A 69,731-nucleotide genomic window follows, 5' to 3' on the forward strand; every position below is an offset into this window, starting at 1 on the left:
TGGCCCTGAGGTCCCCGCGGCTTCGGATCAAATACTGTCCTCCTCACCTTCTCACAGGAGAGCCGCGGGGCTCCCGGGCTGGGTACCTGGAGCTGCGGACCTCGGTCCCGGAGCGCCGAGGGCGAGGCAGCTGTGGTCTCCGCCCATCTGCGCGCTCCCCGGCTTCCCCATCATACCTGCCTAACAAAGGCTGAGCCCAGGATCCAGATTTAGATGTACAACCGTGGTCATGACTGTTAAGTTAAGGTGTGTTCAGGAGAGCACGAGGTGATGGTGAGTCAAGTCTACACCAGAGCACAAGAGAAATCCTAGTGGAGAAGTTCATCACGCAGATCTTGGAGAAGGTGCACAGTACTCTTCAAAGTGCCGCCTGGGGAGGTCAAGACAGAGAGCAGAGCAATGCGACCTGGGGAACCTGCCTTGATGAGGGTCCATGTGTGGAGTGCTTGGGGTTCCAGGGCTAAGGCTGGAACGGAAAGAGGGGTTCAGGTGAGCTCCACAGGGGTCTAATCTAAGGATAGCTCAAGGTCAAGGTCCTGGGAGGCAGGGGAGACCTCTGATCACAAGGGCTGTTGGGGAAGTCATTACAGGAACTGACATTTGCTTGTGACACTGTGGGCTTCCATGTAGGGCATGCCCTTCCCTTGTACCGGGCCCTGGTGTCAGTGTCCCTGCAGGCCTTGGCCAAGGTAAATGGATGCCAAGGCAGCCACACCTGGAGTAGCAGAGCCAGGCTCTCATCATGTATAGGTACCCATGGGTGTGAGTAAGAAAAATGAATATGAAATAGGCAGACAATCCAATAGAAAAATGGGCTAAGGTAGTCCAAGTTGGAAACAATCCAAATGCCTTTGTAGATGGGGTGGAGTTTAAGAAATACCTTGACATATGTCGCTGATTTTGAAGAGTGGGGATCATGGAAAAATGCCTGTCAGAACAAGAGTGAAAGCACTGGGGTCTTCTATGACCAAGGAAGCTCAGAATAAGAGTGGCCCAGAGGGGTGACACTCTGGTGACACTCCAGGTGGCACCGTGGTGGCTGCTTTTCTGTTCCAGTCCTTCCAACTCTCATTCTTCTCCTCTTGTGTGTGTGTGTGTGGGGGGGGGGTTGTTTTGTTTGTTTTTCTATAAACAAAAGCTCTGGACCTTTTCTTTCCATTTACCACTGCATGCAAACCAGAGTACTAAGTCTCTGAATTTATACTCTGTTTCCCAAATCAACCAAAAAACACAGGTAAATGTTCTCAGTCCCTGAGTATGCAGAGTAAGGTATGAAGAGAGAGGGCAGGAACCAGAGAACTTTCTGCTGGAGTCTTTATGTCAGAAGAGACCGAGACATTGAGCACAGCAAGTCCTGGCAGCCAACTGTGCTGTTAGATTTGGAATTTTTTCTCTAACTGATCAGATTTTCATTTTTTCTGATCCCACTTCTTCACATTCTGGTTGTTTGACTCTTATTGCTAGCCATCTTTGGACCAAAACAGACGAGTAACTGAAACGAAACCAAAACTTGCAAATGTGACACTGTGACACACACGACATGTAAAGCGTACAAGACCATGACGTGCAAGACAAACTGCCTAAGCCCGACTTGTTTGTAGTCCACTTTCTTTACATATTTTATGGCAATATCATAGAATAATGCCGCATGGACTCATGTTCCAAAGATAAGACCGCTGACTGTCCCCATCATTTACTTAGTTTACATATTCTGATCATCGTTGCCACAGATCTCTTTCAGTAATTTCTGCTCTAAAATCATCCTATGACTAATTCTGGTCCTGAGAGTCCCCTCCCTGAGACACTGAGGCTCTTTTAGACTAAGATTCTCCCCTCTGAGTAACTTCAATACACCCTGTTTACCAGAATCAACAGGCTTTTCTGATGGTTTCTGTATGGGGCTCCACATGGATTTTGTTTTTAGTTTCAAACCAGAAATATTCCTGGGCTTGGCAACCAAAGCCTTACATCCACTTGCTTTGGTTTAACAAACCTTTCCCACTCGGGCTCTGGAGTTTTCAGGCTGAGAAGATAAGAATGAGTGTAGTGCTCTTCTTTATAAATTAATCATTCATATGAAGTTACAATAGCGACTTATTATCACTCAGGTAAAATCACATTGCTGCCAAATGATATTCCCCGAACTTGTGCTAGAGAAACACTTAATACACAATGGGTAACAATCTACTCCAGACCAACCACTTAGACTTATCTAGGGAGGCAAAAATCTGAATAGGAGAGTCAGGCAATAACCTTAATTTCCAGCTGTAGACAATAGCAACGAAAGCACCCCTGACCTGCCCCCACACCCACCCCAACTTTTGGTTCCCTGGGTATAGACACAAACTCAGAGTTCAAGCTCAGTGCCACTTACAAGCTAGGTGATCGTGGCCATATTATCTTACTCTTATGGATGTCAATTTCCAGATTTATAAACCAAGGGTAATAATAGTATTCACTTCATATGAACAGTTGTAATGGATCACACAAGCTAACACACATAAAGCACTTGGAAATATGTATATAATAAATGTTTGATAGGTAGGTACTGATATGAAAGTCATTTCTGTGTTTACACCAGGATTGAGTTGCTAATCACTGGTTTTTAAAAAGAGTGTTCCCTGTAGTATTTATGAAAAGTGACCTCACACACATAAGAAAGTCCTTGGTGTACATACCATTTTACTGTGCAGTGTTGGGCAAGTCAATCTTTGTTTTCTTATTCTGTAAAATGGGACTAATATCACCTATGTCATAGGGTTATATTGGTGACTAAATGAAGTAACACATGTAATGCCAATTCAGTGCTTGGGACATAGTAAGGATTCAAAAAATGATAGCTGTTAGAGTATAGACTGCTTTATAAATCTTGAGCTGTAGATGGTAGCAACGAAAATACCACCAACTCCAGGAGATTCAGGGGGTCTGACTTTGATGCTGAGAATCCAAGTTGGCTATGACCCGTAATTGAGAAAAACCAATAGCCTTTCTCAAATCAGGTATAATATTAAGTGAGGCTCACACCCAAAGAGATGCACTCATCCCTTTGAGAATTGATGGTCAAGGTTTCAGACACAGTGGTATTTGGAATTGGAGAAAGAAATTGTCTGACCCAGAGACATAGGTAACTGGCAAGGCAGGGTGAGCTGAACAGAAGTTCTTCTTTCCTTTGGCGTGCAAACGGACAGAAGTGATGGGAGGAAGATTTTGGCAAAATCGTAGCCGGCAGGATTCGAACCTGCGCGGGGAGACCCCAATGGATTTCAAGTCCATCGCCTTAACCACTCGGCCACGACTACCTGCTGGTTGTCGCTTCTCGTTAGTGACTTTGAAGGTGTGCCGCTTAATAGGCACCAAACCATCTTCCACCATAATGTGACATTACACTGTACTGCGATACAGGGAAAGATGGTTTGGTGCGTAATTACTAAGGCTGGTAAGGAGAAATAGGATTCCTACGTCCATTCAGGTCTTCTCAGCCTTGGATGAAATGCATCGCCCAACAGCAAATCCCAATTCAGCGGGGCAGGTGGAATGCAGAGAAGCCTGGTGAGCCAAGAGGGGACTGTCTGCACCCAGAACTCCACTCCCTGGTCTGAGTGACCTCAGACCTGCAGGTGCCAACGGTGATTGGAAGCGGGCTGGAAGGAATTGGAGTTTTCGCGTTTGCTTTCAGCGTTAAACACTAAAACCTAAATATCTTCAATGGCCTTCAACTGCTTTGCCCTTTCCCTGCTTCAAAAGAACATGGGCGGTGGGCGGGGGGGGGGGGGTGCGGGCTGGGAGGGGGCAGGTAGGGTCCCCGGGCAGGAAGCGGGAGGCCGGCAGCCCCAGGAGCCCGGCCAACAGGGAGAAACCGTGCAGGGTAACAGATTCTCCAGCCTCCGGACATTCTCTCCTGCTCCTAACACACAGGAGGGTGTGAACACTGGCTAAACCTAGCTGTATTAATAGGACTGCTCCTGCCAGTAGAAAATGGATTCATTGACACACTATAGAACCGGGTTCTTCTTTTAATGGAAAATTTAGGGACCCTGAGATTGAGTGCTGGGAATTGAAGCACTTGCTCAAAGCACCCTCACGGTAGATGGTAGATTCAGACAGACTTCCAGATACAATCAGGAGAAATCCTTTCAGGCCTGAGGCCCTGGCAGTGTCTTGTAGTTAGTTCACTCTCCCATATCTGTCTTCATTTAGGGCAGGCAAAGAGACCATTGCTCGCATGGATGGGGTCAAGTGTGTCGCCAAAGAAGATAGACTGCAACAGGATCCCCTCCCATCTGTGAATGTGATTTTATTCGAATATAGTCTTTGCTAATGCAATCAAGTGAAAATGAGGTCATTCTGGATTAGGATGGGCCCTAAATCCAATGATAGTATCCTTATAAGGAGAAGGGGATTTGGAGACACACAGAAACAGACACACAAGGATAAAGGCTGGGTCAGAAGGAGACAGAGATTGGAGAAGTGAACTTGCAAACCTAGGAAGGTCAGCGGGGGAGCCAGGAAACAGATTCTCCCTTGGGCCTCTAGAGACAACCAAACTTGCAGACACCTTGGATTGGGGTTTCCAATCTCTGGAGCTGTGAGAAGATAAACATCTGTTGTTGTAGGCCACTCACTTTATGGTAATTTGTTAGGGCAGCCCTAGGACTGCTAATGCAGCTCCCTTCCCCACAAGTTTGGAATAATATCCTTGCTGGTGGTGGCGCTTCTAAATTCCACCAAGGAAGCTCACCCAAATGGCATGGCATTTCCACATGGCATGCTTATTTTTGAGAAAATTCTCCTAGGGAAATAATCCAAACTAAAGGAAACTATTTATGTGCAAAGACCTATATGATACAATTAGTTATCATAATAATGTTACTAAAACATTTCCAACAATGGGAGGGGATGATTACATAAGTTATATATAGCTGGAAGAATGTTGCAAAGCTATAGAAAACAACATTTTGGAAGAGGTTGTGATTGCTCAGGTGAGAAGTACATGATAAAATGTTAAATGAAAAGAGCCAGATAAAAATATATGAAATACATGACCATGATTCTGTAAAATTTTATTTATAGATATTTGGAAGTTGGGGGGGGGTGTGGAATATACCAAAGTATTGCTAATGTGGTCTTTGGGTTTGAGGGTTGTGTTATTGTTTTTCTTTGTTTTTCTATGATTTGAAGCATACATCATTACTGAAATTTTTAAAATGAAGAAGCAGAGATACTGATTTTATTGCTGGAACAAGAAAGATGAATTCTCTAGATACAAGACTTCAGTATTCCTCAGTAGCCAGCCAAACATTGGCTCAAGTGGTCATTATCCAAAGGAACTATTTGTTCGGATGCCTGGGTGGCTCAGTGGTTGAGCATCTGCCTTCTGCTCAGGTCACGATCCTGGGGTCCTGGGAGTGAGTCCCACATTGGGGCTCCCTGTGGGGAACCTGCTTCTCCCTCTGCCTATGTATCTACCTCTCTCATAAATAAATAAATCTTTTAAAAAGGGGGGGGCACTATTTGTTAAATATGTTGGTGAAGCCGAATTTTACAGAGGAGGAAACAGACACAGAGAAATTAAGTGCCTGACCCAAGGTCACAGAGCTAGCAGCTAGAAGCAACTGAAGAGTTGCAGCTAGGAAATCCGAATTCAGTTTAGGGAGGTTTTAGGGCAGAAAAATGCTGCATTCATTTTGGGTTTTGTTGGTTTGTTTTTAAAAAAATAGGTTTTGCCAATCCATTTCACTTTTAAAACTAAGTATCATGTAATTTATGATGTTTAATAATACTGATAATTTGAGAAATAATTTAGGAGGTTGAAGTCCACAGCCAGCTACAACAGTGAGGCTGGTGGTTGGAAAAGACTGCCTTTCTGATGTTCAGATTTTGAGAAATAGTCCTCAATGAATGAATGTACAGATTGCATTTTTTGAGGGGTATACTTTTCTTAGATGCACAAGACAATCAGCACCAAACAAAAACCATTAAACTTCTCAGGAACAGATTATCCCAGTTAGTGTTTTCAGAGCAAGGTCTTCTGCTCTTTGCCTTGTTTATTTAGGGTGAGATTTTTCTTATAAATGAAAATAGACCAGTTTTTCAAAAATGCAGCTAGAGAGTGGCACCAATCCAGAAGGGCTGTAATCTGGAGAAGACAGCAGATTTGTCAGATGCTTTGCTCCTGGGCTCTCTGCCTCATCACCCCAGGACATCACTCAGTCTAGAAAGTGATCTTGGGAGGCCTGAAGAGAGAATCACCCAAACTGTGGCGATGAGAATGAAACCTGAGCATGGAGTGGTAGAAAGGACTAGAGAAACCTACCTCCTGCCTGAGGGTGCTGGAAGATACCAGAGACCCCTTGGACACCACAGATACCACAATTTTCACTCATCGACACATATTCTCACAATGAAACAACTTGGAAAACACTGCCAATTGGGAACTAGATGGGCTTTTGTGGTCTTTTTTTAACCTTCTCTTTCTGTGTCTTTTTTTGTGAACGTGCATGTAAAGAGGTGAACGAAAGTTAGGTGCACACTGCAGTGATGCATCACAGGGCTGGAGTGGGGGGCATCCATGTGATCCCACACGGGCCAGGACACAGAGCTGTGACACCGCCCCAGAAGCTCCCTCCTGCTCCACCCCAAGCAACTGATCACTGAATAGATTTGGGGTTACGGTGATCATCCTATCATGTGTAGTTGTCTGTCCCTTCTGATATATCCCACTCTATCATCCTGTCCTTTTATGTCCCCCTTTTACATCTTGTCTGATTTTGTATTGAGTAAATAGTTGTACATTATTCCATTATTTCCTCTCTATTCACAGGAAAGGCACAAATTCCTTTGATCTTGTTTGGATGGTGAGGCTGGAGATCACCACATAGAGTCCTGACCACACAATTCTTTTTTTTTTTTTTTTTTAAGATTTTATTTATTTATCCATGAGAGTCACAGAGACAGAGGTGGAGACATAGGCAGAGGGAGAAGCAAGCTCCCTGTGGGGAGCGCGATGCAGGACTCAATCCCAGGATCCCGGGATCACGCCCTGAGCCAAAGGCAGATAATCAATCACTGATCCAACCAGGCGCCTCCCAAACAATTCTTATATTGATATTTTACCATTTTCCCAGATGATGCAAAGGCCTTAACATTAGGAAAATTAAATTTTATTCATCTCTCTCTTGAGAGATGTCTAAATTCGTTGTTTATATGCTTTTAAATTCTACCTTCCCTTTCTCCCCTGGCAGGCATTCTTAGTGTTTTATTGAGTCAGTATTCACTTCCATTTGACTGTAACGTACCATTGTTACTCGTATTTTCTGCATTTTCTTCTGGGATCATTTCTGCTTTATCTTTTGATTTTCAGGAGCAGCAATGCCTTCTGGCTGGAATGCAGTTTATGAGATAGTTGTGACTTGGGAGTAACAGTGCCTCTGTGAGTGGACAGGAAAAAGCCCAAGGAAACTAGGTTTCAATGACACAGGACCTAGAAGACTCACTGAGCATCATTAAAGGCTTGATCATCATCAAAGACTGTCTGGCATCTGCCTTCCAGTCACATGCCTACTTCTTCAATGGTAGGAGGAGAAGATGAGAATTTAAGGGGCTCCCCTCGGTGGTGCCAAGGCAAGGCTGAAGTAAGGCCATTACCTTGTCATAGAAAGGAGCCCAGTCCTCCCCGCTTCATCTGACCTATTTACATCTGAGTCAAGACTCCCTAGATGGCATTCTCAGGAATCTGCACCCCAACAGCCCTCTGAGAACCAGTCCAACCAGTGTTTTGCATGCAGTCATGGGTGCAACTTTGACTTACTTTACAAGATAAATATTAAGGAAAAATACAGTCACTATTTAAAGGTGATTTGACTGGGCAACCCTGGTGGCCCAGTGGTTTAGCACTGCCTTCAGCCCAGGGTGTGATCCTGGAGACCGGGGATTGAGTCCCATGTTGGGCTCCCTACATGGAGCCTGCTTATCCCTTGCCTGTGTCTCTGCCTCTCTCTCTGTGTTTTTCATGAATAAATAAAGAAAATCTTAAAAAAAAAAATAAAAGGTGATTTGACTTTAGCAGTACGATGCTTAAGTTCTACTTAGAGAATTTCTTTTTAGTTAGTTAAAAATTAGGTTAGGTGACATAGGAGAATCTCCAAATGTAGACTATTCATAGCCTGTAGTCTATGGACTTGAAGTGTTCCACAAACACTCTGAAGTAGTTTGCAGACTACTTCATACATATATATATATATAATATATATATATAATACATATAATACATACATATATATAATATAGATCATATCGAATAAAATATGGATACATATAATTATATATAAATATATATAATTTAATAATATATAATAATAATAATATCGAATAAAATATGGATACATATAATTATATATATGATTGATAAGTCTAGGGGCACCTTTGTGGGAAATGGGTTTCACAGATTTTATTCAATATGATCTGGAATCCAGAGCCAAAAAAATGTACTATGAATCTTTGCTTTAATGACTTGTTTATCTTGGGAAAGAGGAGAATTTTTCAGCAATATTTTGTTTAGGGGGAAATAAATAATACGCCTATGAGTGAGCATGCACTCTTCAAACCAATCCCCACAGACTAGTACTGGCAACATGTGGAAATGACCTCAGTTTTGCAGAAAACTTCCCATTATGCTGAGGCGGAAAGCCCAGTTGGAGTCTCCAGTGCTTGTTCAAAGTAGGCCCTTGAGGCTAAAAGCAACCTTACAGCTCTGGCCTGAGACAAGAGTTTGGTCCACCATCAAACCATCAAAAAGCTCCTCTTCTGCTTTCACTATAGATGGCTGTCCAGACAACCAGTCCATAGACTGTGTCCCTATCTTGCATCTTCCATATGAAAAAGTGTGAACCCAAGACACCCTTTGAAACAGTATCTGCAATCTCTGCTCAAATGTAAACATCCAGTTTTTATTCTTCTTTGAAGAATATGTGATTGGCCTCTAGCCATCTACAGGCTCCCTTAACTAATTTATTCATAATTGTAGTTTATCCTATCACTATTAGCCCCAAATCTCCAAGGGCAGAGCCAACACTTAGTATCCTCCTTAATGCTATGCCCACAATGCTGAGCACGGCAGTTGGCAGGGCATGAGAATTCCTCCTTCTAAATTCCTATGAGTCTATATGCTCTGAGGAAGGTGGTTGGCTCTTTGGGCAGTATCACTGCATCTGACAATGTGGCTCATTAGTTAAAAGGGGAGAGAATTGTGCTGGTGCACATTGCAAATCCCACACTCACTTTCCCCTATGATTAAAATCTTACATGAGTGTGGCACATTTATTACAATTAATGAACAAATATTTATACATTATCATTAACTAAAGTCCAAAAGTCATTCAGATTTCCTTAGTTTTTACCTAGTGTCCATTTTTGTTCCAGGATCCTATTCAGAATTCCACATTATAGTTTGTCATTGCATTTCCTTAGGCTCCACTTGGTTGTGGCAGTTTCTCAGGCTTTGCTTGTTCTTGTCTTTGCACAGTTTGGAGTACTGCTCAGGTGTTTTGTAGAATGGCCTTCATTTGTCTGATGTTTTTCTCATAATTAAACAAAGTTATAGGTTTGGGGGAGGAAGATCACAGAAGTGTCATTGTCATGTTCACCATTTATACCATTTCGAGGTTATATACTATCAAAAATGGCTTACTCCTGCTGATGTTGACTTTGGTCACCGGCTGAAGTTGTGTTTGTCAGGTTCCTTCGATCACTTACCCTATTTCTCTCCCTTTCCTTAATGTACTCTTTGGAAAGCAACCACTATGCAGAGCCCACAATGAAAGAGTGGGGAATTAGATTATTTGGAACTCTTCTGCATGGGCGATTCCCTGAGACTGAGGTTGGTTCTACATCAGGAAAGCTACTGGAGCCAGGCTGTTGGAACTGCAATGTAGTCTTCATGTTCACTGGTAAGGCATTTCATTTACTTCCCAAACGTCTCTCCACAGCCCCCATTTATTTATTCAATATTTATAGCTTTATTTACTTATAGATTGATTGTCAGAGAGCCTAGAACTTGGTACAAGCCCTAGCCCCTGCAAATACTCTCTGTGAATTTGTTGCCAAGATCTGAAGTTCAGTTGCGTTGAAAATGCAGACAAGTCTGGTGTCTCCTTCCTAAGGCTTCTGGGAATCACTTTATTTACCCCACTTGGCAGGAGAGTTTCATTTTGTCTTTCTGCTAGTGAGGGCGAGGGCCAGGGGCCTCAGGGGACGAGGAGGAGGACTGAGCCCTGCTACTCCCAGGTCACCATCTCTGGGTCAGTTTTCACCTAACTGTTGCGCCTCTTTGGGAGCATCTCCTTGCAAACCAGATAGAGGTCTTTCTGCAACAGAAATGGTCTCCGCTGAATGCCGACACCTCTCCTAGGCTCTTGTTGGGAAGGTTCAAACCCTGACACCTGCGAGTATTATTTACTCTCAGTAAGGATGCTTTGCTTCTGTCCCCAGTCCTCCGGTTTGACGGCCGGGGATCGCTTCTGGCCCCTCCGCCCGTGGGGACCGGTCCGGACGCGTCCAGCCTCGCGACCGCAGGAGGTCTTTCCTGCCGAGGAGTTCGCGCCAGGCGCACAGCCGCTCCCGGAAGAGCCGAGTCAAAACTTCCAGAGACAAAACCCTGCGTGGAAGGCACTCGAGGTTTCTATCCTGCTCTTACGCTTCAGTCTCCGCAGGGCGGAGCGCTTCCCCGGAGGAAAACGCGCCTCTTTCTCCCCGGGGTCCGGCCCCAGGCCCGTGTCGTGACGTCATCCACACTTTACAGGTCATGAGATTAACCCGCGAGGGCAGGAGGGAACGCAAGACCCGCACACGCGAGGCGGCGCCACCTGGGCAGCCGCACGGGGCAGGCGGAGCCCGGCCGCCGGCAGGTGGAGCCGCCCTACCTGCGTCTGGACCGCGGGGCTGCAGGAAGGGCAGGGGGCGCCACCAGGGCTGAACCCGTCTCGTCTGTCCCCAGAAACCGATTTGCTTTGGGATTTTGCACTAAGAGCCCTGTGCACGCCAAGGCCCCTGTGTCACGGGGCCAGATGTCAAAAACTAAGACGCGAATTTCAGCTTTCTTGGGACTCCCTGAGCTCAGAGGTGGAGATCCATCCTGTCAGGGAGGAGCGCTGTCGGGGCCAGCGAGTGTGGGGTTCCATGGTGTAATGGTTAGCACTCTGGACTCTGAATCCAGCGATCCGAGTTCAAATCTCGGTGGAACCTGACTGTTCTCCTTTTCAAGTTTCCTTTTTTACGGGGAGTTGGCAGTGGACCTCCAGTTCACGTGAACCCAGAGTGTGATCTTGAAGGGGAAGATGACACCGTGTGGACCTGGACACTGACTCGCTGCCCTATTGTTCAGACAGAGTAGAGGACCATCCTCCCTCCTTCTCCCTGTTTTCCTCTCCCACCTAACAGATATTCTGTGACACACAATTTTGAGTTGAGTTGAACGTTTTCTGAGTTATTGCTTTATAAAATGTAATGAGCTCACTTGGTGCAAAAGGATGCAACAGAGTTGAAGGAGAAGAAAGATTCTTATGAATACAATATTTGCCCAGAGAAAATCTGACTTCATAATGTCTATTAGGTACAATGACCTGAATTTACACATCTTTCACTTTCCACTGAGAAACACAGATTTGGGAAAAATCTATTCATCTATTAAATAAAAAATTTCTTGGACTGTCTCAGATATTTGAACACTGAACACTGCTGGATGCCCACAGATGTAAATTTGAAGTACTTATGGACAGAGCAAATAAAGATCCAGATACATTTTCTAAGTGTTTCCACAGTGTTCCTTTGGTTATTTTTATGACATTGATCCACCACACAGAATTGCTATGATGAGTATGTTCCACAGATATCAGAGCTTTTGAATTGTATCTGACAACATTTCTGTGATCATTTTATTGTCATAAAACTGTTCCAACAGCAAGTTAGCTCATTTTCTGGTAGATGTTAGTATGTGTCAGAACTTAAGGAAAGACAGTTCCTGAGATCCTCAAAAAATAATTCCAAAGTGTCTTCCTTAGTTTTATCTATTGCATTTCTAAAAATTGTATATTTTTATTTCAAGATACACAGTATCAGGCTATACATTATCTTATGGGTCTTTTTCACTTAAAACCATATTGCTGAAATTGTTACTTTCACAACAAGTAGCTGCCATTCATTCACTCCTTCATTCATAAATAATTCTCTACTGTGTCAATAAATTGCAGTTCATTCATCCACCTTTTGTCAATGGGAAATTGATGAATTTGGTTTTGGATTATGTCAGCTCTGGGGTCATGGGATATTGAAATTGTTTTAGGGCAGAGGAAATCTGGGATTCAGTAATGACACACTTAGCTGAGAATTTATAACTTTGATCTGTCATTTTTGCCCTCCAAATGCTTGGACACAGTAATATCACTCACCCTTTTATATTATACTATCCAATTCTCCAAATTATTCATAATCCTGTAATTCCTAGAGTTAACTACCAGTTCTCTCTAGTTCTCTATGTCCTCCAACATATATGTCATTGCAAGGCCCTATGCCACCACTATCTCTAAAGCTTACATAGCCACTTGAACTTACCTGACCAGGAAGCAATTCTGTGTGGGACCTGTGCCACCTGTTTCTTCTGAAAGAAGGAATTTTGCTTTCACACATTTGATTGGCAAAGCTTAGGGCACAGGCCTGAATTCTAGCTGTGCAGAAGGCTAGGAAATTGAGTTATGCCCTGAGCATGCACAATTCATAGCTAGCAACTTCTTCCTAATATATGAAGTCTTAGCCATATTAATCCACTATGTTCATCAATGTGATAATCATCTACAATTCTTTTTTCACATCTTCCCAAACTTTTGTTTCCACTGTTTTTCTCTCGCATTATGATTCACCTACAGAATATATTCTAATGGAAGATAATAAATTATACATATTAAATAGTAAATTAATACTAAAAAACACAGTAAACAAAAGAATTCTATCATTAAGGAGTAAAATATGAAAAAGATCACTTTTAATAAATAATAACCATAAAAAGAAATAAAATCATAAAGGGGAAATTTGTTCATTGACATTAAAAGCTCAAATATATAGTTTGAATAGTAGATACAATAGAAATGATGAATAGATTAATGAACAAGAAATTGGAACTAATGACCGAATGGTATACAAAATTATAAACAACAGGAACATTCAGAAACACACAGGAACATCTAAATAAACAGTGAATGCATAAAATAATGTCATTAGTAATTACTAACTTTTGAGATGTAGAAACAAGATGGAACAAAAATAATAGACAAGAGTAATATAAGAAATGGGATATTGTGATCAGGGTCAAATTATCCTAGAGTTATTTATTGTGAGAAAAGATTAAAAACAAAGTTCAATGGAGTCATAATTCATGCAAATGATGAATGACTATAAAATCAGTGCTTGTCTGAGTTCATGGCCAAAGCCACATGATAACCATTGGCAAAGAGGAATATATAAATTCCAGGATATAAAAATAACCAAGAAATATTATTGAAAAATCAATTATTATTAGCAGTATATTTTAATGTATTCTATAACATATGAATATATTAGCATATTATAATTATACTGTAAATTAAAATTTTAGTAGTCAGAAGTTAAAATAAGTATATTATTGTGCTTCATTATCATTTGCTAAATTTTTCTTCAGTCACTATACTGCATAGTTGGGCCCCCAAAATGCCCTCTGTCCTCTCTTAACTTAGATGGACCCATTTGTTTCTCACCATTTCTCCTTTTATTCATAGACTTTATTATATTTGAAAAAGTGAAGATTTATCATGATATAACACATAATTTTAAAGTCTTTCTTCCTTGTGAAGTTTAATACAGCAAAGTAAACATTTTACTTTTAAATTGTCTTGACCACATGGGCAGAATTCTCAAACAGAACTTTTTCTTTAAAGGCTTAAAACTAGGGGTGTCCAGGGTGGCTCAGTTGGTTAAACCCCTGACTCTTGGTCTTACTGATGCCTTGATCTCAGAGTCTAGAGTTTAAGCCCTGCATTGGGCTCCACGCTGGACAGATATTTATAAATATCTATTGGGAGTAAAAGTGTGAGATATTCTTACTGCTAACTATCTAGCTAAAGAATTCTCAATATTTAAATTATCCTTTTAGGAGTACCTGGGTGGCTCAGTAGTTGAGCATCTTCTTTGGCTCAGGTTGTGATCCTGAGGTCCTGGGATGGAGTCCCACATCAGGCTCCTCACAGGGAGCCTGATTCTCCCACTGCCTATGTCTCTGCCTCTCTCTGTGTTTCTCATGAATAAATAAATAAAATCTTAACAATAAAATAAATTATCTTTATACTTAATTTGTAAATAATTCTTAATATTACATAAAATAAACAAAATTAGCCACTTTCACATTTATTAGTTATTGAAGCATTTTACCCCAGATAGTGAAAAATCCATTCACATTTCAACAAATTGGTAGTATTTTAATATACAAAGCATATAAGAGATTTTCATTCTGTTCTTAATAGCTAGAATTATTATTCTTGTTTTAAAATAACTTTTCAGGCAGCCACAGTAAACCTGGATGATATGCCTTGTTCATATCACTCGTAATCTCACACTGATTAGATATGACAGCAAATAATACAATCTCATGATTATTCATCAAGCTTAAATTTAAGGGTGCCAAAAATGATGTGGAAATAGGCACCTGGCTATTTGGCTTAATAAAGGCAAAGGATGAAGCAAAACCAATCAACAAAGTGTTGACTTCAAGGCTGAAATCAAGTTTTGTTACATCTGATATTGATTACATTTAGATTTGTTAAGTATGCATGTTAAATCTTTAAGGGAAACTACAATAATAATAGAAGTGGCATATTTAAGTTAATTTTTAATGCATTTTAATTCAAATGCACTTCTTAAGAAATAATACAGAGAGATCTCCTGTACCTTTTATCCAGTTCCCCACTTCCCCCAGGTGGTGACAACTTGCAAGTTATCCTACAATGTAACAGTAAGTATGTTGACACAAATACAGTGAAGAGAAAACATTTCCTTCAACACAGGATCCCTGATCTCCTTTCAGGCAGCCACACCTGTTCTCCTCCCATCCTCCACTCCTTCCTCCATCTCTGGCACTGATTGGTTCTCATCCCTCTGTGTTCTTATTCCCACCTGATAGTAACCAGGAGGTTTCCCCTTCCCCTGTCCAAAGCAGTGTTAGATGTTCGAGGGAACCATCTGAAACAAGGCAATATATTGGCAAGTGCTAGGGATTAGATAGAACATGGACATTTGAGGATTCCATTATTCTGCCTATCACAACAGCTACTGAGTATCTTTCATTCAGTTTAAGATCATCCTGGTTCTTGGCATGACAAGGGATTTTCAATGGATTCCCGGACATTCTGGGTATTATGCTATGGGACTTTGGATGTTATTTAAACCTTCTGTTTCAGGTGGTTCCCTCGAACATCTAACACTGCTTTGGACAGGAGAAGGGGAAACCTCCTGGTTATTATCAGGTGGAAATGGAATTCCAGGTTTCTCATTCAGCATCTCTCCATATCTAGGTGTAGGTTTCTTATTATTGTGCAAGAGAAGGAGTCCTAGCTCCCCACTAGACTTCCACTGGTACTTCCCTGGATTGGAAGACTAGGAGAGCCTCGTTATTGCTTCACATGTGATCTCTACTGACAGGGAGTGTGTGGCCTCCTTACAGCTAAGCAATGATGAGAGTCTTGTGTCACCACTAGGCCTCTTCTGATGCCACCCTGGTGGGGAGGTAACAGACCCTCCATTCCTGCCAAGTAGGGGGTGGTTATACAAGATCCCCTATAGGGTCTCTGCCAATAGGGTATGGGAAAAGCCTCTTTAAAGTCTGAGCAATGAAAGTCTCAGCCTCTTGTTCTGCCTTCTCAGAGATACCTTGTGTTGGGGGGCAGTGAACAGGGGTAGAGGGAGCACCTTGCTACAGCTTGGTGAGGATGGGGCTCTGGGCTCCCCACTAGGACTTGGAAGCTTGTGGGTGGGGGTGGGACTACAGTTGGTGTTTATGCCCATCTTCCTGCAAGTGAACAATCTCTAAAATAGAATGTTTAGCCTCACTGAATACACAAAGTTGACTAAAAAATCATGGCATGACATATGATTAGGCTAACCATATGATTTTTAGAATATACAACTTTTTATTTTTAAAAAGATTTTATTTGACACAGAGAAAGAATCAGAGAACACAAGTGAGGGGAACAGCAGAGGCAGAGGGAGAAGCAGACTCCCTGCTGAGCAGGGAGCCCCATGTGGGGCTCGATCCAAGGTGGGGCTCCATCCCCGGACCCTGGAATCATGACCTGAGCTGAAGGCAGACACTTTAATGACTGAGCCACCCAGGTGCCCCTAAAATATACAGCTTTTAGAAAAAGAGGCAAGCTTAGGTCCAGGAACTTGTCAGATTATCATGATCTCCTACAGGGGAAGTGCTCTCTGTCTCCCATTCATCCTTGCCTATTTTGGTTATTTAAATTATGCAGCACATGTACCAACCATCTGTTTTATCCTTAGGGACACTCTGTTCACAGCTCTGGGTGTGAAGCCTCCTCAACTGAACCTCCGACCCAGTTGGTCATTGTGATAATTGCAAACCTCTGGCTTCTTGACCTTCACTACTTCCACCAGCGGTGTAGTGCTTTGGCATCCTCTCTTTCCCACTGCCATTAACAAGCCAAACTCTGTGACCACGTCCCCTTCAGTGAGCCCCAGCTTACACATAGAGCAACCGTGAACTTCTCAGTAATCCTAGTGACCTTCTCACCAGCACACTTTGATGGCCTTGGTCATGGTGAGAAATGCCTGGGGTTGGGTGGGAGCTTCTGGGCTGTTGGCTGAGACCTATTTCCATCTGGATCACACGGGTATGTGGATTGTGAAAATCATAAATCCTGATGTTTAAGAGTTGTGCATTATTTCTGTGTCCATTTGACTTCAGTGAAAACAAAAAAAAAATCAGCTTCCTTTGATGAGATATTTGTTTAGCAAAAGAAATAAAAGCCTAATTTGGCAACAGAGGTTGCCAAAAATCTATGGATTTTTCTAAGCATATTGCAGCATATTAAACTATGACATCCTCACTTCAAATCATGAGAAACTGATATAAAGATCTTAAGATCCCTCAAAATGACACAGGTAGTAAGTGACAGAATTGATGTCTGACCCTGCCAGGGTCTGGCAGCAGAGTCTGGGTTTAAAGATTTCGATCTCTACAAAAGAAAACAGGAGCTTTGGATAGGATTCTTTCATAAAATAAATCCAAGGCTGACGATAACAAACTTGGGAAAGAAGTCCTGCCTATCTCTGGAAGAGGCTGCTGTAGCTGACTTATTTTCCTTCAAGTCAAAATTCCAAAAAGTGAGGGTTGTTTTTTTTTTTTATTTGTTTGTTTGGTTTTAAAGTAAGTTTGACTCTGTACTAATGATGCTTATGAATGCATTATTTGTCTTTCAAGACTAGGCCACAACAGACACACCAGCGAACGACTTGTTGATAACTAGAAGGGCGCCTTCCTCCTTTTATCAGCTACAGGATCTTCCATATGTGGATGTTCCAAAAGTTACTTTGAAAATCGATGGTCATTTCGAGGTTTTCAAATCATCGCTAGCCTCTCGATTCTGCAGCGAATGCTCGAGCCCGGGCCGGAGTGTCGGGTGTCACACGGGTCCCCAGCAGAAGCTGCCCCAGCAGGAAGCTGGGCTCCCCCAGGTCTGCTGCGTCTCCCTCTATCCGGCCCTCGGAGTGAGGGGTCCTTCACGGGCCACGGAGGAAGTGTGACTTTGCCAACTCGCCATCACAGCTGCTCTCGGTCTGAACGATGTCAAACAGGAAGAAACATGAAGGGCGAGGACACTTACCTTGTGGTGGGAAACGTGGCCCTTGAGGAGACCGGCAGCGCGGCGGCTATTTATGCTAATGAGGCCCCGGGCTCCCGCGTAGTCGTGGCCGAGTGGTTAAGGCGATGGACTAGAAATCCATTGGGGTCTCCCCGCGCAGGTTCGAATCCTGCCGACTACGGCTCTCCCCACTTCGGGGAGGCAGCCTCTTGTCTCCCCGCCGGTGCCAGGCGCCAGGCGCTGCTCTGGCCTCTCGGGAAGGACCCTACCCTGGCCCTTTCTTTATAGGGCCAATGAAAGACTCGGCCTGCTGCCCCCAGACAGCCAGACACCAACGTTGTTTCTCTACTAACTTTTTTCACGAGTAACTCGACCGCACTCCTCCAAGTGTTTTCTTTTCCGCGAAGAAGAGCCCAGGCTTTGTGATGCTTTCGTGTTTGCTGCAACCAGAGCACCCTTTCCCGAAGGAAATGTTGGCAGCAGTGTTTGCCTCTCCAAGGAATTCCATCCACCTTTACCTGGGCTCTTCTCCAGCTCTGCCCGCCCTTGCCACACAGAAAAGGAAATTCCAGGACCTTTTGGATCAAATGCAGGTGAAAGCCCTGACTCAGAGCGATGGTCCCCAAACCCAAATCCACATGTGTATTGATAGGAAACCACTACACAGCTAAAGAAATTAGATAAAGCCAATTTTGTCGTGGAACAGGATGGACAACGGATCTCTGGGCTGGTTTGTCCCACGGTCCAGGACAGCAGTGATGAATTGAGGCTTTGACTCCATCTAGGCGCAAGCCAGGCCCCGTTCAGGTGCAGAATTGCACTGCATGCATAACAAGCAGGCGTTGGTGTCTTAAATCAATGCCTGAAAGGGACGCTAGGCTCACTACCTCCCTAGACATTCTTCGAAAAATATAGCCCATCACTGCCCTGGCAGCTTAGTGGGGCAGCAGAGATCTGGGCATGGTTGTCAGACCTGTGTGCACCTCTTCCAAGAATGTCTCTAATAATTTTTCGTTAACACGGTGCTCACTGTATTGGTGAAATATCAGATCCCTTCCTCTTTCATGTGGGCCTTTGAGGCAGGAAGTATAATTAAAAGCTTTGAGTTTCAAAGTCAAGTGGGGCATTGATACTAAGCTGTAACAAGTCCTCTTTGGTGAGCAGTGCTAGCAAAATAAACGGAACTTGGCTTTATCTACAAAGGCAGGTTTCTGGAGGATGAATTTGATCATTTTCCACAAAAACTCTTCATCTTTCTCCTTTCCTGCTCTCATATCCAGCATACTGGTTGCTGAGACTCAGAAATTAACAGAATTCTAGAAGGTCAAAGCTAATGGAAGGTTAACGTCCTCCTGTGCAAATAATTCTTAATTCTATCATCAAGGGAATAGAGGGAAGAAAACCACATGAACTGTTTACAGAATTTTAAAATAAAAATGTGCTAAAAAAGGATTGCCTTTGTTTCATCTGTGGGACAGTTTCTGATTGGCTGAGTAGCTGCCCTAGAGCCAAGGTAGGGCTCCTCTGCTCTCAAAGTTGATAATTAGCTTCCTCCTGTGGGCACTTCTCACCTCCAGCTTTTTCATTTCTTAAATCCTGACCCATGTCTCCTACTTGAAGAAGCCTTCAACTTCACCCCTCATTCACCTGCTTCTATGCCTCTTATGGTGTCTTTGCCAAAATATCCTGTAAGAAAACACAATACTATTAGTGCCCCCATATTTCTTTATACCTATATCTCATATCAAACTGGTTTTATATTTGTCATTTGTGATGCCTGCAGAATGTGTGTGTGTGAGTGAGAGTGTGTTTGAGGAAATGGATGATCATATTTTAATCCTCAAAGCCCAGGTGATTAATTATTCAATCACCTCAAATGATTTAGCCTAATGTAGTAGAAACTAACCCCATCTATGAATCTAACTGGTGCTGTGTCCTTTCTCAGTAAGTTCCTTTAGAGTGTTCTTTCATCTCTTTTGTTTATCTGGCACCATCTAAAAGTCTGCATGGAGTAGATCAATTAACCCATCCTTTCTCCTTATATACTTTAGGAAATGTTTATGTTTCCTTGGCTACATTATCTGGTAGTCCTTCGGAAGCAACAGAGCATCCTAAATAAAATGCTGTTTATGAGGTTTCTAAGACTCCCAAGTGCAAAGTGCCACTTCTGAGTGGCAATTGCAATAAACACTCTGAAAACACAGAATTCAGAAAATTCATTAAGTTTTAAGAGAATTAATGTTGCCTAGCATCTATTTCCCTTTCTGTGCTTCCTTCTCCAATAAAAAATGGAGAATATTACAAAATTTTTAAAAAGATTTTATTTATTTACTTATGAGAGACATAGAGAGAGAGGTGGAGACATAGGCAGAGGGAGAAGCAGGCTCGCTCCCTGTGGGGAGCCCAATGTGGAACTTGATTCCAGGACCCCAGGATCACGACCTGAGCCAAAGGCAGATGTTCAGCCACTGAGCCACCCAGACATCCCAGAATATTACAAATTAAGGGCTTCTTCTCAGTGGAGACTTAGGGTTGTGAAGGAGATGAAATAGAGGTTCCAATAATCTCTGGTTAAAAGAGGACAGGAAAAAAAAAAAAAGAGGACAGGGTTCCATTTCACTCTGCTGTACCTACCTGTCCTTATTTTAGTGTCCCAGGCGTGTGCTCTGAGGAACCCACACCCATGAGCCCTCTGAAAAAGATGAGAGAATTCCAAGAACTGGTTTGACTAGAATCTTAGCTTCAGGCATGGGTGCACTTTGGCCTCCTTAATAAAATTGATGTAATGACTCACATAGACATATTTGAAAGATGATATTTCTTTAGCAACTTTGTATTTAATTCCAGTTTAGTAGGGTGAAGCCCATTCGTTACAATGAGGTTATGTGACATACAAGAGTTTCTAAAGTGCAGACAGTTCTCAGCCTTCCATCTATGTCTCCAACAGTGTGAATTCCCTGACAGGGTTTCTACAGTCGTTGGTTTTGTCAGGGGCACCTCTTTGTGAGAGGATGAGTGTTATTTTACACTCCATGAGATTTTGAACCAAAAATTAGTTAATAATTTCTTTCTTAATAACTTCACGACCACTAAATGAGAAGAAGAGTTTGTTCACTCTAGTTTGTTATTTTGGAAAATACATAAAATGACTATGAGGAGATATGTGGGCTCCAAACAAATTCTAACTTATAATAGGTATGTCTGACCTGAGTCCAACATCTGTCCTCCCAATGCTCCCAATGACAAACTCACACTTGCCCCCACACCAAGGAAGAAAGCTTTACTGGAATTCAAGACACCCACTGCCATGCCCATGTATATTTATGATGCTTACAGACCAAAACAGGCACCTGTTTGCCTAAGGCAAATGACTTTTGAGGACTTGCCTGATCTATGTTGCTAGGGGCATTGACAAATTGATTCTCTTTTTTTCACTCTTATATTACGTTATCACATTGAGGACAAACAGGCTCTACTTTGAGGATCTAGTTCCACAAGCTGTCTCTTGTATATATGTATATAAAACCATGGACCAGCAATTTCTTCCAACCAGCATCTTCAAGTCCCATTCATCTAAAAATGACAGGTTTACATTTTTATTTATGCCTCCCAATTCATCTCTGCCAATATACTTTCAGTTTAAAAATTTTTTTTTCTAGTTTTTATTTTTAAGTAATCTCTACAAACAATGTGGGACTCAAACTCACAACCCTAAGGTAAAGATTCACCTGTTCTACTGGCTGAGCCAGCCAGGAGGCACCCCTGTACTTTCAATCTTAAGCAGTTTATTCATGATCTTCCTATGTGGGGTATATTAATTGTATGTGTATAGAGTATCCCTCCTAGTGGACTCAACTCGCAAGAGCAGGGGCATGTTCTTTGTCTTAACTGTGTTGCTATACCCCAGTCAATAAGATTAAATTCATTCGGAAATGGAATTTTATGACAGCATGAATCATATAAAAGGGACCTTTTAACCAAAATTGTTCTATGGTATAATGGTTAGCACTCTGGCCTCTGAAGCCAGCCTTTTGAATTCAAAGGCAGTTTATTTCAGTTTGTTTTTCTGTTGTTGGATTTTTAAAATTTTTTGTTTTTGTCTACATAAGCTATACTACGCAATTTTATCCCTGACACCTCCCAGCACTTAATATATATATATATATGAGAGGCTTCAGACAACTCATCATGTTTCATAGGAGTGGAAAAAAGGGCCAAAAGTAAATTTTTCCATTTAAAACATCATCAAAAAGAACAAAATACTTGGGAATAAATTTAATAAAAGAAGTGCAAAACTTATACTCTGAAAACTACAAAAGACTGTTGAAATAAATGAAAATAGATAAAGAAATCTCATGTTTATGCATTGCATCTTAACATTGTTATGAAGGCTATTCTCACTCAAATTGATCTTCCCTTTCATGATGCTAGCTGATTTCTTCGTAGAAACTGATGAGTTGATTCAGATTCACATGGAATTTCAAGAATTCCTAGAATATCCAGAACAATCTTGAAAAAGAAGAAAAAGTAGGAGGCCTCACTTGTCAAGTTTTAAAAGTAACTACAAGGCAGTGATAATCAAGCCAGTGAGATCAATGGATAGAATTGAGAGTCCAGAAATAAAGCCATATGTCTATGGTCAGCTGGTTTTTTATTAGAAGTGCCAAGACTATTCAGTGGGGGAAAGAATCGTCTTTTCAACAAATGGTGTCAGGAAAACGAGATAACCACCTACAAAAGAATGAAATTGGACCCTTACCTCACACAATTTACACAAATTAACTCAAAGTGAGTCAAAGACATAATATAAGGTCTAATATTATAAAACTTTTAGAAGGAAATACTGGGGAAATCATGACCTCAGATTTGACAGTGGATTCTTAGATATGACAAAATAGGCACAAGCAACAAAAAAGAGTAGATAAATTACACTTCATCAAGATCTTCTTTTTTTTTTTTTTTAGCTTTTGTGCCTCAAAAGACACTATCAAGAAAATAAAAAATGACCAAAAGAATAGGAGAAAATATTTTCAAATCACATATCTGATAAGGGGCTTGCATCTAGAGTTTATAAAGAACTTTTACAACTCAAGGGAGAGACGACCATTGGAAATGAGCAAAGGACACAAATAGACTGTTCTCTAAGAAAGATATACAAATTGCCACTAAGCACAGGAGAAAATGCTTGCTATCCTCGATCATTTGGGAAATGCAAATCAAAACCTCAGTAAGATACCACTTTACGCCCATTAGGTTAGCTGTAATGACAATGCCATACAATGACAAGTGTTCGGGAGGATAGGAGCAATCAAAACCAGCACCTACTGCAGGTGGGAATGAAAATGGTGCATTCATGTTTGGAAAACTGTGGCAGTTCAAAAAAGAAAAAAAAAAACTCAGATTATTTTGAAGTATATATGGTGAAAACTAAGACCTCTCTGCAATCCATAAGCTCAGCTATTCAATTTCTACCCACACCAGCAACCTGAAGCCAGGTCTGGTAGAACCTTCCAGAGTTAAAATATATGCCTGTACATGACCTTTTCACTCTTGTTTTTAAAAATTGTACCTATTACATATAATTCTGGAGTGAATGTAAAGCTTGTTCCAGTTGTGGGATGTATCTCAGGAGTCTTCGTGAGAGGCTGCCAGAGCAGGAAGCTGATCTCATTCCAGCAACCCACCAGAATACAAGTGCTTGCAGGTCTGAGGATAAAATGTTACTTGCCAATACAGTGCAACAATAGGATAATCATCCAAATGATGTTAAAGAATTGGAGAGATTGACTACAAATATACTTTCTGGTATACAATTTGATCCTATAGAGAGCTGAAATTCAGAATGGCTATTAACTTTAACAACAGGAGGCTTTGTTGTATAGTTGTGGCTGAGTGGTTAAGGTGATGGACTAGAAATCCATTAAGGTCTCCCCATGCAGGTTCAAATCCTGCCAACTATGTATGTTTTGACACCCTGAAGGTGACTTTGAAATTCTACATAGCTGCCAGTCCAAAGAGAAATAGGAGTCCTACCTAAACGGTAAGCGATACATCCTCATTTATTGAACATCCCTGTTTTGGTCTTGGGATCAACTGGCCTCTCATGGAGTCTATCAATCGGTCCAGAAAAAAAGAAATAATTACTGTAATACCTAGGAGGTTTGAGTGGAGTTCTGATGTTTTATTTTCTCCCAAGAAGAGTCCAAATTTCAGAGATATCTGGGTGTTTCGGGCAATCAAAATCTTGCTTGAAAGCAATTCTTTCAAAAAGAATAAAAGTTAGTGGGAGTGCTTGCTTCTCCACCAGATTGTTAGTTTTTTAGCAATTTCCTTTCTGGAATACCAACTGTATCCTCAATGTCTCCCAACAGACTCATATTTTCATCTATCTGTGTGAAGCTGATCTGGAATTCCGTGCTTGCCTAGCACAACTCCAGCCTTTTTATGAGGTAAGTAAAGAAATGTCAGAAATAAATGCTATCTGAACACAGCAAAATCATTTGTTTCCATGTAACTGGAAAACAAAGTCTAAAAGAAAGCTGTAATCAACTGACATAAAGTGTATTTTCATTGCCTATTAAGAATTTTAATATTTAAGTTATTTTAAAAATAATAATCATGATATGAAGCTCAAATGATATTGGGATACATGCAGTGAAAAAAATGTCTTTTTCTATCTATATGCTCTAACTTCAGTTTCCCTCCATAGTGGAAAGAGTTTTTGTATAGCTTTCCAGAGTTATATGTGTATATAATATTCAGGCCACTCTGTATTTTTTAACATTTAATTTATTTATTTGAAAGAGAGAGACAGAGTATGACTGGGGGAAGGAGCAGAGGGAGAGAGAGAAGAGACTCTGCTGAGCAGGGAGCCAGAGGTTTGACTCCCCTGCATCTGAGGACGCTGGGATAGGACCTGAGCAGACACGTAAGTCAGACACTTAACCACTGAACCGCCCTTTTAAATGAATGGTACACACTCATAAACAGTATTCATCTTGGTTATTTCTTTCCCTTAAAAATATAAACTGACCCACAGAAATAAGTCCAACTGATTTTTGACAATAGTGCAGAAAAAAAATTCAAAGGAGGAAGAATTGTCTTTTCAACAAACAGTGCTGGAGCAATTGGACATCCATAGGCAAAAAATGAAACAAAACAAAAAACCTAAAACAAAGCCCAACAAAACAAAAATAAAAACAAAAACCCACATTGACCTAAACCTCATTCTGTATACACAAACTAAAATGAATCACAGAATGAAATGTAAAATTATAAAACTTTCAGAAAATAACAGTTGATCTTCAGTATCTAGGGTCAGGCAGATTCCTTTGACTTGATACCAAAAGCTCAATCCTTAAAAGGAAAGAGATAAATTGGATCCCTTCAAAATTAAGAACTTTTATTCTGCAAATGACACCATGAAGCAGTTGGAAAAAAACAAGCTACAAATTGGGGGGAGAGGGATTTGTAAACCGCATATGTGACAAAAGTTAGTATCTAGAACATGTACACAGAATTCTCAAAACTGAACAGATTAAAAAAGAAAGCTAACACTTCAGTTAGAAAATGAAGACATGAAGAGACACTTTGACATTTCACCCATGATGATACACAGATGGCAAATAAACATGTGAGAAAATGTTCAACAACATTAGCCATTAGGGAAATAGAAATTAAAATCACAACAAAATATCACCCTTCACCTATCAGAATGGCTAAAACAAAAGTAATGACAACATCCAGTTCTGGTGAGGATGTGAGGAAACTCAACTGCTGCGGGGGGGAAGGTAAAATGGTACAGTGAGTTAGGAAGATGGTTTAGCAGTTATTTACAAAACTGAACAGGAAATTATCAGATAATCCAATAATAAACAGAAACTCATGTCCCCACAAAAATCTATATGTAATTTTTTCTAGCATCTTTACCCCCAAACAGCCCAAACTGGAAACAATCTCTATCACCAGGTGAATGACTAAGCAACCTATGATATATCTATACTGTGGAACACAACTCAGCAGTACAAAGGAATGGACTATAGGTACATGTGGCAACTTGGATGACTTTCTGGAGGAATTACATGGAAAAGAAGTCAGTCTCCAAATGTTATATTTTGTGTGATTCCACTTCTACAACATTCTGAAAATGACTAAATTAGACAAATGAACAATCAGTTTCTGATGTCCTGGTGTTAAGGAGGGAGTGCTAGGAGATGGTGGGTATGGTTATTAAAAGGCAACAGGAGGGTTGCTTGCTGTGAGAGGTGGACACATGAATCTGCACATGGAATAAAACCACACAGAACTAAATGCCCACCACCACACTCAAAAATGAGTACAGAGGCAGAAATCAGAATAAGACTGGAGGACTGTATCAATGTCAATATCCTGCTTGTGATATTCCAACATGCAGAGATGTTACCATTGGGGGAAACTAGGGTCAAGTGTTCTCTATCATTTCTTACAACTGCATGTGAGTCTGCAGTTCATTCAAGTGTACATATATTTACATGTATATGTAATTCACATCAGTACATAGTAACATGCCTCATTCATATTATCAGCTGCAGCATATTCCATTATGTTCCACGGTTTATTTTAAAAATCGAGAACTATTGGTCATTTCGAGTTTTGAAATCTTTTTATTACATATAATCTCACGGCAAATGTCTGTTTCTGCCATCATTTCTCACTTGTGGAGTATTTATTTTTTTATTCAATTTGTCTCCCCACTTCCATCAGAGTTTGTCCTAGTCTGGAGTGTATAGCTCACTGATGGCCATCAGAGGCTGACAAAGTAGGAAGCTGGAAATTAAATCAAATTAAGGAGTCTTGCCAATTCTAGGACACAGTACAATATGCTAATTTTTCATAACACCATGATGGTCATCAATTATGTCAAAGAGTAAGAAATTTTGGCTTCAAATATACATTTTAATGTGTTATTTTACCTCATTGGGAGAGAGACAAAGTTCAAGGCAATTGCTTCGTTCCAATAAGTTATCTTGCTGGATCTAAGTCTACTGTTGTTTTATTTTTTAAATCTAACTCTACTTCTTATTTAATTACAGGAATTTCTATCTCCTGTGTTATATATAAAATAAGCCTATATAAGATATAGGCTTCCCCTAAAGCCTGATTTTCCCTGGATCGAGTTATGACTCCAAGTTTTTGTACCTGAAAAGATGAAAACCAAGACAGGAGATCATTGAGTAGAAGATGCACTCACCTCATTGCCAAAAGTGATAGCAGGATAGGGGGACAAATCTAAAGATGAAGAACGCTGCAGGAAGCAGAGAGCAAAGTTCAGAGAGCTCAAGATCAGGGAGAATTGGAGGACTTTAACTCATATTGCCAGTCCTGAGGGAGAAAGGGTGGACTTTTGAGATATAAATGTGTAGGTTGCAGCTCTTCTAGTGCGTTCCAGCTATAGAATCACAGGCAGGAGAAAAGCACACTCCTAAATTAGAACTCTCAACAGAAAGCCCCCCATCCCCACCCCAAACTGGGCTGTCAATTAAGCTAAGAACCCATGCAGGAGTTTGACTGAGCTGTATAGCATTGACTGGCAATGGCAAAGTCCCTGGTGGAATTCCCACGTTTTGAAGGTCTTGGCTTGAAACTTGCTGTTTCCTAGGGCAGCATGGGGGGTCAAAGTGACAGATGCAGAGGCCACAGGTCCTCTCCTGGACGGAGGCCACCTGCCTGCAAGAGAACGTGGAAGCGCTCCCACCCCTCACTCCCCTGCTGCATTCTGAACAGGAGGTCGGCAGCTTCTGTGGCAGGCAGCAGGGAGGAGGATAGAAACACGAGAATCCACCGGGGGAGGTGAGTGTCCTGGGGAATTCAGAGGGGAATCGAATAGGGAGGAAGGAAGAAGCCAGTCAGCACCCCCAGAAGTTTGAAGGTGCAATGAGCGGCGCCTGTGTCAGGGGAAACGTGCCCCAAGTTTGGGTAAAATGACCTCGGAGAAGAACCTGTTTCTGCTCCGGGAACTTCATTTCCAGTTTCTGCAAGCGCCTGGAGCCTTGGCAACCTGCCGAGTGGCGAGGGCCTCTTACCTCAGTTCCTAAGTGTCTCGGGGTCCTAGGGATAGGACGAGGTAGGAAATCACGAACCCGCCAGACAAGCAGAGCTCTGGAAGCGGGGAGCGGGAGTGAGCGCCTCCAGGCCTGGGTGCGGGGAAACGGCAGTGAGTCTGCAGCCTGCAGAGGGGACTTGGAAATAGGGGGTTCATTTTGGCATAACGAACAATCCAGAGCCTCAAAGCGTCTGAAGCCTCGCGGACAGCCCGGGAGGGGTCACTGAAGGTAAAACAGAGGCGCCCACGGATAAATGGGGGTGCGTGTTTAAGCAGGAAACAGGGATTGGCTGGAGGACCAAGAAGGGATCGCAAGGGAAGGGCTTTGGTTGAGAAAGAAGGCGACTCGTGAGTGGGTTCAAAAGGCTTTGCCCGACCCTTAGTCTGGAGAGTTGACATCCCAGCCATAGTCGTCCCTAACCCAAAGGGGATGCTTAGCAACCTCTAGGGAAAGGATCGGAGATCTGTGAAGACTGCGAGCTGGAGGCACTGTGACCAAAGCTGGAGGTGGTGGTTGAAAGGAAGGAAGAATAGAGAGAGGACGGGGAAATAGCCTCATGAAGCAAGGTGGAAGGTGAGGGAAGAAGCTGAGAACCAAACCTTAAAACTAGAGCCCTCTCCTTGTGTGGAAGCAGAGTGGCGCAGCGGGAGCGTGCTGGGCCCATAACCCAGAGGTCGATGGATCGAAACCATCCTCTGCTAGGGCTTTGTTATTGGTGCCCGTGGTGTCGGACCTCAGAGCCGTTCAAGGCTTCTCATCCACTCGCGGCACGATTGCCTCAGTCAACCTCGCTGCTCCCTGTTCAAAGCGCACAGAATAATGGAAAACGCTCCCGCTCATTATTTATTTATCTTGCATCTCCACTGCCAGCTCTCTGGCTCCGGCTTGACTTGGGCTCCAGCTTACGCTGGATGAATCCGAGAAACCTTCCGTGACCCGGCGACGCGCTGCACCTGCTCCCCGGCCAAGTGCTTCCAGTCCTCGGACAGTATGAGGTCACGACCTCCTGCGCAAAGGAAGCACCGGGGACCCAGCTGGAGAAACGGGAAGGGAATCGGAGGCGCAGGTGTCGGTGGGGCGAGGCCAGAGGAGCGCTGCGGGGGGATGGGGGGGTAGGAGGGTCGGAGGGGGAGACGGCGACTAACAGGCGACAGGACCGGACCCGCGGAGCGGGCGGACGGAGGGGAGGCAGGACACAGTGCGGATTCACGGAGGTGAGCCTCGCCCCCTGGGACCTCCTACAGAAGGAGCTTCCATCTGTTTCTCTGCTTTCGGATAAGGGGCCAAAAGGGAACTGGTGGCTGGGGCCAGGACTTCCCGACCTGCAACCATAGGCCCAAAAGGCATCGAGCGGACTCCTGATCCTTATGTCCCCTTGCGGGGCAACTCTCGGTCCTCACAGGACAACCTGTTCCCTCCGCAGACGTCTGCCCCCTTTCGGCCGGTGCTTCTCTCCCGGCTCCGCTGCTGAACCAACCCCCTTCCTGAGATCGCTCATTCCAGGAACAACGCCCCCGAATCAGACCCGCCCTGCTTAACCCAGCCCGGCTCGCGTCTCCTCTGTCCCCGCAATTTGGCTTATCTGTCGTCCATGATGCTGAGACAAACGATCTGTTCAGCAAGGAAGGCTCTGCTCCCCAAGCCCTGGGATGGGATTAGGAATTACCAAGACTCGGGGAAGAGCCATGTTATTTTTGTACATCCTGGACCACTCTGTCCACAGAGGGGCAGACGCTCAATCTGAAGGTCTAGGGTACAAATGCCTGTTTTCTCCTTTTAGTTTCTGACTCACCAGAGAGTGTCTATCCCCTAGAGGATGGCTGCCCATTGGACAATTTCTGGGGACCCAGTAAATAAGGAGTAAGAAAGAGTACAACTTGGATATCCTTCTATGGTTTTACATCCTTTCCTGTTTTGGGGCTTAAGTGATTTTCATTCCATACTCCCTGGAGGGAATGTCAATAAATTAACCCATCTTCCATTGCTCGGGAAGAGCAACAGTGCAAACACTGCTGCCAACATTTCCTTCGGGAAAGGGTGCTCTGGTTGCAGCAAACACGAAAGCATCACAAAGCCTGGGCTCTTCTTCGCGGAAAAGAAAACACTTGGAGGAGTGCGGTCGAGTTACTCGTGAAAAAAGTTAGTAGAGAAACAACGTTGGTGTCTGGCTGTCTGGGGGCAGCAGGCCGAGTCTTTCATTGGCCCTATAAAGAAAGGGCCAGGGTAGGGTCCTTCCCGAGAGGCCAGAGCAGCGCCTGGCGCCTGGCACCGGCGGGGAGACAAGAGGCTGCCTCCCCGAAGTGGGGAGAGCCGTAGTCGGCAGGATTCGAACCTGCGCGGGGAGACCCCAATGGATTTCTAGTCCATCGCCTTAACCACTCGGCCACGACTACGCGGGAGCCCGGGGCCTCATTAGCATAAATAGCCGCCGCGCTGCCGGTCTCCTCAAGGGCCACGTTTCCCACCACAAGGTAAGTGTCCTCGCCCTTCATGTTTCTTCCTGTTTGACATCGTTCAGACCGAGAGCAGCTGTGATGGCGAGTTGGCAAAGTCACACTTCCTCCGTGGCCCGTGAAGGACCCCTCACTCCGAGGGCCGGATAGAGGGAGACGCAGCAGACCTGGGGGAGCCCAGCTTCCTGCTGGGGCAGCTTCTGCTGGGGACCCGTGTGACACCCGACACTCCGGCCCGGGCTCGAGCATTCGCTGCAGAATCGAGAGGCTAGCGATGATTTGAAAACCTCGAAATGACCATCGATTTTTAAAATAAGTTTTGGGTTGGATGGGGCTGGGTGGGGAAATGGGGTGATGGGCATTGAGGAGGGCACCTGATGTGATGAGCACTGGGTGTGATGTGCAACAGATGAATCCCTGAACTCTACCTCTGAAACTAGTAAGACACTATATGTTAACTAAGTTGAATTTAAATAAAAGCTTTACATTAAAAAAAGAAAAAAGTTTTGAGTTCTCCACATAGTGGAAGATCTTGTCTTTTAGAAAACTCGCAACCATTTAATTTAAAAGATTGTCCCACATATTTCAAAACTCCCTTTTTCTGCATCCATAACTATGGAACAGACCTCAAGTAAAACAGTTCCCCACACCAAAAATATGAAAATTTATATTACAAATGTGAAAAACATAAAACTGTGCTCTTAGTGTTCTTTCCAAATTAATTTTTGAAAATCCAGTTAAATATCAGAAAGCAAGAAGGGGTGTAAAAGTCCTCACTAATGTTGCCAATTTGCTAACTGACATTGATTATTTGAGAAACAAGTTCAAAGTAAATGCTTTCACTGTGGTGTGCACTGAATAAGACAAACATTAACCTAAGAACCATTTGAAGCAAATGTTAAGTCTTGGGTAACATCAAAAAATAATATCAACAAATAATAAAATGTACTGTTCTGCTGTTCACTTATAAGACTTGATTACTTCACACTGTAGTAAGCAAACAAATTTGAGTCATTAAATTTGATGATTAAATTAAGTCATTAAACCCCACAACCCAGAACCAGCACTAGAAACATTTTGAAGTATTCCTCCCTTCCTCTCAGTATTCCACAGGCAAAAAGTGTGCCTAGTGGAAGTCATGTTTCATGCATAATATTTTGTCAGTGAATATTGTATCATAAACATCTTCCTAGAACAATTACAGAATCTTCCCAAATCTCGTTTTAGTGGCTTTTTAATGATCTATTACACAGATGTAGCAAAAATACTGAAACATTCAGAATTTTGATTGCATTATTTAAACTACCACAATAGGAAATGGAAAGATTTTTGTGTGGTACATGATTTTCTTTGTTAAAAATATCTCCCTGGGGAAAAAAAAAAAATATCTCCCTGGGAGAGTGCTTCTCAAAAGTCACTGGGCATCAGAACCTCTGGAGGACTTCCTGTTATAACAAATTGCTGGACCGCCCTGCCCCCACTCTCCCCGTTCTGATTCTGTAGGTCTGAACTGGACCTGAGAATATGCACTTCTCAAGAGACCCCAGGTGGTGCACACGCTGCTGATCCGGGACTATACTTTGGTAACACTTCTCAAGGACAATACAGTTCAAAATAAATGTACCGTGTTAAATATTATAAACCCTTTGTGAGCCTAAATGGAGGTATACAGTAAGTGCCATGGTAGTAAGACCAAATAAAACGGACTAGAAGACAGAGAGGGGAACATTATTCTTCTTCCTAAAAGGAAACAGATGTGAGCGAGCTTTAACTCTCAGAGGAGCATCAGCCAGGATCATGGAGGTTACATTCCTTTTGTATCTGAGATTCTGTCTAAATCTACTTGTTTATGCCCTGGCAATGCACTTCCATTGCTAGAATTCAGAGAGGAGTCCGCGGTTTTAGAGGTTCCGATATTTCCATAACTCGGGTTCTGGTTCGAGCATCCCCCTCATTCTCCAACTCCGGTAAACCTTGGGTCTCTGACCCAAGAATGGACCCTATTAATTTGGCTAGAATGATTCCAACATTTGAGTGTTTTTTTTTCTTTTTCTTTTTAAATTTAAATTCAATTTGACCACATATAGTATAACACCCAGTGCTCATCTCATCAAGCACTTGCGTGTTTTGCTTGCCTGTCTGCGCTGCTCTGTGCTGGGCGAGGCGGAGCGCCGGGCCTGGGATGGGAGCGCGCGGAATCTGGGCATCCTTTTCCCGGGACTCCTGGGGTCCACCCCGCATCCCCGCAGGGACGCGCCGAGCTACCTCTTCCAGAGGCCCGCAGACCTCCTCGCCAGCTTCGGTCCGTCCACTCTGGACCGGTCCCCGCTTCCCTCTCCACCCCAGTGTGGCTTTATTCTTTTGCAAGGACCGGTAAGTTGATGCCAGTGAAGAAGTACTGATTGAAACTCTAGCTCGGTGGGTCAACTCGACGACCCCCGCCTCGCGTCCCCTCCTTTCCGTTCCTAGTCCTGCGGGCGTCTGCGCTCTGGGAGCGGTTCAGCGCTAACTTCCAGCGCGGTTCCCCTTCTACGTGACCGTGGTGTCGGCGGACTGCCGGCGCCCAGGGTGGCTGACAGTCGAGCCTTCGGTCCAGGAGCCTTGAATGGCACCGCAGCATCTCCGGCTGCTGCTCGCTTCGCTCCGGACGCGCTCCTCATTCTCCACGGAGAGGCCTGATTTAAGCAACTGCTGCCGGACCTACCACTCCTGACACTCCATGCATCCATCAGGGGTTCTCCCCAGTTCTTTGGGGGAGCAGCGAGCAGGTACTCGTGGCCGAGTGGTTAAGGCGATGGACTTGAAATCCAGTGGAGTTTCCTCGAGCAGGTTCGAATCCTGCTGGCTACAGTTTTACCAGGAACCAACCCAAGTTCCCACAATCCAGATTGTTCCCCAAAGTGAATCCTCCACCTGCGGATCCGGAGAGGCGAAGCCTTTCCCTGTGCTCAAAACTGGCGCAAGCTATGCAGGGCAGGGCAGTGCAGTGCATCTGACCTTATTAGATGGATGCCTCAGATCGCAGACTCTAGGAACACGCTCGGCTGGTACTCCCCTTGACCACTCTCTAGTCCAGGGATGTTAGGATTCATAAAAAGTAGTCACATTAACAGATAGTTTTATTGAACACATTGTGCCAAGACCATATGAGTTAAGCAGGAATCCCATAATTTATTTCCATTTAACAGATGAGGAAATGCCTCAATGCTGTGCAATGTCACAGGTAACCACCGAGGGCTTCCAGAGAGGTTTATGAACCAAGGTTTTCACAAGTTCCTTAGGAGACGCTCCTGAAATTGTCAAGTTGTTAGCAGATTCAGGGTTAGATTTGTTAATACCCCAAAATAATAGATAGCAAGTCCTATTTTTCAAGCCCTTACTATATACCACCATCTTAAAGACTTGACATGTCTTATTATTTGTAGATCTTTACAACATATTTATTTTTCAGACCACCAGGTCCACAGAGATCCAACCATACATGATTGAGTTTAAGAACCAGGAAGCATGAGGAATGAGCTTAAAGGTTGATTGGTTTTGGCTCCACACCTTCCCCATTGGCCCATGGCCGTCCTGCTTCTGCCTTTGCTGGGCATTCCTGCCATCTCCCACCTCCATCGCTAAGTGGGCTCACTATTCTGGATTCATCCTCCAGTGATAAGGCCACAAAAGTGGTACGAAGTAAGATTCTGGATTTAGCCTGACATAGAATATTGCTGCCCGTTGAGTGTTTAGTGCTTGTGCTACCTTTCATGCAGGGAGTATCACTCATCCCTACATGGGGGTTTGCCTATTTTTGCACAGGCATTGGGTGGGGGGGCAGTGTTTCTTAACAGTTTATAGTTTCCTACATAGTAGACCTTTGCAGCCCCAGAACACCAGAGCTTGACACTAGAAAAGACTTTTTCAGCCGACAAGATTTGGATGTAGAGTCTAAGGCTGATTTGAGAGGAAGGTAAGAGCTATTTCAGCCCCAGAAATGGGGAAACATTGGAATTAAGCACATCTGCTGGAAGGGAGTGAGATTTTGAAAACTCTACAAAGCATCAAACCACATATTTCTTAGAAAGAACTAATGTTTCAATTATGCTGCATAGAGACCCCAGAACAGATTATTTGTCCCCACTCCCTACCTCCTATAGCACTTTCAGGGGATAAAAGTATTTCCGTAGGCTTCACAAGTGATTGGAAGAAACAAATTAATAGGTGAGTTCTTGTTTAGAAGAACAAAAGATGGAGCAAACTTATGGGTGAGGGAGAAGAGATGGCAAGGAGGGGCCAGTGGGAAAAAAGGTGATTACAAACAGAGGGGGGAAAAAAACACATGAATTTCCTTGTAAAATTATGTGACTTTGAAGATAAAGAAATAATTATTTAGGGAACGACTAAAAAATCACCCTGTTACCACAGGGAAGAATCATACTGGAAAGAGCATTCTCTAGAAAAATATTCAATGGTATGAAGAAGTAAGATGAACACCTAAAAGATACTTTGGGAAATGTAATGTAAGTTAAAGATTTTACATTTAGCTAAAATGTATTTTGTATAAGAAGGTGTATTTACAGCAGAAACTTTAGGCTCACTTAAAAGGAGTATATCCATACATAACTATATAGATGCATCTAAAAAATAGTGAAAAATTCAGGAGCAGAATGAAATACACAGCAAAATATCATATGGAAAATTAAATACACTAAAAATACTGACATTTGCTTTGCAGAAACAAACTCTAGTAAAAATGTAAACATTAGGTAATTTTTTATGTTAGATGCTTTAAAAAAAAAAAAGATCTTACTTATTTGAGAGAGAGAGAGAGCATGAGCAGTGGGGAGGAGCAGAGGGAGCAGAGGGAGAAGCAGACTCCTTGCTAATCAGGGAACCAAGCAAGGGGCCTGGATCCCAGGAGCCTGAGATCATGACCCCAGCAAAAGACAAATGCTTAACCAACCCCAACTGAGCCACCCAGGCACCCTATGTTAGGTACTTTTAAAGGTAATTTTATGGGAGAGATTAGAGGGAGATGATTATTGAGGTTAAGAAAAGTCAATCAACTAAGATATGGTCTTTATAGATACTGATTTACATCTGCAATTGTCTAAAAATCTGGCAGTGTTTAAAATCACTGTAATCTTTGAGACATAATTAAACAATCTATATCATTTGACCTCTTTTAAAAGGATAAAAGTTAGAATGACAGAATGTGTGCAATAAAGATTATTCTTATATTTTGTCACTTATGACTCCATAAAGTTCCCCCACCCTCAACTTAGTGGTCCTAATCTTTGTTTTCTTAGATCCCAGGGTCCTGAGATCAGGCTCCCTGCTCAGTGGGGAATCTGCTTCTCCGTCTGCCCTGCCTGTGCTCTCTATCAGATAAATAAATAAATAAATAATCTTTTAAAAACGAAAGAAAGAAAGAAAAAAAAAGGAAAGAAAGAAAGGAAAAGAGTGAGCACTTGTTATACATAGCGGTCCTGGACTGAACGTCTTATATTCATTGTATGATTTAATGTTCAAAACCTGGGTGAAGATACGGTTAGTTCCTATAATAACGGGGGTGGGGGGCAGGCTTGGGAATGTCCTATCTTTGATCTGCAATTCTGCTCAATTTTAGCCATCTGGTATTTTTCTCCACCTACTCTATTTAATTATCAGGTATTAATTATTGCCTCGACGCAAACAAACTTGAATGTGTCCATTTCTGACACTTTCTGGAAGGAACTTTCAAGAGGAGCTGGTTTTCGAGTAAACCGAGCAGGTGCGCTTGAAGGGAAAGGCGGAACACACCGACACGCCGAGGTGGGCGAGGAGCGGGGGGAGACGCAGCATTTCACCGTCTAGACCCGCGGTCCGAGCCGCCTTGCTCTTGAGGCAGATGCCCAGGGAGGGCCGCAGAACCATACCCGAGACGTTCTTTACAGCTGCTCCGTAGAGACTTTTTCTTCCATCCTGCGCGGTGGTTACGGTCCAGGTTTCTGGGCGCGGAATCTGTGTTGGTGGGATTCCGGGGTGCAGGCTGCTTTCCCAGCGCGTCCCCCGGACCGCAGAACGGCTTCTTGTCCACGGGAAGCAGTCTGTGCCCCGCAGTGCAGCTCAGTGACTACCTACCCGCGAACCGGTCCTGCGAGGTCAACAATCTGGTCTCCCAGCCGCTGCACTCGCCGTCGCCATCGGAGGAAGGCGGCCACAGCCAAGTACCCTGAGGACTGGGTCGAAGAGGGTGGCAAAGGCCGTCCGCCTCCCCTTCCAGTGGTCTCAGTGATTAAAAAAAAACAAACACAAGGACGTTGCAAAACATCAACTCCATGCAAAACACCAACCCCGTGCAAAACCTTTATAGGGTCAGGACCTTGTACCAGAACCTCGATTCTGCTCACCCACACAACTGTGTGTCAGCTCCTGCGCGGGAAGAAGGTGTTACCCTGTAACTCTCAAGAGCAAGTGCAAAAAACACTGCCACAGAAAATAGTTTTAAAGGGAATGTAGAACTAGAGCTTGCAAAATACCAAGCTGAAGACTCTCCTCCTTTAGTGAATAAGCTATTTTCAGGCTTGGGGATAGCCGATGTCCCCTGGAGAATCACTTCTCCATCTAGAGATGTATCTATCAATCTATCTATCTACATCTGAAAAGTACAAATAAGGAATTAGGAAAAGAAGAAATTAGAACCAAAACAAATCAAAGGATTTAAACAGAAATATATTTTATAAAGTTCTTATTGTAGAAAAAAAGTCATTAGATTAGCACCTTCTTCAAAATCATTTAAGTAGTTTCATTGAATTCCTGGGGAAGGTCAGGTGCTGTGCAAGATGCTAGAGAGGTTAAGGTAAACAAGACAGAGGCACAATCCCTGTCCTCTAGGTCAACATCTAGATCAACCAGGAAGGAAGAAGCTACATAAACACCAGCATAAAACAAAGCTCCTGGGCTGTGAACAGGACAGATCAACTAGGGCTCCCAGCCAGTCAGCTCCAGAGCTTCCAAATGGGCTTCTGCCTTTAACATATTGGTGAGCACTGTTGTCATGGGGGAAAGAGACGTGGAGTCCATCTAGAGAAGCTCTCGTACTAGTCAAAAAAGAATTTGTCGGGGGTGTCTTGGTGGTTCAGTGGTTGAGCGTCTGCCTTTGGCTCTGGCTTGGTCCCTGGGTCCTGGGGTCCGCATCCCACACTGGGCTCCCCACAAGGAGCCTGCTTCTCCCTCTCTGTGTGTCTGTCATGAACAAGTTAAGTCTTTTTTTTTTTTTAAAAAAGAATTTGTTGGACCTCATGGCCATCAAGAGGCATATTATGCATTTCTCAAAGCAAGAAAATAAAGACAATTTCTTCTGTCTCTTTTTAATGGCTTCTGAAGTTATTGGGGAATACTTCTAAAACCTTTATTGGTGTAGCACCCCATGGCATAAGGAATGGAAGCATACACACCCTCTCACACAAAGATGAACCTAGACACAAACACATCACCTGCACAAACCACTCCAGGGAATTCACAAAATTATTAAAGACTCTGCCCCAGGCTAAGAATTCCCTGCATTTAGGTTTTTCCTTCATATCATGTAGCCTAATTGTAACCATTAAATGAAATTATTCAAGTAAGATCAGATAAAGCTGCCACCGAAACATCCTCCTTAAGGTTCAGACTGCATGACTTACTAATCTCTACATGTACATTAAGAGGCAAAAGGGAACCAATGCCTAAAGCTGAGATTCTGATCAAACCAGTTCTGGTTGTCTGTTTCTTACTAGAGTTAGACAAATCTGGGTCAGGCCCTGGGGGTAGAACCAGGCTCATTTTTTAAGCAGAGGAAGATCTGAATCTCTACTGCAACTTTTCTTCAACCTTTATCTTGAGTTTCCCATGAGAACAATTATATTCGAATTACAGTTTCCTCAGTTCTTTTGAGGGAGGAAACATGTAGAAGTATTTCTAAATAACAATACTTCTCTTAGGTCTCAATAGGTAATGCTAAAGCTTCTGTAAATTAAACATTTTTTCTAGGCTTTTCTTGTTGCAGTTGTTCAGTTGGAGGTAACACCCTGTAGCTCCAAATCATAGTTCTTACATAAACCATACTTTATCCGGAATGTCTTGCTTCTGAAAGATTAAGAAATGGAGAAAAAATTCCAGGCAGTGATGAAAGTGAAAAGAGACACAGATATAACCACAATCATAGAGGGACCATTTTACACAATGTACCTCTCTAAAAACCTAATAGAAAACATAAATAGAGGGACACCTGGGTGGCTCAGCAGTTGAGTGTCTGCCTCCGGCTCAGAGTGTGATCCCGGAGTTCTGGGATCAAGCCCCACATTGGGCTCCCTGCAGCAAGCCTGTTTCTCCCTCTGCCTATGTCTCTGCCTCTCTCTCTGTGTCTCTCATGAGTAAATAAATAAAATCTTTAAAAAAAAAAGAAAAAGAAAAAGAAAACATAAATGGAAAGATAACCATAAAACAAAATAATGCAATCCATATACATATAGAGAGAATAGTGCATGTATCGACTTCAGGATTCAAACCTTTTCTAAACACAGATGAAATTATCTCAAATTTGACATTTTACCAGGCCACAAAGCAAGGCTCTGAAAACAACAGGGCTGGATACATGCAATTATTTCATAGCAACACAATTATGCCAGAAGTCGAAACATGAAAATGAAAAATTATCTTTGTTTACAAAATAATAAATATGCTTCTAAGTAATTTATGGTTCAAAGGATAGGTCACAATTTAAATTAAGAATTATTTTGAAATAAATAATAAAAATAATACATATCACTACTACTCATGTACTGTGCAGCTAGAAGTGTACTTAGAGGGATAGTCTTACATACACATACACAAAATAAATGCCTAAGAATAATGATCTAAGCATTCATTATATGAAATTAGGAATTAACCACATTTTGTTTAACCATCCATCCACTGATGGACACTTGAGTTGTTTCTACCTTTTGGCTATTGTGAATAATGCTATCAAAGTGAGTGTACAAATATCTGTTTAGATTATGTCTTTAATTCTTTTGGGATATACACAGAAATGGAATTGTTGGGTCATATGGCAATTCTATTTTTTCTTTTGGCAATTCTATTTTTAATTTCTTCCAGCCTTATTGGGATATAATTGACATCTAACACTGCATAAGTTTAAAATATACAATGTAATAATTTGATATATGTATATATTACAAAATGATTACTGCAATAATGTTAGCCACCACATCCATCACCTCACATATTTTCAATAAACATAAGTTTGCATTTCTCTGGAAATGAAGGGTGCAGTTGGTGAATCATAGAGTAGTTTCATGTTTGATTTTGTAAGAAACTGCCAAGCTATTTTCCAGAGTGGCCATGCCATTTTACATCCTCACCCATATAAAACCTGTATTCAATTTCTATAACATTCTCAGAAAGGCCAAACTATAGGGACAGAAAATGTATGTGGCCATCAGTTATTGCATAGGATTGGGAAGTGTCTTCCAATGGTAACAGAAGGAAAGTTTATGAACTGACACAGCTGTTCTGTATCCCGATTATGGCAGTTGGTTACATGAAAATATGCATATGCTTTCAAAACTCCAATTTTATTCTATGATAAATTTCTAAATTAAAATAAAAATAGTTTTCATTTAATGGCATAAATAACCTCTACAATTTATCTGAGGGATACTTTCACCAAATTGTCTCATTTCAAAATAGCTTACTTAGAGCAGGGTTCGGGGAAGAAAAAACTCAGAGACATCCTAAGATTTTGCAAAATGTGGGCACAGGTGTCTTGGTGCAAACTTTTTGAGAAAGTGATTGTACTCACTCTGATTCCTGTGCAGCACAGCGGCAGTGGGGTTTTACCAGGCAGAAGAACAGGAGACATTTAGACAAGAAGCATACCCAACCCCACACTGAGGAAGGTCAAGTTGGGAACAAAGGCGGCCTCTCCTCCAGGAACAGGAAGGACAAAAAGCTCAAACGTAGCTGGCAGGATTCGAACCTGCGCGGGGAGACCCCAATGGATTTCTAGTCCATCGCCTTAACCACTCGGCCACAGCTACAGCTGCGTGATGGTGTCTTAAAAGCACAGAAGAAATTTGGTAGATCTACAGGTAAGATTACTGTGTGGACAAGATTCCTGGTGTTTAGTGAATCGGGCAAAAATCCGCAGGTTAATGAAGGCTTGGGGAGGGGGGTCAAACGCTCCGCGCACCCCCTGACATTTAGGAGCATGGAGACGAGAGTGCTCCCTACAAGCATCTTTGTTTTCAACAAGTTGAGGTAGATTTATAAACTACCGCCGCCTCCCATGCGGGTGACCTGGGAGCTAGCTGGGTGCTGGGGATTCGGAAACTGGGACCAAGTTTACTCTGCCCCCAGGGGGAGTAGGGTAACCACAGGTTACGGCCTGCCCGGGAGCAACCCTTCTGCTAGAACTCCCAGGCCAGCGTCCTCGCTGCAGGTTTCACGGAAGGAAATACTGTCGCTGATTTGTCTCCACCGTGCAGGGAGAGAGACCCGATGCTGCAAACCATCTGGGTCTCCTCACTCGGTGTCCCCAAGCTCCGTCCGAGGCCAGTACCCAACCTATTCATCTCGCTGGGTTCAAGAAAGTACTTGGCAAATACCAACTCACGTTCACTTTCTGCACGGATTAAAAGAAACCTATAGGTATAGAAGTTTCATTCCCTGTGAGATGCTAGCTGCTCCCTAAAACAAATGGATTACCTGATTTGGCTTTGTTTGGCTTTGGCCAATGCAAGGGCCCATTTTCTTTAAATGTAACCAACAAACACAATGCATTCATTTTCTGTTCTCCTTTTTACATTTGTAACTTCCTGCTTCCTTCAGCAGAATTTTCAGAGGCTCTACAGGATTGATGTAGAACAAAATGGTTAAGTGTACATGCCAGATAGATGGGTCCCCATTTCCTGACCGGCTAAGTGTCAACGGGCAAGAGGTGAAAGCTGATGGGTATGATGCTCCTGAGAAAGCTGAGATAATTGCTTGGATTTAACACATTAAATTTAGCCAGAAGTAACAAAAGTGTTCTTTAAATAGAATTCTATTCAATTCGGGTAACACTGGGAATGGGTTGGGGGCTAGATCTAATTAAAGATCAAATATTTTCCTTGTATTTATATTCAGAAAAGATAAACCTCACTTATAAACAGAAGGAATGTGGTCATGGAAAGTAAGCAGGCCTCACTGACACTCTTTGGAAAATTTCCCACTATTTGCTTTAAAAGAGTGTATGACATATTCTAAATAATTATTTTTCTGCCTCTCTCCATTGGAATATTTTTGGGGCACACCTTTGTCTTGAGCTTTCCCGAAACATTTTTTTTAAGTTGTAACTTTTTGTTATTAACACGATAATCCCCAAAGAGTTCTTCATCAGAGTATGAATGTAAAATAATTCTTAAGGTCTAACTAAGGGACACCTGGGTGGCTCAGCGGTTGAGCGTCTGCCTTCAGCTTAGGGCATGATCCTGGTTCTGGGATGGAGTCCTGCATGGGGCTCCCTGCATGCAGCCTGCTTCTCCCTCTGTCTGCGTCTCTGTCTCTCTCTCTGAGTCTTTCATGAGTAAATAAATAAAAATCTTTTTTAAAAAAGGTCTAATTAAATGTCAGCCGGTTAGTGGCATACAGAAGCCTCCATGAATTCTGCAAACCTCCAACTAGCATCAATTAGTCAAGAAACAAACTCAAGGCCCATGTCATTGTGAAGGACATTGAAAAAGAGAGTCCATATAACAGGGACTATTAAGGAACATTCAACACCAAAGTCCTTGAATCTACGTGAAGAGAATTCATCTTTTTTGTGCCAAGTAGATATTTCTCCCTCTTGATTGGAAGAATCTTGGGTAATGAGGACTGTCTCATACTGGGATGGAGAGGGTTGGAGAAAACAAAGAACCCACAATCCTACCTTCCAGAAACTAGCAGTAGCAGTAGTTGGATATATCTTCTTTTTCCCTCATCCCCCAGGATTTTTTTTTTTTTTTGAGTAACAGAAGTGGGAAGTTTATTAAAGCAAAAAGTAAACTCTTGGGATATGAGAGTGGGTGAGCTTAAGAGAGAGACAGAGAGACAGAGAGTTGGGTCCCCTCCCCCCAGTATTTTGAGTGCAAAGAAAAAAATAGGAGTAGTTGAGGTCATTCAAAACATAAATTGTGCTAATATCTTCCAGACAAAAACTACCAGGAATACATAAGCAGCTGAACAAGATGGGTTATTACTCCTGTAGCAATCAAGAGCACACACCACGGGGACCCCTGGGTGAATCTCAGTAAGAGGGTGTTAGAAGGATTTTTTCTTGTGTTAGGTGATTTGGGGGATTCTAAGAAGCGGGGCTGTTCTGCAGTGGATACTGTCTGGAAGCAGGGAGATACTGTGATTGGGTAGCTTAATAAGTCCTATCCTGAAAGAAGGAAGAACAGAGCAATGCTAAAACTATGATTGGTAAAGAAGCTGTCGTCACTCATACTGGACAAAATGAGGAGAATTGGGGTCATTTTTGTGGCCTAACAGTATTTTTGTCTGTTTTTGTGTGTGCTTCATGTTTATACTTGTGTTCAGAAATGATGGCAGTGTGATCTTATTTTCATCTTGATCCATCATGATCACTGAATGGTCTTGTCTGACATCTGCATTCTGTGAAATTGTTCATGTTCAACAAAAGAACATCAAGTCCCAGCTGATAACACCAGGTCAGCTCCCACCTGGCAGGGGCTACTTTTATCTTTCTCAATTTTGTACTTTACTAATTTAATTGAATATTATATCATCAATGCTTTTTTTCCCCAGGAACTTTCCAAATGTCATTTTAGTGGCTTTCTAATGTTCCATTGTTCAGATTAGTTAAATATTCCCCCTTGTTGGACATCTATGTTATTGTGGTCCATTTTTTAAATACCATAATTGGTTTTGTACATGAAATGTTTTTCTATAGTTAGGATTAATTCCAAAGCACAGTGTTTTGCAAAATGAACTATCAATTCAAGTGTTTTCAAGCTTCAAATGAGCTGAAATATCTGTTTGTTAGGTTGTGGCAGGAGCAAAGGACCTCTTGTGAGAATATAAAGAAGAAAGTATTCCTGTCACCACAGAGGAAGACAGAAGCCAGTGACACTTAACTACAAATGAGTTTTTCAGATAAGGGCTTGAGAAAATATGTCCCTTGTAATCTGAACACGTGTCAGCTCTCCTCGTGTACGTCCCTGCACGGGCACTTCTGTTCCCAACACTGTGATCCAAAATCTAAGTTACAGTTAAAAGGAAGCAGGCTCAACATCCTTCCCCAGGAACCACAGGATCTCTAAGCCCAGAATCAACCCACTTGATAACAGGGCTCCACTGTGCCTGATACTTACGTGTTTCTACCTGTCCTTTTAGCTTTGCACAGGACAGAACGTCACTGGGTTGGGGACTTTGGAAAGCTCTTCTCTGGCATGGTGACCTTGAGGCAGTGGGCCAGAGACCAAGCAACCTGGTTTAACCTTCTAGGGAGTCCCAGCTACTATTCAGCTGTGAAAGCACCATAGGTAGTGCCCTTCACGTTGGTTGCTTTCCCATCCTTCAGAAATTATGCACACATATATAAACATATGCTGCCATAAGGGAAAGAAACAGAAGGACCACAGTCCCATTGTATTTCTAGCAGTGCTTGCATCTGGCATACTTCTATGGGCTATAAAGGGAGAATTGTTGACCTCTACCTCTGCTTGTTGAACATGGGCTCATAAATCTTCAATAAAGCCTTCTTCTTGAACCATATCATGTGGTTTGGTGGGTTTTCTTCTCCTCAACTTGTACAACAATTTGGCAATGACACATCCTTTCACTGTGATCAGCTAATGTGATGATTAACCTTCTTAGAATATCACCCAGTACACACTCCCCATTTAATATATTATCACATGTTTAGCAAGTCAGGCAATGGAATGAGGTGATGGTTTCACAGCCTCTAACCCCTATTTATTCCTGCATAGATTTCTCAGTAAATTACCATGTCTTACTGTAGCTGAAATGCCACTTTTGTCTAACACGAAATTTACACATATGTGGATGATTTCTGGATTCTCTATGCCATTGCATGTTTTCTTTGTTTATCCCTGCATCAACAATGGATGCACTTAATTGGATGAGTTTTCTAATAAGTCTTGGTAACCGGTATGGTTAACACCACTATCTTTTTCTTCTTCAAAATTTTCCTGACTAGCACAATCACAGACTCACCTTCACTGCTTACTTTCCCTCAAGGATCACAGTCCTGCACTGTCTCCTAAAGTCTGTTTTCTAGTCTGTTTTCTAGTGGTTATTTCATACATTTTTTTCTGGCTTCCTCATTTCCAGAGGACAACTCCCCTAGCTGTTAATCCTTCAGGGATGGAAATATAATTTTCACTTAAAAAATAATGTGCCAGAGAGAACACCAATTATTTTCAACATTTTATAGTACTTTTGTTTGATTTTTAGATTATCTGATCTATACATGGGTCTGTTTAAGGACTGTCTTAATCAAATCATTGATTTCTTTTTTTTTATTTCTTTTTATCTACATATTCTACTCTCTATATCATTTTTCCTCATAGGGAGCCATTCTAAACTATTGTTTACATTTTAGTACCTTCGAATATCACAAGTTTTCTTATAGGATATGCAATAATATTTTGTGCATATCCTTTTTGTATTACAAAAATTATACTTTATATACACATCATTCTACTTCTGACTTTTTCCATAACCATCATTATTTTATTTATATATCACTTGAATGCTGAGCTGTTGCTTCCAAGTCTAGCTTGGAAGGATCAGGAACTGAAAGTGCAATGAGCCTGAGGATTAAAAGAAGAGACAGACACAAAGTAGTGTGGGGATCAGGGACCAATGCAAAGCCTCGAAGGTCCCGAGCTCATAAAGGCTGCTGTTTTTATTAGGTGCATTGCTTAACCCTACATGTTCCAGAGAGACATCTCTACATTAGATAAGTTGGGTAATACAAAGAGGCAGGCTGAAAATAACTTCTAACAAATATCCTTCCCATATAGAGTGCACAAAGAAGTTTCAAGTGTGATGAACAGTCCACACTGGTGTTCCAGTTGGTTGTAACCTGCGTTCAGACTTACTGTTCTTCTATACGTAGAAACTTCTTTTTGTCACGTCATGGGATGAATTTCTTGGGATCATATATTAACAGCCTCTTTTCATGATCTATTTATGATTCAGCAGGCCTGTTTCCCACACTGAGCAATAGCTCCTCGGGTGCATCTACCATAATTTATCTTTTTAAATGATTCCAAGAAGGTGCCCTCTTAGTTCCTGACTCTACAAGTAACTCCATCCAAACATCCTCATACACACCCCTTCAGGGACTTGGGCAAAATCTTCCTTGGATATATCCCAATAGACATAGAAGTTAGAGACCATGTTACATATATCTTGATTGGGTTGATTGGCACCAGATTGCTATCCAGGAGGCATGCATTTTCCACAAAACTGAGTAGCCACAAAAACCTATCTGTGGCATTAATAAGCTTAGCAACCTAAGAGTTGTAAAGTGATGCCACATTGAGCTCTAATCTCTCATATAATCAATGACTCTGAGCACTTCCTGGTTTTTAAGGTTATTAAGTTTTTCCTATAAACTGTTAACCTCAAATGCCTGCTCCATATTTGTATCTGCTACTTTTAATGGAAGGTTTACAGGCCATTCTCATGTATTGATACCTTACCAGTCTCGAATAATTTTCTCATGATTTAACAATATCATTTTTTATTTTCAGACCTGATATGAAGATCAAAGGCTATTTTGCTAATGCTAAACTATTGACATCAAGATTAGACATCTTCAAAGATCAGCACAAGCACACGACATGTGACAGAAACAAGAGCCAAAGGCACTGCCTAGATGTCCAGCTGGAAATTCGTCTTTCTGTCTTCATGTCTCTCTATGTGCATCCTCACCACCTTTATTGCCTTTTATATGCAAGAACATCGCCCTTTATAAGTCAGTACAGAAGTCCCATCCAGAAGGTCTCCAGCAACTGAGGTTGAGAGTGCTGTCTTCACCCCCCTGGTGGCCCCAGACCAGTAAGCCCTTCTCTTGCCAAATGGGGAGAGTCCTTTCAGGGCACATGCATAACAGAGTGGGGGGAATAACGCAGAGGATGGGGGAAAAAATCCTTCCTCAGACTGCTTTCAGTCCAGTTTCCCTGCTCTCACTGGAATGAAATCCAATTTTGACCGGTTTAGTTTAATATGTGTAGATGAGCTCTATTCCATAAACCACCATGGAGCAAATATGGCCACTTTTTTGGTTTCACCAAGCGGTTAGATTCACAAATGAAGGCATGGGATTTCTCTGTAGGACATCAGGCCTTGACTCTTTAGATGACAGCAGGAGAAGAAAGAATCAGAAAGCCAGATATCAGGGAGAATTGGGGATTAAATCATCCTTGGAAACCTGGGGTGGGGGACAAGTGGATTCTGTCACTCTCTAAGTTGAAGTGTCCCTCTCAGCCCTACAGTATGTACACAGAGCTGTTACTGGACCCCAGGATTTCCAGCTTAGAACTTTAAAGCAGGGGCACCTGGGTGACTCAGTGGTTGAGCATCTGCCTTTGGCTCAAGTCATGATCCCAGGGTCTTAGATCAGGCTCCTTGCAAGGAGCCTGCTTCTCTCTCTGCCTGTGTCCCTCCCTCTCTCTCTGTATCTCTCATGAACAAATAAATAAAATCTTAAAAAAAGAAAGAACTTTAAAGCAACTGCAAATGGGTCAGTGGATAGATAGGTGTGCTGGTGCAGTGAGAATGCAAAAACAAGCAGGCATGGAAATGGAAATGTGCCTGCTCACCTCTGGGGTCCAAAGACAAACAGTCACAGAGGGGACAGCCACAAGAAATCTGGTCTATCACACTGAGAAAGAAAATGGCTTGAGGCTTTTGCTCACTTTTTGGCAGTTGGTCCTATTCATGCTGGGGTTCTAGGCCATAACTTCATCTTATACCAGTTTCATGCCCTGCTTAGGAAAGTGAAATTATAGTAAAAGTGACTAATTGACAGAAGGGTCTGGTGATACTTTCCTGGAGGGGAAGCGTGAGGTGCCTGGATTTGAGTCCACTGTGGGAGAGATGGCCCCTGGCTTCCGCGCCAGGAGAGCAACACAAAGACCACACTTGTGTGGCAGAAAATGGGGAAAAGAATAGGATTCTCTTGGAGAAGAGCAGTACCCTGCAGAATTCAGCGGGAAATCACAAAGAGATCAAGGATGGCTTCCTAAGAAATTCCATCGGCATCTTCTCAGTTTGGATGGGGGCAGGCACCCTGGGTGCTGGAACTTGCTCTAATGTCCCCATAACACCTCAGCACTTGGGGAGAAACACAGTATTATATTATAATAAAACTTGCTAAAAGACCAGAATTTAATTTTTCCAACTACTAAAAAGAAACGATAATTATGTAAAACGATAAAGGTACTAATTTATCACTACAATAGCAATCATATTGTAATATATAAATGTATCAAATCTTTTTAAAAACTTTTGATGAGCATCTACTATATGTTAGTCTCTAAGCTATATTTTAAATATCTAGTAATAAGCGAAAGAGATGTAGTCACTGCTTACATTCCCAACTTGATTTTCAATTATATTATTTTCGTGTATTTGCATATTCAAGGTAGATCCTAAATAAATAAATAATCACTGATAAACTTTAATATGGGAAATTAAAAAACAATAAAATAAAAAATTTTACTATAGCTAGGACTAGGTGAAACAGATCTCTTGATATATTGCCTGACACATGTCATTGATACTGCCTCCAGGCTTCTCAGCGTCTATCTCTTAAAATGTATATTCTATAAACAGCAAATGATTAGATCTCCTTTTTTCGACCTGACAACTTCTTTTTTTAATATAAATTTATTTTTTATTGGTGTTCAATTTGTCAACATATAGAATAACACCCAGTGCTCATCCCGTCAAATGCCCACCACAGTGTACCTGACAACTTCTTGATTTCAGGTTGGGATTTAAAACACAATAAGGTATTTCAGAGGATGTTGTAGAAATATTTCTGGTACCTGTTGAATATGAGACTGTGTTCTGTGTATGCCTTTTGTGATATTTAGCTGTGATACTCTGTGATAAGGCAGAGACCAAGTCTAGAGGCAGCATTCTCCGATTCATGATATTTGGTCATTGATTTGTAGGTAGAAAGTCAATGGACACCCAGAGTTTATCTCACTGTTATAGGCCAAAATAATACTTTAGGCTAAGGGAAGTTTAAGAATTTCTGAAGGTTTGGCAAGCTTATGTTTGATATTTGATAAATCAAATATCAAATATATGGATGATAGAAATGATCTGGTCTATCACACTGAGAAAGAAAATGATAGAAAGATTTATTCTTTCTGTCTTACTTGAAGAGCAAAGATGGTGCAGGCAATGAAGAGTTTGAGTTAGCATTAATACTCTACGAAACTCTTTAGTAACAATTCTGGGTAATAGAATATACATCACTAAATAAGTAATGCAGATTTCACCAGGTAGGAAAGATGAGTCAAACAACATTTTTGCTATCACTAAAATTGTGGCTTTTTGACAAGAAAATGCTTTGATCCATACGAAAATTGTTTTTATATGCATTTTATACACATTTTCATATACACAAATACACATTTTTATATGCATTGTTTTTATAAACATTTTTATATCTGTTTTTTGGTACAGTGGAATAAAATTAATTTTAGAATATGTAAAGAGGTATTGAGGCTTGATTTTTAGTGTCTTTACAGTTTTGAGAGGATGACAGTGTCAGATAAGCATCAGAAACATCCTTGGCTTTACCTTTAATAATGTCTTACCAATTCTCATTTAAGATTGTAGTCCGCTTATCTTTGGAATAGTAGTAAGACTATAGCCCCAGCTAAGGTATTCAGTTAATCAGCATTAGCAGAATGGAAGATAGAGGTATCCTTTCCTGTGGTACAACAAATAATTTGTGGAGTGGAGTTAAAGACTATCCTGTATGCAGAAACATACTGTAAACACTGAGGATGTTGACAAATCTCCAGGACCTCTGTTTTACACTATAAACTATACTATGATTGTCCTTGATTGACCATTACTTTATAGACAATTTTTATACCTCTTTATGCTTGACCATCAATATGTTTTCCATAAGATGAGAAGTAAAAGATCATTGAAGTGTATTTATATTAATATATTTTACTTTCTTGTTATGAAATTGAATTGTGCCTCACCGCCCAAATTCATAGGTTGATGTCTAATCCCAGCACCTCAGAATGTGACCTTATTAGGAAAAAGGGTCGTTGCAGGTGTAATTAATTAGATTAAGTTCAGGTCATTAGGATGACCCTTAATCCAATATGACTCGTGTCTGTTTGAAATGGGAAAATTAGGATGCAGAGACATATATGCATAGAGGGAAGACGATATGAAGAGATAGACAGAAATAACCATATGAACATGAAAATGGCCATCTACAAGCCAAGGAGGGAGGTCTGGAACAAATCTCTCCCTCACAGCCCACAGAAGGAAACAACTCTGCCAACATCTTGATTTTGGACAACTAACCTCCAGAACTGTGAAATAAATTTCTGTTTTTAAGCCATTCAGTTTGTGTTGTTATAGCAGCCCAAGAAGGTTAACTCAGGAAGGTGTTCGCTTTTGAATTGCAGTCTTTTTTTTTAATCCTAAACTTGCTAAATAAAATAATTCTTATAATATTTCTGAGTTAAAGTCTGAAAAATGACAAAGCAAACCCAATTATTTCTATTATTCTTCCTTTTATCTAAAGCAGAAGAACAAATCTTGGTGTTATTCGGAAATAACATTCTAGGAAACCTAAAGAATTCAGTCATAAAAGACATCTTCATGGTTTTTACTACTCTGAATTTAGGGCCTAACTTGAGAAAATCAAGTCAAGATGAATTGCCATGAGAAACAAAACATAAACACAAGTCATAATTTTGTAAAAACAAGGCATGTTAAACAGATAACATGCAAAAACCACAACAACACAATAGCAGTGATTTTTAGAAACTTAAAAATAAGTAAAATTTTAAAATTTTATTTATTTATTCATGAGAAAGAGAGAGAGAGACAGGCAGAGGGAGAAGCAGGCTCCATGCAGGGAGCCTGACGTGGGACTCCTGGGTCTCCAGGATCAGGCCCTGGGCTGAAGGCAGCACTAAACTGCTGAGCCACCTGGGCTACCCCAAAGTAAGTAAATTTTCTTAAAATTATTTAAAGATATACCAGGAGTACAAAGAGGTAACAGAATGTTTTGACAATTAGAAAAGAACTTTGATTAAGTTGGTACAAATAACTCTAATTTTGCAAAAAAAAAAAAAAAAACTCCAATTTTTCTATTTTACACATATTTTCATACAAGGATTTGTATGTTCTTTTCCTATAAATAAACAAATTCAAAAAGACTATCTCATACTTTTTTAAATCGTTTGTAGACTGCTTTTTAAATGAAGCTTACTCTGTCTATGTATGTATTTAAATATACACAATCAGATGTATATACAGAATCAGATGTAACTCCAGACATTACCAAGTGTCCATGGAGGGTGGGACAGGTGCAAATCACCGTGGTTGAGAACCACTATTCTAACCCTTCCACCTTTCACATGCCTCTAGATGATCCTGTGCCACAGAATAGATCACATCCAAACTCTTCACAGCCTACGCCCTCAGAAGTGATGGGGAAAGGTCTGCAAGAAGGAAAAGAAGAAAGTGGGTAGGAAAAGAAAAAAAGATGCTGGAGAGTGAGAGGACACATAGGAGACGGGTGGAATAATGCTCAGGACATCTGCCACTTGTTCTCTCAAAACAGTTAAAATACTGGAAACAGGAGCTTAGAAACCTCATCTCCTCTATGGTAAGATCTATATTTTTTTAAAAAAGATTTATTTACTTATGATAGCCAGAGAGGGAGAGAGAGAGAGAGAGAGAGAGGCAGAGACACAGGAGGAGGGAGAAGCAGGCTCCATGCCGGGAGCCTGACGTGGGACTCAATCCCGAAACTCCAGGATGCCCTGGGCCAAAGGCAGGCGCTAAGCAGCTGAGCCATCCAGGGATCCCCAGATCTCCATTTTTAAAAAAGATTTTATTTACTTATGAGAAACACAGAGAAAGGCAGAGACAGAGGAAGAGGGAGAAACAGGCTCCCTGCAGGAAGCGAGAGGCGGGACTCGATCCTGAGTCTCCAGGATCATGCCCCAGGCTGAAGGTGGCACTAAACCGCTGAGCCGCCGGAGCTGCCCAAGATGTACATTTTAATATTGATATATTGCTATTATTCCATATAGGTATTTATTAACATGATAAATATCTAAGGGAAGAGAGAAAGAAAAAGAAAGGAAGGAAGGAAGGAGGGAGAAAGGGCAGGCAGAGGCGGCTTAGGGACGGTGAAATGCAGGTAGTCATAGGGAGGCTGGACAAGATTCGGTGTTGCTGCCTAAAAGGAGGTTGTGATGTAATCTTAAAAAGTTGCAGAACCTGGACACGGCCAGGGTAAAGACAGCAGCATGTCAGAAATGAGACTTGAACCCACGCCTAGCGCAGGAAGCAGGAAGCAGAAGGTTGAACCTGGCGCCTCAGCCCCCTGGGAGAGCTAGAGCCGCACACAAAAGTTGTGCTGCGCAGCCCGGGAACGCCTGCTCCGCCGCAGCGCCCTCAGCCTGGGAGCTGCGGCCTGCGCCGCGCGGGAGGTGGAGGGGGGGGTCTGCAGGGAGGCGGGGGCGGGGGCGCCGCGGGGAGCTGCGCCCGCCGGGCAGGTGGCGATCGCCCTGGTCCCCCGGTCCCCCTAGCTTCCCTCTGCTCCGGCATAGGGGCGGGGGCCAGGGGCTTTCACGCCCCCTCACTCCCCTTCTACAGTATTCCAGCTGGCTTCCTGAGAGCAAGCTGGCGCGCTGCGCTGGCTTCTCGTGTAGGTTAAGTCAAAGTGACTAAAAGTCATATCCGCGGGAATGTGATTGTCTCATTTTTTTATTTTAAAAATTGTATTTAAATTCAAATTGCCAACGTGATAGAACACTCAGCGCTCATCTCATCATGTATCCTCCTTAATGCCCGTCGCTCCGTTACCCCATCCCCTCACCTTCCTCCCCTTCTGCCACCTTTTGTTGTCCCATTTTTTTTAATTCCTGAAATTCTGTGTGTCATTGATGTAATAAAATAGCACACATTATTTCGTGGTAGTTGGCACCATGGGTACTGCATGAGGTTTACGCATTATTTTCTTCGTATTTGGTCAACATTGCATTTGTCTTCATGCATAGAAAAACCAATAAATAACGTCTTAACTTAATGAAAAAACAACCACTGACTCGATAAGAACTCCTGGCTTGGACTGTGCGAGGCAGGTGCAACTCCCCAGGGACTAAACACTGCTGCCTCCTTCGGAGTGGGATTTTGTCCCCATGGACTCTCCCTACTGGGCTCCAAAAATGTTTGATGAGCCACGAGCACTGTTTCCTCAACTGCAGGCCATTCCCGTCTCTGAATGAGTTGGATCACTTTGAAATGTGGAGGAGAAAGCAAAAGGCGACCTTGCACCCTCCCCCAGCCGCCCCCGTAGCCCTCAGGAACCCAGACACTCCATTTCTGAAACTACTGGGAAAATCCCCACGGGGACGCCCAAAGTTAATTCCCCGGCGGAGGCCAAGGTCATACAACCTTCTCCTCTTTCTCCACCTCCTCTTGCATCCTCTTGGAGATGCTCTTCGGTGACCCCCGTCGTTCCTAAAAGTCATGGCCCGGGCCGGGTTTCCCCCGCCTGCTGTGAGCGAGCCTGCTCCTCGGCTCTTCAGCCATCTGCGGAGTAAACACTGTCTCCGGGGGTCCTTCTGCCCAAACCCGCGAATCCCCCTCGGCAATCACTGACACTAGGAATAATCTGCCTTCTCCCTGGAGTCGTGCGTGGGAAGCCGCTGCTGGGTGAACATACACTGCGACGGTTACGCGATCCGCGTAATGATTAGATGACCCAGGTCATTGAGCCACACTTTTGGAGGACCCTCGAAGTTCCTGAAACCCTGGATCACTCCTGCCTTTCCTGGTAATCCACGTTGTTCACGGAATTTAGTTATTTATAAAATAAATTAACCGTGCTTTTGTCGGGGCCTGGGTAGCTCAGTCGGTAGAGCATCAGACTTTTAATCTGAGGGTCCAGGGTTCAAGTCCCTGTTCAGGCGAGGTGTGTTTTTCTTTTTTTTTATTTTACAGATTCTTTTTTAAATTGGAGTTCAATTTGCCAACATGTAGCATAACATCCAGTGCTCATCCTGTCAAGTGCCCCCCTCAGTGCCCCTCACCCAGTCACCTCCACCCCCTGCCCACCTCCCTTTCCACCACCCCTTGTTGGTTTCCCAGAGTTAGGAGTTTCTCATGTTCTATTTCCCTTTCTGATATTTCCCACTCATTTTTCTCCTTTCCCCTTTATTCCCTTTCACTATTTTTTATATTCCCCAAATGAATGAGACCATATAATGTTTGTCCTTCTCCGATTGACTTATTTCACTCAGCATAATACCCTCCAGTTCCATCCACGTCGAAGCAAATGGTGGGTATTTGTCGTTTCTAATGGCTGAGGAATATTCCATTGGATACATAAACCACATCTTCTTTATCCATTCATCTTTCGATGGACACCGAGGCTCCTTCCACAGTTTGGCTATTGTGGACATTGCTGCTAGAAACATCGGGGTGCAGGTGTCCTGGTGTTTCACTGCATCTGTATCTTTGGGGTAAATCCCCAGCAGTGCAATTGCTGGGTCATAGGGCAGGTCTATTTTTAACTCTTTGAGGAACCTCCACACAGTTTTCCAGAGTGGCTGCACCAGTTCACATTCCCACCAACAGTGCAAGAGGGTTCCCTTTTCTCCACATCCTCTCCAACATTTGTTGTTTCCTGCCTTGTTAATTTTCCCCATTCTCACTGGTGTGAGGTGGGATCTCATTGTGGTTTTGATTTGTACGAAATAAGAGGGACTCTGCACATGGCCCAGATAAACTCTGTTTTTACCGACTTTTTAAGAGCCTTTATCTCTTTGATTTCTGGGGTTCCCCAGCTCTTCCACCACATGGTAGTACATAAGTCCTGCCCACTCTGCAAAACATAGTTGATAAACTAAAGTGCAAACACGTTTTGAAATTGTGTTAGCCAACTGCTTTGTATGTTCATTAAAAAGCTTCTCAGGGGCACCTGACTGGCTCAGTCGGTAGAGGATTTGACTCTGGATCTCTGGGTTGCAAATTCGAGTTCTTCATTGGGTGTGGAGATTACTTAAAAATAAAATCTTGGGAAAAAATAGCACCACTCTCTCTTTGGGATTTAAATGTTTTATAAAAGCTCTGGAAATGGGGTTCTCTGTATTTGTTCTGTAGACAGTACCATGGATTTTTGTAAGATTTTAACTGAGTTTTGGATAAAAAGTCAAGGTTTTCACCTGATTGGTACTATGTGTGCGAAGCATGACTGTATTTGCTTCATCGTTGTTTCACTTGTTTCCACCATGTCATATACCTGCAGAATACCTTGACCGAAAAGCTGTGTGTGTGTGTGGGGGGGGGTTCCCCACTTTAAACTGGACCTCTGAAATCCTTCAGCAGACAGGGCAGCAGGAATCCTCTTTATCTAGATGGGCCTGACACAAAAATGTCAAATAGCTCCTCAACAGAAACACATACTAAGGGGTCAAAAAGTCTGCTGTTCTCCAGACTGAATTTCTGGCCTGCCCTTAGGTCTTAATTCAGACAGAGAAAAGATGAGATCACCTAGATGAGCTGAAGGAATCTACAGCTTCAGTAGCTCCCAAAGTTGTAGATCAATTACTTAGGGTCTTGGACTGATATCAGAGCCCTTTATCACTGAGAAAATCATTTAATCTTCACGTGGTACATTTGTTAAACAGCTAATTCATGTACACAATTGCGTGGGAAATGAAGGAGAAATGTTGAGCTCAAGAAAGCAGGTTCCATTTAGGAGTGTTTTCACTGGAGTCAATCAGTGTTGGCAGAAAGTGGGTAGATGGGCAAAGCAGAGGGACCCCGGGACATCACTTATTCTTCCAGGGCATGAAGAGCAGGACATGGGATTCATTTATGAGCTTGAGGAGAGATAAGTCCAATGGCTGAGTAAGTGAGGAGAAATCTCAGGACAGGGAAAGATAGGGAAAGAGAGCTGAAGGTCAAAATTACAAGGCAGGGCATATGAGTCTGTTGCTCTCTTTGGAGTTTTTGCTGTACTTTCCTAATTGGGATTTCATAGGTTCTTTAGAGCCAGGGGAAAAAAAAGAGAGAGAGAGATGTGACACCCACTTGAGAGGGCTTCTTCAGATGGAAAAGATCACCTCCCTCAAAACCCCCTTCTCACTTTTCAGTAGGTGTTTCCTCTGTTCATTTCCCCTCTCCTTCCTTTTCTCCACCTCTACCAGACCCCTCTCCTCCTTTTCCCTCTTTTCTGTATCCTCCCCACTACCCCTCATCTGACACTTAAAGTCTCTAAAGGCAAAGCGAAACAGAATTAGAACACACTATCCCTACTGTGCCCTTGGGCATTCTGTGGTAACTGTATGATTTGGAGGAGAAACAAGAAGTAACTTTTGTTGGTATATGACGGGTAGGCAGGTACATGATGATCTATGCTAGATCACTAGTGGGTTTTGTTTTTTTTAATGCTGTACAAATGGTTTAAATTTTATATTAACTAACATTTAAATATGTTAGTAACATAATCAGAATAACCAATGGCAAAGAAATGATTAATGGCTCCCAAACTTTGAGGACCACTGAAATCACCTGAGAATTTCCAACACCCATGGGAGGCTGGCTCCCCCTCCAGACATTCTAATTTAATTGGTATAGGGTGCCACCGCCCCCCATCAGGGATTTTAAAAGCTTCCAGATGATTCTAATGTACAGCAACATTCTAAGGTACATTGAGAGCTTTCCCAACGGTGGTTGGTTCCTATACCACCACCACCATCTCCATAACCAGACCTTGTTAGAAATGCAGGATCTCCAGACATACACTGTATCTACTAGAGGAGAATGTGCATTTGACAAAATACCCAGGTAATCCTGAAGCACTTAAAGTGTGAGAAATACCGGCTTACAACACCTATCTCTGCTAATACTTCTGTATTCACTTGGTTTGAGACACCATATAACAACTTATGTAAAGGGTCACCTGTGTCAAAAAAAATAGTCAGAGTCTTGGTAATGGATGACAGAAAAGTATTGGGTGTCCTTTCACGAAGTGTTGAACATTGTCTAATAGGCTTTTGGAAGTTATTTGGTTCTGAGTGTGCACCTTTAACTGAATTTCTAGTTACTAAACTATTCTAGAGTTTTGCAGGGTAAAAACTGACTTGTAGAGAATTGCTAGTAATGCAAATGACGTTTGTCCATAGCAATTAAAGTAAATTTCATTTTCTTGCCAGCTCCATAGAAGCTCGTCCTTTCCAGCTGCTTTGGTTCTGAGGCAACTCTGAGTTGCTACTCCGTGTAGTCTTTTTGTTTGTTTGTTTGTTTTTGTTTTGTTTTGTTTTAAATCTATCTTTCCTGAAAGCGATTTTGATCAAGTATTGCCTAGAGCTTTGACCGCATGGCTAGATAAATTATAGAGCAGGATAATCCTTGCCTGCGGCGCCCCGGAGTCGGGGTTGCTGCAGGGAGCCAGGAGGTCAAGTCCCACTACCGTCAGCAGGTGCGCGGATCACCCTGGACACGCTTCCCCCGGGTTTCTTACCCCCCTGCCTCTTGGCCTCCACTCGGCTCTTCGTCCCCGGGCGCCTACCCCGCTCGCAGCGCTGCGTCCCGCGCTCCGGATGCTCGAGGGCATCGGCCTGCGTCGCCTTACCAGTCCTGGCAGGTGTGCTTCCCTCCGGGCCGCAAGCTTCTCCCGCAGCCCTGCCCGGCTGCAGCGCCCGGACAAACCGCCGCGGGGAAAGACGCACCTCTCCCACCTGGGAGGGTCGGCAGAGCAGAGGTCCCGGTTCAGCACCCCGAAGAGCTCCCAGGGCGTACTGCGCATCCCAGACGGAAGGCGGCCGCGGATTCCCTGGGAAGCCCGACCGTAACCCACACGCCGGAATTCCCTTAAAACGAGAGAGAAAAATCGGAGCAGGAAGACCACCTTTCTAGGGAGCGGCCTCCAAAAAGTGTGTTAACCGTGAGAAGGGTGGAGTCAAAAGCGTCACTTGTCATCTCCCCGTCGGGGAATCGAACCCCGGTCTCCCGCGTGACAGGCGGGGATACTCACCACTATACTAACGAGGAGAACGTGAGTCCTCGCTGTAGGGACATTCATACTGTCGGTTCTGACCCTCCCCCCGCAGTCCCCCCCTCCCCGACTCCCCCACCCCCAGTGGGCACAGAATTCCCAGGAGTTTCATTTGTCTCTACAAGAATACTTTGTTAAAGATTCCAGAAAACAGATTTTTCCCAGTGTGACTTTGAAAATCCAAACACGACAGCCCACAAAAGATTAGAAATGGTTGTACATAGTTTTATCACTCACAGCAAAGAAATGTTCCTAAACAGTAAGAAATGCATTCAACAGTTTTAAAAAGCTCCCCCGCTCAAAATTACTTTCCACCTTTTTCACTTCAAGTTCATTCCGTATTTTAGATTGGCCTCACGGGTCCCCTTCCCCTGGGACGTTTTCTCAGACCGCCGTGAGTTAGCTGTATTTTCCTCTGTTGGTTTGTTACCCTAAGAATCGCATATGTTCTATAGGAATTTCTCCATGGAACACGAGGAAGAGCTTACTCCTAAAATCTAGACCTTAGATTTTGCAGCATTGGCATTAAATGAGTTCTTATTTTTGAATATAGTCTTTTAGTTGTAGAAATTCCACTCTCAGGAATTAAATATTCCTCAGTGAAATTCCAGCTCAGTTATGCATACAGGGCTTCATAAGGGATAGTCATGGTAGCAATTCCAGGTAGTAGAGAACTGGAGACATACTGGAGGTCCCTCAATGAGATGAGTGTCTGTGCTGAGAGAAAAAACAATGTGATTCCTGTGGCCTAAGAACAAATCACTGCAAACTGGGTTGGCTTAGAACCACAGAAATGTGTTCTTTCTCAGTACTGGAGACTAGCAGTCAGAGATCAAGATGTCAGGGGCCAGGCTGTCTCTGAAGGCTCTAGAGAAGATGTTTTCTTGGCATTTTCTTGGCCTCTTCTAAGGCCCTTGTGGCTCTGGGCCACCCTCCCTGCTCCTTGGCCTCTAGCTGACCATCCCAATCCTTGCCTCTGCCTGTGTCTCTATGTGTCCTCTCTTGCAAAGATGCAAGCCACTGGATTTAGGGGCTGCTGTCATTCAGTACAAACTCGTCTTAATCTACCTAAGCATATTGGCAAAAACTTTTTTTCCAAGTAAGGTCACATTCTGAGGTTCTGGATAGACACAAATTTCCAGGGGATGCTATTTAACCCCCTACAATTAAGAATAAAAGGTAAAGTGTTTATGCATAAACTTGGTTGATTGCACCAAAGTATATCCTAAAATCTGGAAATGTGCTGATTAAAATTGGTTGTGGGTGAAAGGGAAGGGAGGTGGGAAGGAAGAGTATATGGTTCTGCTATTGTTGCTCAGACTAGAATGCAGAAGAGATTATCAAAAGAAGAGGAGGACAAAGCTCTTAAATGACATATGATGACCATAACTAACAGATAAAAATATAAACTTTCTAAAAATATTAGAAAAGGTAAAATGACAAAATAACTTATTTTAAAAAGAGACATTAAAAACCTAAATAAATGGAGAAGTATATCATTTTATGGATTGGGGGACTTAATATCTCAATGATATCATTTCTTCCTAAATTGACCTATGAATTCAATGTAATTCCATTATAAATTCCAACAATATTTTCCAAGAACTTGATAAAATTTCCAAGACCTTGTTGTAAAACCGTATGTAAGTGTATAGGGCCTACAATAGCAAGGAAAATAAGGAAAGGATTACCAACAGGCTGGCAGAACTTATTAGACACTCCAAGAATTAAAATATTATTACAATACCGGCTTCGATATTGAACCTCTAATTGATTAAATAAGACAGAAGCCTCAGAAGAGATTTGTGTTTATATAATTTGGTATATGGGCACTGGTGGCATGTTAGTACAGAGGAGAATTCAAACAATTAATAATGGAGCTAGGAAAAAAACAGTATTCCCATGAAGGGAAACATGAAATTGGATAAAGATTAACACTAAGAAGATTAAGGATATAAATGTCAAAAACAAAATTTAAAACTCTCAGTAGCCATATATAAAAATCAACCAGGAACCTGTTTATACTATTCTAGGTAATGATGTGAGAAATTTAAAATAGTAAATTGGCTAAATTAATGATAGAAGAGCTAATGTGATCAGTGGGACAGAGACTATCAACACAGAAAGCCAGAAGGCTACCTGGGAGAACTTGAAGTCACAGATTTGCCCTAGAAGGTATTTGATGCTTTGAGGAGATACAGCCAAGGCCAAGTGGTGGTGAGTAAAGCCTGCTTTCACTCTTGCTTCTCTCCTCTCATCTCCATCCAGTGCTGAACACCAATTTAAACCTAACCAGAAGCAACCTGACAAGGCAAGTTGGGGAATGCGGCTTACATGGTCCAGGACAAAGGAGCACGGGACATGAACCAATCAGCACAGACATGGCTATTCAACATCCCATTTCAGCATTTTCCTAAATTGTAACCTACATTCAAAAAGTTAATGCTCTGTACATATGAAGATATTTTCAAATGCTTCCAAAAAAAAAAAAAAAAAAAAAGGAAAGCAAAGTACCTACCATCATACCTTTAGAAAGAGAGGGGAATTGGAATTATCCAGATCCCAAATCTAATCAAACTAGTCCCGTTCACTGAGAACTGAAGCCAAAGAGACTATGCAGCTACTTCAGGATATGGCACCCAAAGTAAAGAGAGGTGGAAGTTATCAGGCTACTCTAGCCCTTTTGCGCTCTACTCTCCCACCAGTGCATCATATTCACTAAACTAAATTGCGGACAGGTGGGAAGTTAGTTTGGGAAATGGAGCCTGAGGAGTGGAGCCCTCTTGATCTAGAGTAGTGCAGGAGGAGGTGGTGGAAGGAAGATGAGCATCTCCAGACAAGTGAGTGCCACCTCATGAGAATGTATATTGCAACAGCAGAGATTGGGAAGACTGGTTGAATACAACACAGAAATGCTACAAAGAAAACTTTGATGGGTATGTGTGTATGAAATTAATAGTTTCTTTTAATCAAATTATAGTTTAAAAAGAAAACACAATTTACACTGAGAAAGGTTAACTACAATTCAAATAACTGAATTGAACTGTAAGAAACTAAAGAAAAAAATATCAAAACTCCCACATATTGATAAGTCAAGCACATCAACACAATTGATAAATGGGCAGTCAAATAAATAAATAAACCAGAATTCAGGAGAAAATTCAAATGTTTGGATTTATGTTGGAGATATTCAACCTTCTTGTGATACACAAATGCAAGCCATTTTCTCAAAAAACTTACTTCCACTTGATAGGATAAAAATTAAATGAACAAAAATAACAACAGTTGGAAAGGATTTGAAAAAACAGTAACACTTCATACATTGCCCAAAGAGCTACAGCAGTTAACTATGATGTTAACTTGCCTGGATCACAGGGTACCCAGGTATTAGGCTAAACATTGTTTCTAGGTGTGTCTGTGAGGGTGTTTCTGGATGAAATTAGCACTTGAATGAGTGTATTCACTAAAGCCTTCTGCCCTCCCCCAAGTGGATGGGCATCTTTCAAGCCACTGAGAGTCTCAATAGAACAAAAAGACTGAGGAAGAATTCAGCCCTTCCTGCCTGATTGCTCAAGCTGGAACATGGATCTTCTGCCTTCGGCACTTCTGATTCTCAGGCCCTTTGACCCAGATTGAATTACGTGGATCTGGATGTCATGGACTGAATGTTTGTGTACTCCCAAATTCATATGTTGAAATCTTGATCCTCACTATGATGGTATTAGGATACGGATCCTTTGAGAAGTGATTAGGTCAGGAGTTAGTCCCTACTGAATAGGATTAGTGACCTTTAAAGGAGACCCCAGAAAGCTCTCCTGTCCTTCTGCCCTGTGAGGACACAGTGAGAAGACAGTGGTGTATGAACCAGGAAGCTCCTATCAGGCAATTGAAGCTGCCAGCACCTTGATCTCAGACTGCTCAGCCTCTAAAACTACTGAGAAATAAATATCTGTTGTTTATAAGTCACCCAGTCTGTGGTCATTTGTCATAGTAGCCCCAGTGGACAAAGACAGAAGCATATATTTTTACAGCTTTGGAAAAATAGTTTATCATAACCTCAAATAGTTAAACATTTATGTAACCTAATAAATCAACAGTTTGGCTTCTAGGAAGGTACTCACGAGATATACATGCATTATTTGTTTTCTTGAGCTTTGCTTTATTCCTTTTTTAGTTTTTTACAAACTGCAACCCTGTGTCGAGTGAGTTTGCTGGCACCATTTTTCCAATGGCACTTGCTCATTTCATGTCCTGTGTCACACTTTGGTAATTTTGACAATATTTCAAATTCTTTCATTACTGTTGTATTTGTGATTAGTGATTTGGGATGCTACTGTTGTCGTTGTTTGGGGGAGGGGGGCATGAACTGCCCAAATAAGAGAGTGAATTTAATTCATGTATGTTATGTATGTTCTGATAGCTCCATCCACTGGCCTCTCCCTCCCCTTGGGGCTTTGTATTCCCTGAGATTCAACTATGTTGAACTTAGGCCAATTAGTAACCCTACAATGGCCTCTAATTGTTCAAGTGAAAAGGAGGAATGTCATGTCTCTCTCTTTACATCAAAAGCTAGAAATGATCAAGTTTAGTGAGGAGGGCACATTGAAAGCCAAGATAGGCTGAAAGCCCAGTCTCTTGTGCCAAACGATTGGCCAAGTTGTGAATGCAAAGGAAAAGTTCTTGAAGGAAATTAAAAGCGTATTCCAGTGGATACACGAAGGATAAGAAAGTGAACCGGCCTTATCGCTGATATGGAGAAAGTTTGAGTGGTCTGGATAGATCAAACCAGCCACAGCATTTCCTGAAGCTGAAGCTGCATCAGGAGCAAGGCCTTGACTCTTCAATTCTAGGAATGTTGTTCCTGAACTATTTATCACAAAGTTTGATCTTTCCACCTGTGGTTTGAAATGCATTCTCTATCATGTACTAAATGTCCTTCTGTGATCTGGTTTCTTTCTGGACTTTGTATTTTATTGCACTGAGCCATTTGTCTATTCATTTGTGAGCACCACAATTTGATATATTCAAGTGTCTAAAAATAGTTAAAATTCAGAAAAAATGATAAGCAAACAAAAATACCTGACAAATTAGGGGGAAGGAGGGGAGGAGGAAAGAGTATTTGTAATACTTATCACAGATAAACGTTAATATCTCTGATATAGAGAGATAAACAATTAATGATTGGGGGAAAAAAAAGCCAAAACTTCATAGTAAAATAGTCAAAAGATGTTAATAGATAATCATTTTAAAGATAGAAAAAAGCAATTACACATATGAATATGTGTCCAAACTCTCTAATAGATAAAGAAATGAAAATTGACAGCAAACTGAGGTGCCATTTTTCTTCTATCAGATTTGCAAAAATTAAAAAGTATGTCCATGCTCTGGGGAAGAGGCATTGATTTCTTGCTGGTGGGAATGCAAATTGATACAACCGTTATGGAGGGGAATTTGTTTGTTTGTTTGTTTGTTTGTTTGTTTGTTGGAGGGGAATTTGGATATATCTAACAAGATTACATAGGCATTCATCACTTCTGCCAACCCCAAATCTGGTGATTTACCCTGAAAATCTACCTTCAACAGAATGAAAATACACATGTTCCTATTTATTTGTTGCAGCATTGTTTGTAATTGCAAACAACCTAAAAACTCATATTTTTAGGTTGAAAGTGGTTAAATAAATTGTTACTTCCACACAATGGAGTAATTATGCAGCTGTAAAAATATTTAAAAAGAACAGAAAAGATCTCTAAGAACTGACAAGCAATATCTAGGATCTGTCATTAAGTGAAAAAATTAAGTGCAAATCAACATCAATAGTATGCTATGTTTAGCCCAAGAAAGAAGAGGACATTTAAAAATTATGATCCTGCTTGTTTATTCAAAAGGAGATGCAGGAAGGATAAACCAGAAGCTGCAGAGACTGATGACCTGCAGAGAGTTGGTGGGGTGAGTGGAGAGAGACAGCAGGAAGAAATAGGAGAGAACCACCAGGGCGAGTGACATTTCTCTGAGTATATCTCTTTGCATAGTTTTGACTTTTAGAATGGTTTTTCATTTTCATGTGTGTACAAAAATAATAAGATACACAAAGACAGGGTAGAGATTAAAACTGCACACACCTGATTATTTCAAATTAACAATATAACAGCAAAGAAGGAAAACTGATATGATGAACTTCAGTGCCATATTTATACTTCATATCATCAGACTAAAAACATGCAGAATCACAAAAACTGAATTCTCAGGACCTTTGTTTCACAGCCAGGTGGTTTAACACTTTGTCCATGGAAATCATACACTAGGAGCCCATGACCAGGGTCTTTAACCATAATCCAAATCCCTGGATAACAACAGAAATTTTTTAATGTAGAGACAAAAAAGGCAGCTAAAACCATTTCAAAATGTGTTTGCACGTTATGTCTTTTACTGAGGCTTTGGAGATGCCACGGATTTTCTATGTAGGAAGAGTGCCTCCAAACAGTGGGGAGCCTCAGAGCCAGACTGGGCAGAGCCACTACTCCCTTAAATTCTTGTCAGGCCCACCTAGATTGCCCCCGCCCCCCACCATTCCAAGATTAATGAATCACATCAAGGGAATTTTAAAATGACTGTCTTAATAATTCTGTCACTTATGTCCTATTTTTACGTTATGCCCTTTTTCGGTTCCTCTTGGAAATCTGGGAACGTGATTTACTTAATATTGAGAAGAGGTCATTAATGAAAAGCTAGAATGTAAGCCATTTTGGGGATGTGCCTCTGTTGGGCTGTGATGGGTACCCCAACTCCGGAAATGTTCTCAATGCGCTCCACTTACCTAGACCGAACTGAAATAAAAGAACTGGTTACCGCCTGAACAGGGACTTGAACCCTGGACCCTCAGATTAAAAGTCTGATGCTCTACCGACTGAGCTACCCAGGCCTCATGTGAGAGTCGCTGCATTCACTTTATAAAATGACTAGGAGCTCCAGAAGGCACGAGTTGCGCTCGTGCTTAGAAGCTACCGGTGGTCTTTCAGGTGCGCGGGGCGACGCTGCGACCGAGCTCGGAGGCACTGAGCACTGCATTTCCTCCTTGCTCGTTATTGGGTGGTATTTGCCCAATTCCTCCAAGGAGGAATTACAGGAAAGTGGCTCAGAACACGGTGGGATTTTCTGGGGGAGGGAATGAATATTCCTGCAGGTAATGCTTGCAGAAGGAGCCCTTAGAGCCGGCCTTTCAGTGGACTCAGGTTCCGCGCCAGCTCAGCAGCAGGAAGAAGTGCCACTTCCACCAATGACTTTGGCAAGTGGGAAGAACTTCAGGGCAGCCATAAATTGGGTAAAGGATGAAGGTTGAGGCCCAAGGCAGGGGGTTCAAGTCTTGCCGTTTTTTCTTTCGGAGTTGGGGGTTCCCGGGATGTTAATGGAAGAGCAACGGACAAACGTGACGCCCTCCCTTGAGAGGGGCTTCTGTCCCCCACGGAAACGAACTCCCTGCAAACCCACCGTGCTCGTCACTCCTCGCCTTTCCGCCACGCTCCTGTCCTCCGCCGTCTCCCCGCCCCTCCCCCTGCACCCCCCTCTCCCCTGCCCACCCCACTTTGGCCAGTTCTGCCATTTCTGCACACACCTGTCGGTCCTTCCAGGGGCGTGAGCCCTATACTGCGTGCCCCTCCCCGCCAACACACGGAATCCGCTTGTACCCACTTGTTCTATTTTTTCACTCCACGTTTTACCTGGAGCTGCATCCTGTTGTTGAAAGGCAGGATGGACCAGGCAGGTGAAACGGCCTCTGTCCCTGCACATCTTCATTCCTTCACGAGACACGGTAGCAGCTTTGAGAAGGCGAAGGAGCCGGGAGTCAGTGCATATGGACAGTAAATAAGATGGTGCCTCGTTCCCCCAATATGTTATGAGCTTTAAAAGTGTTGATGGAGACACAATTTTGAGGATTGCTCATTTTCAACGAGATCCGAAAGAGAAAAGAAATGTAAAGCAGTGGTATCACTGTCATGAACGTTTGGGACTTGGCTTCCTCCACCTGCTGCTCTGCGGGATTTTTGGAACGTGAGAAAGGCGAGCTGATCTTGCGTGGAGTATAAAACGCTAGCTAGCAGAGGATGGTTTCGATCCATCGACCTCTGGGTTATGGGCCCAGCACGCTTCCGCTGCGCCACTCTGCTGCCTGCCGGGGAGGTTGCTTTGAATCTTACAAATTTGCATACGCACAGTCACCCCGGGTGTCCACATCGCTTCCTCTTTTCCACCCTCCTCCTCTTCTCTCTTCCGCACTAGGGCTGCTCCACATTGCCCTGTCCCACATGCACGTCCGCGCCTTTGCAAGCTACTCAAGAAAAGCCAGAAGTGGAGCCCTTTCTCGGAAGCTCGGCGGTCACCGGTTAGGGCTTCCCACTCGGATTTCTAGGGGTGGATCCAAACAAATCTCCCGCGCCTCCACCCGCGCACTCGCGGACCCACAGCTCGGCCGCCCGGCCCTCCGCGACCCGAGCAGGACCAGGGCGGGGGCAGAGCCTGGGTCCCGAGCTCCGCGGGGTGGGGATGGGGCGATACCCCGGCAGGACAGAGGGGCAGGCGGGGGAGGGGGCAGGACCGAGTGAGGTCCCTGCGGAGGCGGGGAGACCCAGTACTTGCGGAACCGTCACTCGCAGGGGTGCGGGGAAGTGGGCGGTCCTAGGTCCTAGACTCGCGGGAGGCTCGGTGCCCTCCTCCTCTGCAATGGGACGTCCTGCCTACTAGAAGTCTCCTGTTTCTAGTCTCGACACTGAGCAGGTGTGTGTGAGAGTCTATGAGTGCGTTGTGACCACCTGATCTAGGGACCTTCGAGGAGGAAACAGGACCAGGTCGCTTTCTAGTTATGCCCCTGGACTCGCTTTTGTCAGCGAAGCCTGTTTCTTCCGGACAAAGAATTCTACAAAGCTGTTTTAAAGCTTTTCCATCTTCTCGTTTCTTAGCTAACACCTGTTGCCTGCGCCTTCCTAATTGTCCCTCTCAGAGACTGTCTTTTCTTTCTCCCGCCTTCCAAAGATAGCCCCAGGGCATCCTTGAAAAAACTAGCGGTCTCTTACGCAAAAGTATCTGAAACAACCTCTCAGTTCGTGCAGTTTCCATTCCTCCTCCGGGCACTTGGCCTTACAGCTATTAGATCCCCAGATGATCTCACCTTGCTGGAATCTTTGTTCACACCTGAGCCGTTGGCCACCTGTTGCCTATGTATTCAAAACCAGACTTCTCTCCTTTCAGCTTCATGGTTATCCTTCATATTCATCTGTATGATTCGATTTCTCTAAAGTTAAAAAGAAAAAAAAGTCTTGAAGGCAGAAGGTGCTCTGTATTGGAGAGGTAATATTTTTAAATGGATTTTACAAAGACAAGGTATCAATATTCCGCACTTCAGGAACCAGATATCATTGTTCTCCCAAGGGCAGAGAGAACATCAATCTCTTGAGATGAACCTGGCCGCCAATATTCCGAAACCAGAAACGTGATCTTTATTGCATAAAGTCCAGCCTCAGGAAATTCTGATTGATTCTTTTTCTGAGCTGTTCTTCCCTTCTCAATCTTCCCTCTGAAATCTGTGGGCTACATCCTCCTCTTTTTCACTTTCTCTGCTACAGAATCTGCAGAATTTGTGTTGACCTCCTAAGACAGAAGCCATGGGGTCATGGCTTCCCCCAGATGGTTTCATTCCCAATAACCCCCCCCAGCTGCACTAACAGAACAAAGGAGAAGCACTGGCCTCTGGTCCTGTGAGCCAGTAACCTCAGTTCCTGGGAACCCCCCCCCCCCCAGGAACACCTAAAGAGGGAGGCTGGAAGTGCAGTGAGGCAGAGCTCTGGCTCAGGTTTGTGGTCTTGAGAGCGGCCCTCTACAAAACCTTCAAAAGCTCACGACAGATGTTCCTATTCCAGAAAAATTAACCTGAGTCCTTGTGGGTTGCTCCCTCTTTGTGGGCATTTATTTAGCTGGAGTTGAGGCATATACCACAAATTGCTCATTTCTATCACTCACTCCTCACTGCCTCATCTTTAGCTTCAAAATTGTCTTTCAATTTCTATTCAGAAACATAAAGATCTTACTTTATGAAGAAGGCCCACTGCTGGAGGAGCCATAGAGGACATTCCATCACCAGAAGGACCAAGCTGTTATTGGTGAGATATATGAAATCTTTGACATTGTGTTCATATTATATTTTTTAAAGTCAAGTTTTTAGCTTTTTGTCCTATTGATGACACCAATATGTTTTGAGAGCTTAAAAGAAAAAGAAGTCCTGACTGAGATGTCAAGTGCATCTTGACAGAGTACATGACCCAAGGTGGGCTGGCGATTGTGAAGTTTGAAAAAAAAAATTAGCCAAAAAGAAGGACTGAGAACACATTTTCTAGGTATTTGGAAGACAGGATACCATAGTTCAGAAAAGGCAATGGAGCAGGGAATTTGGGTTGTTGCAAAACTGTAGTGATGTCAGGGGTAGTAAATGGAAATGTGAAGGCCAACAGTCTCTTGAGCAGCTGTAACTTGTTGCATGGTTTGCTAGGGAAAGTACCTACATAATTCTATGTTTTTGAAGATTTATTTATTTATTCACGAGAGACTCACAGAGAGAGGCAGAGACACAGGCAGAGGGAGAAGCAGGTTCCCTGTGGGGAGCCCGATGCGGGACTCTGTCCCAGGACCCCGGATCATGACCTGAGCCAAAGGCAGCTGCTCAACCATTGAGCCATCCAAGAGTCCCCATAAATTCTTTTTAATCCCTTGAGAATCTCAAGAAAGGAATTATTCCCTAAACTTACAGATGAAGGAAATGTTCACAGATGGCCAAAATACTATAAAACATAACACACCACACTTTTGTAAGTGATGGAGCTTGAGTTCAGACATACAAAGCTGATTAAAGGCCCTCACGTTTTTCTACAACTTTGCAGGGCCTTTAAAACAGTATTTTATGTTGTCAGTATGAAGACCAAACCAAAACAGAACAATTCCTGCTGCTGGCAGTGCATACAAACTGTTTGCATATAGCTGTTTGCCAGGGCCTACCGGTTTGGATTGTCCTTGTGGGAAATGAAAGGGTTCTGAAAGTCATTAATTTAGGGGAATAACTGAGAACGGTTCTATGGGGCTGCATGAAGCATGAACATTGGATGAACACCTGTCCTACACCTTAACCAAGGTAGGAGAGATTAAAACACACACACAACTTTTTTATCTTAACTCAGTAGAGATATTAAACCAAGTCTTCCATGCTGCCATGTTATATCTTATGTCCTATAATAACGCCTGCCCTTTCCCTTCACATCACTGGTCCCTCTGCAGGCCGACAGAATGGAAGGGGGAAGAAGGTGAGAAAGAGAAGGGGAGGGGAGGAACAGGAAAGGAGAGGAAGGAGGGGAGGCAGAAAGAAGTGATGGAAGTGGGGAGACCTTGGGTTGCGTAGTGATATTCAAGACTGAGTGGTGCCCTTGCAGGAACCAGATGCTGAAAATACAGGTGTATACCGGGGCTATTTCAGGCCCCCCCAGAGTCTGGTCTCACACTAATAGAACTTGATGATGAAGTACTGTGAGGTATCGTGGTGGGAGGGTCTGTGGCTCTGAGGAGAGAGGCCCAGAGAGGGGTTGGTGCCACCCAGTGCCCACCAGACCTGCATCCCTAGCCCCTCACCCCTCAGGCCAGTCTTGCGAGGCCTGGCCCTCAGGGATGGGGGGCAGTGGGAAGAAGACCCCAGACTCCAGAGCAGCGACCATCCCATCGCCAACTTGCAGTTTCCCTGCAGAGGCTGTTAGTCCCCACCTGTGGGTTTTGCAGGTGGTACAGGATGCTCCTGGGTTGGCCCCTGGACCTGCTAGAATGACTCTCTGCTCCGCTCCTGGGTGGATGGTCTCTGATCCTTGACAGCTGTTACTGTGCACAGGCCCCAAGTGTCGTGTCAGGATGGAGCCAGACTCAAGCACCTGTTTACCGCCCTAGGGTTCTGTTCTCT

The 69,731-nt window shown here is 42.7% G+C and overlaps 1 long non-coding RNA gene and 12 other non-coding genes across 13 annotated transcripts in view; 7 read left to right on the forward strand and 6 right to left on the reverse strand.

The window, feature by feature from the left end:
- Window positions 1–3,217: 3,217 nt before the first annotated feature.
- TRNAS-UGA (transfer RNA serine (anticodon UGA)) lies at window positions 3,218–3,299 on the reverse strand. The gene has a single exon. It is a non-coding gene; the product is annotated as a tRNA-Ser (tRNA).
- A 7,867-nt stretch (window positions 3,300–11,166) lies between these two features.
- TRNAQ-CUG (transfer RNA glutamine (anticodon CUG)) lies at window positions 11,167–11,238 on the forward strand. Its single transcript has one exon. It is a non-coding gene; the product is annotated as a tRNA-Gln (tRNA).
- Window positions 11,239–17,996: 6,758 nt separating this feature from the next.
- TRNAS-AGA (transfer RNA serine (anticodon AGA)) lies at window positions 17,997–18,078 on the forward strand. The gene has a single exon. It is a non-coding gene; the product is annotated as a tRNA-Ser (tRNA).
- A 5,697-nt stretch (window positions 18,079–23,775) lies between these two features.
- On the forward strand, window positions 23,776–23,857 carry TRNAS-AGA (transfer RNA serine (anticodon AGA)). Its single transcript has one exon. It is a non-coding gene; the product is annotated as a tRNA-Ser (tRNA).
- Window positions 23,858–28,608: 4,751 nt separating this feature from the next.
- Window positions 28,609–28,680, forward strand: TRNAM-CAU (transfer RNA methionine (anticodon CAU)). The gene has a single exon. It is a non-coding gene; the product is annotated as a tRNA-Met (tRNA).
- Window positions 28,681–30,290: 1,610 nt separating this feature from the next.
- Window positions 30,291–30,372, reverse strand: TRNAS-AGA (transfer RNA serine (anticodon AGA)). The gene has a single exon. It is a non-coding gene; the product is annotated as a tRNA-Ser (tRNA).
- Window positions 30,373–33,200: 2,828 nt separating this feature from the next.
- Window positions 33,201–33,282, forward strand: TRNAS-UGA (transfer RNA serine (anticodon UGA)). The gene has a single exon. It is a non-coding gene; the product is annotated as a tRNA-Ser (tRNA).
- Window positions 33,283–40,399: 7,117 nt separating this feature from the next.
- TRNAS-AGA (transfer RNA serine (anticodon AGA)) lies at window positions 40,400–40,481 on the reverse strand. Its single transcript has one exon. It is a non-coding gene; the product is annotated as a tRNA-Ser (tRNA).
- Window positions 40,482–53,584: 13,103 nt separating this feature from the next.
- TRNAK-UUU (transfer RNA lysine (anticodon UUU)) lies at window positions 53,585–53,657 on the forward strand. The gene has a single exon. It is a non-coding gene; the product is annotated as a tRNA-Lys (tRNA).
- Window positions 53,658–57,672: 4,015 nt separating this feature from the next.
- On the reverse strand, window positions 57,673–57,744 carry TRNAD-GUC (transfer RNA aspartic acid (anticodon GUC)). Its single transcript has one exon. It is a non-coding gene; the product is annotated as a tRNA-Asp (tRNA).
- A 6,853-nt stretch (window positions 57,745–64,597) lies between these two features.
- On the reverse strand, window positions 64,598–64,670 carry TRNAK-UUU (transfer RNA lysine (anticodon UUU)). Its single transcript has one exon. It is a non-coding gene; the product is annotated as a tRNA-Lys (tRNA).
- A 1,171-nt stretch (window positions 64,671–65,841) lies between these two features.
- On the reverse strand, window positions 65,842–65,913 carry TRNAM-CAU (transfer RNA methionine (anticodon CAU)). The gene has a single exon. It is a non-coding gene; the product is annotated as a tRNA-Met (tRNA).
- Window positions 65,914–66,018: 105 nt separating this feature from the next.
- LOC118353430 (uncharacterized) overlaps window positions 66,019–69,731 on the forward strand; it is a 7,000-nt gene continuing 3,287 nt past the window's right edge. The window contains exons 1-2 of the long non-coding RNA XR_004812340.2: window positions 66,019–66,128; window positions 67,811–67,899. This is a non-coding gene — a long non-coding RNA (uncharacterized LOC118353430). The remainder of the gene's footprint in view (window positions 66,129–67,810; window positions 67,900–69,731) is intronic.

This window comes from Canis lupus, chromosome 35, assembly GCF_003254725.2.
Source record: "Canis lupus dingo isolate Sandy chromosome 35, ASM325472v2, whole genome shotgun sequence".
NCBI classification, from domain to species: Eukaryota; Metazoa; Chordata; class Mammalia; order Carnivora; family Canidae; genus Canis; species Canis lupus.